This window comes from Calliphora vicina, chromosome 3, assembly GCF_958450345.1.
Source record: "Calliphora vicina chromosome 3, idCalVici1.1, whole genome shotgun sequence".
Taxonomy (NCBI): Eukaryota; Metazoa; Arthropoda; class Insecta; order Diptera; family Calliphoridae; genus Calliphora; species Calliphora vicina.
This window is the reverse complement of record NC_088782.1, coordinates 36,892,760-36,964,848: the sequence shown is the minus strand read 5'-3', so window position 1 is coordinate 36,964,848 and position 72,089 is coordinate 36,892,760. Positions and strand designations below refer to the sequence as shown.

At 32.2% G+C, this 72,089-nt stretch overlaps 1 protein-coding gene across 1 annotated transcript; it reads left to right on the top strand.

The window, feature by feature from the left end:
• The first annotated feature begins 21,572 nt into the window (after positions 1–21,572).
• Cad74A (cadherin-74A) lies at positions 21,573–61,313 on the top strand. The gene is made up of 7 exons (XM_065504383.1): positions 21,573–21,820; positions 49,807–50,171; positions 54,532–56,291; positions 56,349–57,963; positions 59,571–59,873; positions 59,940–61,072; positions 61,126–61,313. Exons 1-7 carry the CDS (start codon positions 21,601–21,603, stop codon positions 61,238–61,240), a joined length of 5,511 nt encoding a protein of 1,836 aa, XP_065360455.1. The 5' UTR covers positions 21,573–21,600; the 3' UTR covers positions 61,241–61,313.
• Positions 61,314–72,089: the final 10,776 nt, after the last annotated feature.

Below are 72,089 nucleotides of genomic sequence, written 5' to 3'. Positions count from 1 at the left end.
GTTAGTTGGCGCCTAACAGTATGCTTTTTATATTATTTAATACATGATCATCTAAAAGAGAGTGAAATGCCAATCGTTGATTTTACTTTGTGCTCTCTTTCTAAACAAACAATAAAGCCGGTTAAAATAAAAACAAAGCAGATTGAGTGGTGAATAAAGTGATTAACAAATGAATAAATAAATTTGAATTCTGTGTTTATTAAATTGTTATAAACGTTCGGCTCAAACGAACCTTATTCAAATTCATATATAATATTATTTAAACAAATTACATGTATGTAAAAAAGAAAAATTTATAAAATTACTTTTATTTATAATTAAACTATTATAATTATCAAACCCCATACTCTTATTAGTTTCTGAGGATGACTGAGTTCTGAAACAAAACTCTGATACTGAAGATTTGACTGTTTATTGATCATAATTTTTGACTACTTGATATTACTTTAAAAATCACATCTGATCGATTTGTGTTCCCTGACTTTAAATATTAAGCCTGTTTTTTTAAATTTTATTACATATTAAGAATCTGAAACAGGTATGAAAAATTAAATATCTTCTATAGAAAATACTGTTATACACTAGATTTTCTATAAAAAATATTGTTATACAAACGATTTTTCTATAGAAAATACTGTTATACACAAGATTTTCTATACAAAATACAGTTATAAACTAGATTTTCTATAGCAAAAAAAGTTATACACAAAATTTTCTGTAAAAAATACTGTTATACACAAGAAATTACTGTTATGCACAAGATTTTCCATAGAAAATACTGTTATACAAACGATTTTTCTATAGAAAATATTGTTATACACAAGATTTACTATAAAAAATACTGTTATACAGAAGATTTTCGAGATTTTCTACAGAACACAAGAAATTTCTATAGAAAAAACTGTTATACACAAGAAATTTCTATAGAAAAAACTGTTATACACAAGAAATTTCTATAGAAAAAACTGTTATACACAAGAAATTTCTATAGAAAAAACTGTTATACACTAGAAATTTCTATAGAAAAAACTGTTATACAGAAGATTTTCTATAGAAAAAACTGTTATACAGAAGATTTTCTATAGAAAAAACTGTTATACAGAAGATTTTCTATAGAAAAAACTGTTATACAGAAGATTTTCTATAGAAAAAACTGTTATACAGAAGATTTTCTGTAGAAAAAACTGTTATACAGAAGATTTTCTGTAGAAAAAACTGTTATACAGAAGATTTTCTATAGAAAAAACTGTTATACAGAAGATTTTCTATAGAAAATACTGTTATACAGAAGATTTTCTATAGAAAATACTGTTATACAGAAGATTTTCTATAGAAAATACTGTTATACAGAAGATTTTCTATAGAAAAAACTGTTATACAGAAGATTTTCTATAGAAAAAACTGTTATACAGAAGATTTTCTATAGAAAAAACTGTTATACAGAAGATTTTCTATAGAAAATACTGTTATACACAAGATTTTCTATAGAAAATACTGTTATACACAAGATTTTCTATAGAAAAAACTGTTATACACAAGATTTTCTATAGAAAAAACTGTTATACAGAAGATTTTCTATAGAAAATACTGTTATACACAAGATTTTCTATAGAAAATACTGTTATACACAAGATTTTCTATAGAAAAAACTGTTATACACAAGATTTTCTATAGAAAAAACTGTTATACAGAAGATTTTCTATAGAAAAAACTGTTATACAGAAGATTTTCTATAGAAAATACTGTTATACACAAGATTTTCTATAGAAAATACTGTTATACACAAGATTTTCTATAGAAAATACTGTTATACACAAGATTTTCTATAGAAAATACTGTTATACACAAGATTTTCTATAGAAAATACTGTTATACACAAGATTTTCTATAGAAAATACTTTTATACACAAGATTTTCTATAGAAAATACTTTTATACACAAGATTTTCTATAGAAAATACTGTTATACACAAGATTTTCTATAGAAAATACTGTTATGCACAAGATTTTCTATAGAAAATACTGTTATGCACAAGATTTTCTATAGAAAATACTGTTATGCACAAGATTTTCTATAGAAAATACTGTTATGCACAAGATTTTCTATAGAAAATACTGTTATACACAAGATTTTCTATTGAAAAACTATTATATACACGATTTTCTTTAAAAATTATTGTTATACACATTTTCATCGAAATATGATAATAAATAAAAGGAGGCGTTTGAAGGATTTTTTACTTTAGCAATATTTCATTATATCGAAGAAAATATACCTAAAAGATCATACTATGAAGTAGTGTGAATCGCTACCTATAAATGGTTAACATTTCGTGTGAGTAAAATAATTCCTGTCAGTTCTATTAGAATTATTCACCTGATATACAAATCTTACTAAAATACTTAACAAGCTGAAAATTTATGTTTAAATAAAATAAAACAGAAACACAACATTGTTGTATTTCCTGATGATGATGATGAGCGTAGGGCACGCATTCTATTAATACCTCGCCAATAGGTGGTAGGTAACTTGTATCATCGTAGGTAGGATAGTGTAAAATGTAAAAAAGCACATACAAATTCCTAAATTATACAAATAAATTGCAACAAATATTTTATCAATCCCGAAATGCACAAAACAAAACAAACAAATAAAAAACAACAATTCCCCAGAGTATATCGCAAAAGAGTGTAACAAAACAAAACCAGTATTTTAAAGATACAAAAATCTCTCACTAACAAATTCACCACTAAGCTGAGTTTGAAAGAATCGACAAGATTCAACTCAACAGGTAACTGGCAGATACTATTTATACAGGTAAACACTAGTTGAGAATATTTCGAAACGTTAAGACCAAAGCGCACCAAACGCGAAACGGTAGAGTGATGTTGTGATTCAAAAGCAAATTAAATAAAAAGAATTGAGAATAAATAAAAAAATAAGAAAAGATCTATATGTAAAAAAGAAGGTAAAACAAACCTATGATGGTCAAGCATGAATCCAGTTTTTTGAGTATCAATTGTTTTTGTTGTTATGTGTGCAAATATTAAAAATACATATAAAAAAGGAGATAAAGATAAAAGTGATTTCAAACAAATTTAGAAAAAATATTAATTAATGAATGATTTCAACACAAAGAAATTTGGCCAAAAGCAAATAAATTTAATAAAAATATCTTATGTAGATATTTGGCCAGAAGTTATTTAAAACCACAAATGTTTGTACAAAGTGAAATTGTGAATAATTATATAAAAATGTTTACTACAGCCTATAAAAAATTAAAAAAAATATATACATATTTCAAAGTTGTAAAAAAAATCTGCTAATTTAGCACATTCCTTTCTTTTCTTCTTTTTTCTGCTTAAGTAAAAAAAAACACATAATTTACTCTACATTTAGTGGTTTGTGATTAAAGATCTTTTTTCTGTTTAACACTTTTCAACTTCATTCCCAATATGACCGCAATTTACGGTTGTTTTGAATAAACAAAAGCAACAGAATTCAACAAACATGAACAAAAAAACTCATTAAAAACGGTGATTTTTATGTTCGGGTTTCTCCATTTAGAAAATAATCTCAAGTAACTACAAAAACCAACTGCATCTCATATGCACATTTAGACCAGAAGAAGATCGATTGATCATACAATACAAATCGATGAAAACATTGCCACCATCATCTATCTATCTGTAGATAGAGAGTAGAGATGTGCAGAGATCTAGAGATGCAGTTTTACTGATTACTGTTGTTTTGTTTTACAATAGAACTGCAGTCCGTGTTGTACCACATTTAAAAAGCATCAAATGTGTTCGTTGTTAATTTCCCGATGCTTGTATATGAGTGGTTTTAGCAATGTGGTCGAATTTAAGGTACACTTCACTACACATTCGCAAGTCAAGAAGTTTTTAGAGTTAGAATTTATAAATTTAAACAGTATTTTTATGCCTGAACCCACCTTAAATTATATAGAACCACTTCCATCTAGCCTCGTATTAAACCGAGGAAATAACAGAAATAATCTTAGAAACACTCCTAAAGTTAGGATGGCGAGTTATATTACCGAATAGTCTTTTACTTATGAAGCTAGTATGTAGATTCAAGATCATTGTATTACCATAAACGTCTGAAACGCGTGAAAGATATTGAGTTTTTGATGGCTGTTTTGGCATAGAAGTCATCTATAGATAGATAGGTAGATTTGAAGGGGTGTGTACTATAGAAGTACACTAAAACTCGGAGAACCATAGGATACATTGTGATATTCTTAAGAAATATAACCCGGTGGCGGCATGGTGTAGTGGTTAAAGTGCTTGCCTACAAAACCAAGCACCCCAGGTTCGATCCCTGGCAGAGGACGAAAAATGTTCATCATGGTTTTCGAGTTTTTAAAATTAACCCTCCTCTAAACAATCCATCCAAGAAGACCCCTGATCCGACCCTCTCCCTGGAAAAGAGGATAACATCATGATAAAGATCAGGCAGCTGCCCAACACCCCCTGGGAAAAAAAGATAGGAATCAATGAATTAAATTAGCAAGGTTCCCCACCACTACACCAAATACACAGAGGGCGTTGTTTCTAGGCAATGACAGATGGCAGCACCATTATCCTAGACCAGCTACAGCAGACCAATCATCTACTTAGTTGGAACAACAACCGATTAACGAAACTGATACAAGGCAAAAATAACAATAGGCTGGATCTTATGGCAAACATCCTATATGTATCCTTGGACCCGCTACAGCAGACCATTCACCTACTTAGCAGGAAGAACAACCGTTTAACGAAACTGATACAAAAATAACAACAGTCTGGTTCTAATGGCAATAACAATAACAAGGAGTGCAATCTTACATGGGATATATGCGAAAAACAACTCGTATAAGATGGAAGATGCTTTGTGGAAGCCAAATGCTCCCAAGAGGCGTAATGGAGAAAAAAAAATAACCCGGAGTGAACTTAAAGTGAAGAGAATAAATTAAATTGGAGAGAAAAAATAAAGAAGTCAGGTGCCATAAAGACAATTAAAGTGAAAAACCCATTTCAAAGAAAAATAAGAAAAAGGACACATAGTCCCACATAGTCCCGTTGCCTAAAAATATCTAGACTATTCCCCCGATAAATAATAATAGATTTCGTAGATCATATCTAGCTGTATCCCCCCTTTGATCATGTTATCTTCCCCTATCCTTTGTTGATTGAGACCCTGTAGTTTAGGACAGTTACACAGAATATTTTTCACTGTTTCTAGTTCCTCAACCTACAGAAGTCCTGTGCCCCCATATCCCATTTACCAATTTAGCAGTGCCCGTTTATCTCTACACTAAGGACCTGAGACTTTTCCTAGCCAACCCAATTAGTATTCTGGTTGCCTTTGCATCCAACTTTGGCCAAATAGCACTGGACTACACCAGCAATTGTTTATAGAGCCTCGGAATATTTCGAAGATCAACCTATAATAGAGGCATATTGGAGGTTTAACCTCCCCTTTCCTACTAATATTGTCCAGATCCGAATCTGCCCAGTTCATTTGCTATCTCATTTCCCTGTATGTTACAGGATCAAGTATCACGCTAGGATCTCAGCCTGGAAGACGCTGCATTCGTCTGGGAGTCTGTATGACATTTTAATGTCTTTATCTACTACATAAACTACGGCTCCCATGCCAGATTCCATTTTGGATCCATCAGTGAAAACTGCACCCTTTTCAAACAGCTGTTCAGATCCTACTCAGTCGTCGCTACTTGTAAACACAATTGGAGGTGAAATACCGAAGTCTAAAGAAGTTACCCTATGGTCCTAAATCCCAGTAGGGGTGTGACCTACCAGCTTTGGTCTTACCAGAGAAGATTCAAAGAGTCTAAACAAACTAAAGTTTGTAAAAGTTCAAGCATCATTTTCCAAAAAAGGAACAATGATACAGATCCTCCAAAAACTACATCAAATTGCTGTGCTGTTGTTTAGAATAAATTAATTTTTCTCTGATACATTTTCTCACTGATATACGATTACCGATACGATTAAAACAGTATTTCTGGATACTGTTAGGGCCAAAAGAATAGTTAGAGCGCTCTGAATTGCTCAATGTTGGCTATGTTGTTATTCTTCACATACGTAATTCGAATGAAATAAACTTTTCTTATTGAAAATTCATATGAAATTCTTTCAAATCTTAAATCTTATGCAAATAGGTCGAACTATTTTACCAACCAATGTGACAGCTCCCTTTTATATAGAACAAGAATCTACCCCCAATAAACCGGTATCATAAAAAGTAGTAACAATTTCCTTTCCCGTAGGGATATATCAAGATTTAGATATTGTCTTATTATCCTTGATGCGCAACATTCATGGAGAGATCTTAGAATCTTTATACAAAGGAATACCTTTTGCTACTTCATAAAATAATACAATCAGATGGAACAGATGCCTTGTAATGTATTAAATCTCAAGATTGCCAACTATATACAGAATTTTTAAGCAGAACTTAAAATTTGTAAAGGAAGACAAACTTTTTGCTACTACACAGGGTCCAAGCTCACACGGCACAATAGTTTCACTAGCAATGTGTCACAAATTAAATCCTAAGATTCCCAATAAATAAAAATATTGCGTTCAGCAGTTAATTCCAGTCACATAGCTTGAATCGGTTCAAGCGATCTTCTCAGCCTACAACCACTCTTCCTTAATGAAGAATGCGACTGTTTAACTGGTATCCAATTAAAGATGACTTTATTTCCAATACCCTATCTAAAACCTTGATAAGAGATTAGGTCCAATCCGAGCAGTAGCTACCACCACAAATAAAGATAACTGCTATTACACCTATACATATTTGTGATCTGGGTGTCTAATTAGACCTCTGGAATTCACCACTGGATCTCTAATCATCCAGAGACCCTATTACGAAATTGAATTTCCTACCGTATCTCAGTTTAGAGTAAATTCTGTTCGTCGGCTTTCATAATTGGTTTCTGTATCCCGGATGTACTCTGCATACCTTTCATGTGATTTTATCCACTAACCCCCAGTAACACGAAGTCTGGTTATGTGTTAACTAATAGTTATACTGACAGTTTTCATACAAAAATAATTTTAACCGACAGTATAACTATTGGTTAACGCATAACCAGGCTTCGTGTTAATGGGGGTAAGTATCTTAAGGTCATACTTCAATGATAGACTTCCGGACATGTTTCTCATTGAAGGACACGCTTAAAGAATCGAAGTTGACTTCATTGCATTCTGTAGGAGTTGTAGAAATGATAAAAATGTTGAACGCTTAATTTTCTTTCCATTGTCCCAAATACATAAGAGCATGCTATCTGGCATTTATTGTAATTGAAAACTGTTATCAAATATTGATTTGAAAAGCAATATGAGCTACTCTATCAAAATCTGATAATGATCCGAGCGGACGTTGTTTTAATCATGTTCCATGGAATCGAAATAAAGCATTGGCAAAGATATCAGCTCATGAAGCTGTATTCAAACTCCTTTCCGGAGACATAAGCCGCTATAACAGCAGACGTGGTTCCATCCTTGTAGATCTCGTGTATGTCACCCCAATGAGATGGATTCCTGGTTAGAAGTGACCTGTCTGTGATCTAGGATCGCAGTTGACTTCATTGCTTTCTCTAGGATTTGTGGCAATGAGATAAATGTCGGGGAAGCTATCTGGAATATCTTGTAATTGAGTACTGTTATCAGATATTGATTTGAAGAGCATTATGGGCGGCTCCATTAAAAGCTGATACTGCTTACGATGTTAAATTACGTTTCAAGGAATTAAAATAAAGCATTGTTAACCAAACTCTCACAATAATAGATTTGCTTCGTATTCTAGTGTTACGATTTGTGTACACTGAACCAAATTTCTTATGAAAATATCCTGCACTGGCAACACTTGTAAATAACTCATGTTCGTTTTTTAATTTCGGTTTCACATATATAAGAAACTCACACATAGACGGTGACCGCGGGCGTACTGCTGGAGACCAATGAAATAAAGCAAAGACGAAGATCTCTGCTCATGAAGCTGCATTAAAACTCCTTACGGAAACGGGGAGTATAATAGACACAAGTCGCTAAAGCAGCAGACTTGGTTCCATCCTTGTAGATCTCGGGTATGTCACACTAGGTGGCCCTTAATAAACGAAAGTTGGATTTTGGCCATTCTCACCGTCCAGTTTGGTGAACATTAGCAAAAAAATCATTCTGAAAAAATTTTAGGTAAATCGGTTGGGGTTAAGACGTGCCGCAAGCCCTCTGAAGTTTTGAGATGCATTTACAAGGGGAAAAAATGCATTTTTTTCAGTTTTTGTAAAAATTTTGCCATTAAAAAATTACTTTTGTAATTTAATTTAAAAGAATCGAAATGTGTACGTCATTGTCGTTCTAATGAGACATAAAAAACAGAAATCGGTCAAAAAATGTTAAAGTTATTAAAAATTCGCCAGGCCATTAACGTGTCTCAGGCCACTAGAACATGAAATGTAGGAACAAAATTAACATATTTTGAGAAATATTAAAATAAAAGCTCATTTTTACTTAAAATATGTCCATATTTACTTGTATATGAGTTTTTGTCTTCGTAGGATACCGTTAACCTATTCTTAGGTATGAACAAAAAAATTTAATTTTTTTAACGGCAGTTTCAAAACTCCATTTTCAAATTTTTAAAAATTTTGTTAAACAAATTTCAGAATTTTTTGATCATCTCATTGGGATTTATTAAGAGTATAATAGGGAATAAAAATGTGAAAAAATTATGAAAATATCTCTTATAGTTTTTCCGTACCTGCGATTTAAATTTTGAAATTTTCGAGAAAAACCAATTATTTGGCAATTTTTAGGCCAATGAGCTCTATTTCCTTACTCTTATGAATTTTAAGTAAAACCTATTCAGAATATTATAGTCCTGATAATTCAAAATATACTCTGAAACTTCTACTAAAATCGGAAGACGTTAACCCTTAAATCGTGAAGGTCAAAGGTAAAATTTTTCAATATTTGGAATTTCTCTTGGAAAGATTTCGAAATGATCGAAATGTTGTATATTTTTGGGCCGATTTTGATGAAATTTAACAAAAATATAACATAAACTCTAGGGTTTATAATAACAGCACAAGAATGGAAATTAACGCTTAATGGCACTTGGGGTTAAAATGACACCAAACTTTTAAAATCATAATTTTTTATGGTTTTAGAAGTTTGGGGTCATTTTAACACCAAGTGCTATATAGGGTTAATTTTAATTTTTCTGCTGCTTTTGTAAATACTAGGCTTTGTGTTATATTTTTGTTAAATTTCATCAAAATCGGCCCAAAAATATACAACATTTCGAACATTTCAAAATCTTTCCAAGAGAAATTCCAAATATTGAAAAATTTGACCTTTGACCTTCACGATTTAAGGGTTAACGTTTTTTGATTTTAGTAAAAGTTTCAGAGTATATTTAGAATTATCTGGACTATAATATTCTAATTAAGTTTTGCTTAAAATTCATAAGAGTAAGAAAATAGAGCTCATTGGCCTAAAAATTGCCAAATAATTGGTTTTTCTCGAAAATTTCAAAATTTAAATCGCAGGTACGGAAAAACTATAAGAGATATTTTCATAATTTTTTCACGATTTAATTCCCTATTATACTCTTAATAAATCCCAATGAGATGATCAAAAAATTCTGAAATTTGTTTAACAAAATTTTTAAAAATTTGAAAATGGAGTTTTGAAACTGCCGTTAAAAAAATTAATTTTTTTTGTTCATACCTAAGAATAGGTTAACGGTATCCTACGAAGACAAAAACTCATATACAAGTAAATATGGACATATTTTAAGTAAAAATGAGCTTTTATTTTAATATTTCTCAAAATATGTTAATTTTGTTCCAACATTTCTTGTTCTAGTGGCCTGAGACACGTTAATGGCCTGGCGAATTTTTAATAACTTTAAAATTTTTTAACCGATTTCTGTTTTTTATGTCTCATTAGAACGACAATTACGTACACATTTCGATTCTTTTAAATTGAATTACAAAAGTAATTTTTTAATGGCAAAATTTTTACAAAAACTGAAAAAAATGAATTTTTTCCCCTTGTAAATGCATCTCAAAACTTCAGAGGGCTTGCGGCACGTCTTAACCCCAACCGATTTACCTAAAATTTTTTCAGGATGATTTTTTTACTAATGTTCACCAAACTGGGGGGTGAGAATGGCCAAAATCCAACTTTCGTTTATTAAGGGCCACCCTAATGTCACACCAATGAAATGGATTCCAGGTCACAAATGAGCTGTCCGTGATCGATTCAGATAATCGTCAGTTAAGGAAGGACATGGGTCAAATATCCAAAAATAGCCCATTCCGCTACAACACAGAGCCAGACCGCCGCGTTTAAAGCCAAGTGTTTGGCAGATAGTGTTTAAACGTATTGGACTTTATCTTAACTGAGAGAGTGAAGAAAAATATTACTTAATTAATGACAAACCCCAAATTGCCACCCACTCAGAAGTAGCGTGCAAAATCCATATAAAACTTAAACCATTTCTGCTTCGTGTTTATGTATTTTTCTATTCTACAAATGATGACGATGCTTCTGTGGATGATGATGATGCTGTTGATGGTCATGATCATGAACATCATTATTGGTGAAATTTGAAATTTGTATTTTTTTTCTTCTACAGCCACTAAAATTACCCACAAACTGCTAACTCTTCTTTTATGTTACTGGTTTTGTATTGGTTTTGCAGACGACTATGCCAACTGCATAGATAAAGTATTTTAAGTCTAGAGTCTATTGGATTTTTAAGAATACTTCGTCTTGTGTTAACAAACAACAATACTTTTAGCCAGGCCATGTATGTAGTTTTTGAGCCAAATTGTCTAAAAAAATACTTGTTTTTTCCTCTTACCAATAAAACGAGTTATTTTTTTTATAGGTTTTGCAAAAAAAGTAAACAATAAAAGTGTATTTTCTTGGTAAAAAAAATTGTTGTTTAAATTGAACCCAGTTGTTTTTTTCTTTCTTTCTTTTAGCTGGTTTTCTGCAGCATCCGTAGAAAATTGTGGGTTTTTTTTGGAAATGTATTGTCGTTTCTAAAGGTGGCTTAATGAAGTACATACTTTAAATATATGACGATTTCTTTTTTTTTGATGTGATTTGGTGAGAGGGTGTGTAAATTATGAATATTTATATGAAATTTTTATATATTCGAGGTATATGAAAACGAAATTAGAAAATATTGAAATTAGATGATTTAAATATTTCTCATAGTAAAAAATTAGCATTAGGATTTAACGGAAATCTTATGGAAACAAAGCATGATATCCATACAAAATTATATACAATTTTGAAAGAATATTATTCAATATCAAAGTAAAAATTCATTTACAAATGACCTAGAAAATTTGTTGACTCATTACAGCTTGAATAAATCTCTAAATAGCAAACCTATAAAATACACATATTACCTTCTTCATTACTGAGTAAGGTTGAAGGTAATGTGTAGATTAGATTGCTGATTTTCAAAGCATATCAAACTTATTTTGTGCTAATTTAAGAGTAATGAAATTGAGCTCCAAAAATGCAATTTCACTTTGTAAATTCGAAACATATACTTATCATACAATCTACGTAAAAACCAACAAATAAACTTATATAAATAGCAAACGGATATTCATTTCAATACTAAAGACTGCAGCAGATACCAAGAATAGTAAAATAGAACGTGTGAATGTAGAGCAAGTGATTTTCTTCTACTTACAACATTTTCCTATTCACTTTTAACTATTCTTCACAAAAAAAAACATAATATCTTGCAACACACGCACACGAAATATCCAAAGAAAGAAAGTTGCAAGAAAAAACGCATTTTAAAATGATTTATATGGTTGGCACTTCTTTGTTGAAGAAGATATGACCATAATTAAAAAATACCTGACAGACAGTCAATTGTTTGATTTAAATAAAAGTGAAACAAATTTAAATAATTTTATTTAAATGAGGAAATAGGCCTCAAAATAAAATATTTAGTTTGAAACGTTGGTTTCAAACAAATATTTCAATTTAGTTGCACAATTTCCGGTTTATAACACCGGAAATTGTGCAATTCTAAAAAGATTTAATATGAACTCAAAAATAACGATCAAATTGTTTTTTTTTTGTGTTTGTTTTTTTCTTAATGCAGAAATCGTGACTATGTTTGAATTAAATTGTAAAAAAAAGAATTCTTTTGCTGACAATGGCAAAACTTAATTAATTGTGTATTAGTTTTCAATAAATTATAAATTCAAATTCAAACAAGTTTCAGAGTTTATTGGTTAGAAACGAATTGTAGATACTCTTTTCTTAATCACCCCTATCGCGAATCATTATTTCACATGAAATATGTTCCCATTTTTCGTTCATAAACTTTGTTCATGTGAAAAAATTTCCCATGTTGTGAAATTTTTAGATGAAATTTTGTAAACAATAAACAGCTGCTACGAACAAAATCAACTATTGTGAATGAAAAGTTTAGGGGAATATCACGATAGCAATGGATATTTCATGGGAACATAAATTTCACATGTTTTTCACGATAGGGGTGATTATTTAAAAGTTTTGTTGGCAGTAACTTGGTCCATTTGTGAAATCCGAATGAGAAGCATGTTTCAGTTTAATATTCACTATTTATCATTGCACGGTCCAATGCCAAACCAAATTAATGCACGACTAAACATATCTATCCTCTGAATATCAACTTCTGATAGATTAGATAGGTCGTACCGAATTGGACTAAACAGTATTGCAGTGATAACTCAAAACGGTCTCTAACTCGAGCTCATCATCACAAATTTTTCTGTAAGTTAAGATGATGATTCAATTTTCCAACATGACATTTAGTTATGAGAGTCACATATGAACCAGCATAGATATCGTATAGACACGGCGTGACATATCCGGATTTTCTTACATGTACTAGATGTACATCATGCATTGATACAGCAGCTTGAGTTTCACCGAAACACAGAAACGAGGAATGTATTGCATCCATCTGTTTTAATCTCACGTATGTCATCCCAATGAGATGGATCTCCTGACACTGATGACCTGTCCGTGGTCGATTCAAAAAATAGGGAAGGCTATGTGCGTGTGATAGTCAGCATTCAAACTATGAGCCTGATCGAGAGGTTCTCAGCCAGTGCATCATAATAAACATAGTTCTTTATGACATGGTTCACAGAGCATTTGCGATCACCACAGTGGTTCCACAATATGTAGATTTGCCGAGTGTCATCCATTAATCTGGAGCCCTACAAATTAGTATGGGCTTCATCTCCAAGTCGAATAGGCATTTTGCCATTCCTTTGATATACAACTCAGTTACTTTATGGCCTTGATTCCGGTACCTTTGATGCTCTTGAATAGGTGTTTAGGTTTACGAACCTTGGATTTGCAATACAGCAACTTCCTATAGCTACGTGTCTTTGACGCCCTTGCATAGGCGGTTTGGAGACCAGAATGATTCCCTGATACTCCGTACCACCACTACAAAGTTTTCTTGCGGAAGTTGCTTCCAGAAGTGATTTTCAAAAGTTATTGCCGTGTAAACACTAGGTAGGCCCTTAATAAACGAAAGTTGGATTTTGGCCATTCTCACCCAGCAGTTTGGTGAACATTAGTAAAAAAAAACATCCTGAAAAAATTATAGGTAAATCGGTTGGGGTTAAGACGTGCCGCATTTTTTCAGTTTTTGTAAAAATTTTGCCATTAAAAAATTACTTTTGCAATTTAGTTTAAAAGAATAGAAATGTGTACGTAATTGTCGTTCTAATGAGACATAAAAAGCCGAAATTGGTCAAAAAATGTTAAAGTTATTAAAAATTCGCCAGGCCATTAACGTGTCTCAGGCAACTAGAACCAGAAATGTAGGAACAAAATTAACATATTTTGATAAATATTAAAATAAAAGCTCATTTTTACTTAAAATATGCACATTTTTCCTTGTATATGAGTTTTTATCTTCGTAGGATACCGTTAACCTATTCGCAGATCTGGCCAAAAAAATAAAAATTTTTTAACGGCAGTTTCAAAATTCCATTTTCAAATTTTTAAAAATTTTGTTAAACAAATTTCAGAAGTTTTGGATCATCTCATTGGGATTTATTGAGAACATAATAGGGAATAAAAATGTGTACCGTACCTGCGATTTAAATTTTGAAATTTTCGAGAAAAACCAATTATATGGCCATTTTTTGGCGAATGTTCTCTATTTGATTACTGTTATGATTTTTAAGTAAAACCTATTCAGAATATTATAGCCCAAATAATTCTAAATAGACTCTGAAAGTTTTATTAAAATTGGAAAACTTTAAACCTTAAGTCGTGAAGGTCAAAGGTAAAATTTTTCAATATTTGGAATTTCTAATTTTAAAAGAGCGGAATGTTATTTATTTTTGAAACTTAAGAGAAATATAACATGAAGTCTAGTATTTATAATAATAGAACAAAAATGGAAATTAACCCTTAAATGGCACTTGGGGTTAAAATGACCCCAAACTTTTAAAATCATAAAAAACCTTGGCAATTTCAATAGTGGGGTCATTTTAACCACAAGTGCCATTAAGGGTTAATTTCCATTTTTGTTCTATTATTTGTCAGGATGATTTTTTTACCAATGTTCACCAAACTAGGGGGTGAGAATGGTCAAAATCCAACTTTCGTTTATTAAGGGCCACCCTAGGAAACACGTATTAAAAGTCGACTTCCAGAAGTCACGGCTTTCAGAAGTTGCTTGCAGCAATTATGTGGAAGTAACTTGAACAGCTTGCTGCGAACTGAAAGTGTTTTGAAGACTTTCAGAAGAAGTCGGGTAAACGGATCATGGTATTCTCTTCTGTTTTCAGTTTTGTTTTGTGTTTTTTTGGAAGAGTAACTAAAAGCCGGTCTGTTGGAGGTATAGTCAATCACTTTTTAGTACCTACCCCGCAAAATCATCGTTAGATATTCTCAGTAAATGTTTCAGCTGCATGAAAGCTTCGGTCCGCAATTCTTCAAGCACCCAATGTCTCACCCAAACCTTCTTTTTGTTTTTTTTTATTTGTTGTTTCTTTTTAATTAAATATGATGCGGTGGCAGCTGCCAATCTTATTTTGTTACAAGATATTTTTATACTGTCATTCGTGAAAAAGGCAAGCTGTAATGCAAGTTGTACTCACATTGTGTGGAAATACGTCTGCAATTCTTGCAGCAAGTACGTCGAAATAACTTCTACAAACTACTTATGAATGCAGACTTCCGCAAGTTTCAGCTTGAGTGGAAACACTTCAGCAAATACTTGCAGAAGTTCTTCCGCAAGTGAATTGCTAGTGGACACACGGCTTCAGTACTGTACTAACTCGAAAAGTGTTCACAATAACATCACGGTCAGTGCTCTAGTGACTGAAAATTCTTAGTGAAGATTGTAATCATTGCGAAGAAGTATCCAGATGTTTCCCTGAAGTAACCTATGCTTGGATTTTCATGACCAAAGAGTTAATGGCAAGGTTCCAAAGAAGAGATGACAGATCCTCCTTGCGGAGTGTTTCGGTTTCGGATTCATATATTAAAATCCCCTTCTTGGTCTAAAAATGCTACTAATGCATACTCATTGTGATCTAGTTATGTTTTCACCTATACCACGAGAGAATTTAGAAAGTCAGTCCGGATCTAACGATGAACGATTATACTCCCACGGTTTTCTGAAGCAAATACAACAGGCTAATTAATGGGCCTGCAATCTATTGTACCATTGCATGCCTTCCAAATGTTGAACTATATCCAAGTCAACCGGCCAAATATATCGCAGTCAACCGGAGTACTATAACGCATATATTACGCTAAAGATCAGCTGGTATAATGCCAACAAGATTTGGTGATTTATACGAGATAAAGACCTCTGGTTCATTTTAGTCTATTAACATTTATGGGAATTTGGAGCTCCATGCGAACGTTGGAGAGTTCCACAGTATTTTCTTCAGATATAGGATACTACTGAAAAAATTGGGGAAAATCAGAAAATCAGGTTACGTCTCAAAGGATCCTTCCACAACGCCACATAACATCCTCTAGGAAGGCCTTCTCTCTCATGAAGAATGAAGAAAACTATGCACCTAATTCTGATTTCCGAAAAGTAGAATCATACAAAACAGGCTGAATATTTATGAGTCAACTAGAGTCATAGCCGTTCACGATCCAGATCTGGTGATTTATACGAGACAAAGACCTCTAGGGCCATTTTAGTTTATTAACATTTATGAGAATCTGGAGCTACATGCGTTCGTCAGGGAGTTTCACAATATTTCCTTCATAGAGAGGATACTTTTACGAACATTGGAGAAAATCGGAACCTATACGTTACGTAGAAAACTCTTGCACAACTTCACAGAAAATCATCTACTAAGACCTTCTTTCTCATGAAGAATGAAGATATCTATGTACCTAATTCTGGACTTCGAAAAGTAGAATCATACAAAACAGGCTGAATATATTAGAGTTAGCTAGATTCAAAGCTATTCACGGCCAACTTCAGTCCATCTTCATTTGTGGGAATTCGGAGCTCCATATGATAGTCAGTCAGTTCAACAGTATTTTTCTCAGAGAGAGAAGGCTTCTATGATAATGCGCGTGAATCAGAACCTCTATGTTATGCAGGAGACAAGTCTTAAAGTATCCTTCCATTACATTATTTCGCGTTTATAAGTAGCCTCTTGAATTTTGCCCTGCGTTTGTGTATTAATATACAACATTGACTTTGGTTCAGCTCGGTTAAATAATTGTCAAAAGATCCTTAAATAGAATTATGCAAACAGTAATCAGTATGTTTAACTAACTTTACACTATTTCAGTTATTGGCTAAGCTGAGAACTGTATAATTGTATTGTAATGTTGTATAAAATAAATGTTCTTATTGTGTTTTCGATGCACAATCTCTAGTTTTGTTCCATTTTGATTATTTTAACGAGTTTTGCTCACTTTCGAGTTGTATGCGTTCGGCTCATGGTGGCTATGACTGCCGTCCACTGGCCTAAACGCTTCCAAGCAGTGTATCTGTTTATTAACTGATTCAAAAAAATTCATCAGATGTAGAAAAATGCTGTATGATAAAACAAATGGTTTTTGAATGATTTTTTACCATTCTTTCCATTATCTTGAGATCATGCTTTAACTTAATATTTAATTAAACTGTTAAACACTATTTACATGAAAAGTTTCGTAAAGTCAATTTAAACCAACTGTTTTGGTTAACAAATATCTACCCAGTATTTTATCAAAACAAAAAGACCATTTACCATAACAGTAGCTTGTTTTTTATTTCTTACAAACGAATTCCTAATACAATGAACATTCTTTCAAAAAAAAAAAATATATGTAAAATGCAAAAAACTTAAAAAAGATTGTGTAGAATGTGTTGTAAGCGAAACATGAAAAAAAATTGTTTAATTCGAATACAATCGGTATTGGTAACAAGTTTTAAGCTCAAGGTTGTAGGAGAGCATAGTTTTAAGACTTTAAAACTTTAATAACTGAAAAAAATATTACTTAATTTAACTACCCGTATGATACTTATAAACAAACGTAAATAAATAATTTTAAAAAAATTTTAAAATGTTTATTAATAAGCATTCTTGTCAGCAACCAGAGAATTGAACTGATATTAAATTTCTCACACCAAAACAGCAGAAACAATCTCGAATTGCTTTAAACATTTGATTTTAAGATTGTCTGTTGTTTAGAAACAGTTTTAAATTTTAAAGCAGATAATTAATAAGTTAGAAAAATGTTTTAATATAATGTTAGCAATTTAAAATAATCATTAATATTTAAATAAATTCCTATTTAGAAAACAATTTAAGAAAATGGTTAGATATTCAAACATGTTTTAAAGGAATGTTCGATTTTAGAATAAAGTTTTGGGAATTCAAGGGATTACCAATTTGTGTGTATTAATATGAGGTATTTTCGGTAGAAAAGAAAAGTTTCTCGTAAATAATACAGCTGTTGGGAATTTTCAAGATTATTCGAACTATATACATATATAAAAAATGTATAGTGATTCATAAAATGAGAACAGCTGGGCCGATTTCTGTAAATGTCAGTTGTTGGTATTTTCGAGGAGAAGGTTTTTACGGAAGAACATTTTGGAAAATCCCTCCGGAAAATTGCGGAAAATGCGAAATGCTGTATTATTACTTTAAAGTTTGTCTGAAGGCTTAAAATTGGGGCGAGGCGAAGTTCGCCGGGTCCGCTAGTTTTTTATAAATAATAAACAAAATAAAATTTTTTTGAAGTTTTAAAAAATGATCCTTTGTGGCATTTAACAACAACATTTTTATAATTCAGGGGATTAAAATTTTTTTATTTATAGAAAGTACTTTCGGCAAATTTTTTTTTTTTTTTTGAAATTTTCATTTCTGGGATTTGGGAATTTTAAGGAATATTCTGAATTATTTATTGTAGTTATTCTAAAATTCTATTAAATTCCCCCAAAACATTATCTGAAATCCCTAAATTTTATGAAACTCCCTTTCTGGGATTTTGAAAAAACATTTTGAAAATTAAATATGTATTCTCAATATAAAAAGTTTCCGAAAATTTTAACTTCTTGAAAAATATTTAGGGAATTAATAGGATGTAATATTTTTGGAATAATATAAAAAAAGTTGTCCTAAATACTGAACAAAATTTTAATACATCGAGATTCCAAAAATTTCCCTTTCTGGGATTTTTGAACAAAATATTTGGGAATTTACGGGACTGTACAATAAAAATTTAGCTATGACCTTTTCTCATCTTTCTGGCAACATATGGATTCCGATGCAAATGAACTGCTCATCTTTTGAGGCCAGGAACAAATCAACCAATATCTGTATCAAATAAAAGCGTATCCCAGAGAGAGCGTGCTGCATAGATCGAAAAAAAAATAGTCGGACAGGGTACGGTGTGGACTATGAAGCCGGTGAGGCAAAACTTCCCAACCACTTCATTCTAAATACTTTGTAACAGGTATTGCAACATATGGCCTAGCGTTGTCATGATTGTAATATTCCATCATTACAACTCTTCAACGGTTTCATGTCTGGGCTCACATTTTGGAAATTTTTCGGCAAATGCTCGCTTCAAACGAATCAGTTTCGTTAGGTCCTGGTTCCCTTTGATGGTCTGGTCACTTTTCAACAGCTCATAATAGATAGGACCCTTTGCTCACACCAAATACAGAGAATTACCTTAGTGCCATGGATATTTGGCTTTGGTGTCGATTCGGCTGGTTGGCCGGACTTCACATATAATCTCTTACGCTTCGGGTTATCGTAATGAATCCATTTTCATAGCAAGTAATGATTCGGTGCAAAAATGGTTTTCTTTTATAGCGATAAAGCAGCATTTCAGACATACAAAATCGTATTTCAGATGCATCCTGCTGCTTGCAAATGTTTTGAAATTGCTGACTGAATAGCTCCCAATGATTTTTTGGAATCTTTTGTTGAGTTTGACAACAATCTTCATATAGTAGTGCCTCCATTTCTTGGTCTACAAATTTGTTTGGCTGGCCTAGGCGATATTTTTCTTTCGTGATCAAAATAACCATTTCTGAACCGCACAAACCATCTCTCGCACGTTGAAACCGATAAAACAAATTCACCATAAGCTTTGGTGAGCAATCGGTGTGCTTCAGCGGCATTTTTTTAAGTTAAACAAGTAAGAAAGTATGGTCGGTCAAGCCCGACCATATAATACCCTACACTAAGTAAAAGAGCAAAAAAAATTTTTCTTTTAAAATTTCAATAATTTATATTTTTGAGTGATTTTCGGAAGTGGGCCTTATATGGGGGCTATGACCAATTATGGACCGATCACCATGAAATTAGGTCGTGTGATTTATGTCTATATTAAAGTTAACTATGTTGAATTTTGTGTGTTTACCAACATTTTTAAGCGATTTATGCACGTTAAAGTGATTTTCGGAAGCGGGTCTATATGGGAGCTATGACTAATTATGGACCGATCGTAACAAAATTTGGTGACATGAATTTTGTACATATAGAACTTATTTGGAGCGTAATTTGTGGAGATACATTTATAAATTAAACATTTATGACCGATAAAGTCCAATTTCGAGAGGACATTTGTATGGGAGCTAGGTGAAATAATGGACCGATTTCAGCCAGTTTCAATAGGCTTCGTCCTTGGGCCGAAAAAATTATATGTACTAAATTTTATCGGAATAACTTCAAAATTGCGACATGTACTCTGCGCACAAGGTTTACATGGACAGCCAGCCAGACGGACGGACAGACATCGTTTAATCGACTCAGAAAGTATACTTTAAGGTGGATGTTAGACCAATATTTTTGGGCGTTACACACATCTGCACAAACGCATAATACCCTCCCCACTATGGTGGTGTAGGGTATAAAAATGATCGGGTATAGTCGCCATTATTGGTATTATTGCTTCGTTATGTGTTTTTGCACAGACAACTTTGTCTGGACAACAAACGTTACTAATTGTTATGATAAATAATTATCAAGTATAGACAGGCTATAATCGGGAAAAATTTATCGGGATTATTTATTTAGAAATTTCTATATTTAGAGTATTATTTCAGCACAGATGGATATAATCGTACTATTCGATTGGCAATAAATCTCAATGAATCTGTGCTGAAACAATACTTTAAATACATAAATTTCTAAATAAATTTACTCGGAAATTACCGGGACATATTTCACGATTAGGAATCCTAATGAGATAAAATGTATTGTTTGAATCAAAATTGGGATGATTTTCACAAATTTTATACTGACAGATTTTGGAAACCGAATGTGTCTTGAGTCGGAAAGTTTATGTTTCAGTTTAATCTAAACATCTAAACATTTACAATAGCATTTCAATTATATGTACAGTGAATCAAATAATCGAATAAACAATATTCGAATAATATAAATTGTTCCTCTTTTAATGAATTATAACTGCATACCTAAGTGAAGTGAAATAAAACCTTAATGACAATACCTTTCAAATACAAATAAAATAAAATGTACTCGCAACATCATAAAATTAACCTCAATTTAATTAAATAAATGACACAAATTCGAAAATAATCTCTAACGGAGTCTTAAACCAATTTTTACTATATTTCACTTAAAATAACTATCTTTTTGTTTGCTAAAGAAAAAGTTCAAGATCTCTAATCATTTAAACTATTAAACATATGTACGAGTACAAAAATGTGCTAAATACCAGTTTATTTACTTATTTCATTTCAAATCAGCAGCTAAAACCAGCAACAAAAAAAAATTCAACAAAAACATCATCAATAAATTGTTTTGTAAATTTACCAAAATTGGAGAAAAATAAAAATCAATAACAAAATGTTTAGCTTGAGGCCAGCAAAATATTGTTAAGTTAAGATCGAATGTGTGCGTCAGAAAGAAACCCGTATGATACAAATAAATAATTGTCAGTAGAACGAAGAGCAAAAAAAAAAGTAAAAAAAAATCAAACGGTAAATAAACCATAAAAATAACAAAAACAACGAAAATCAATAATAACAAATACAAAAGGCCACGTTAATAAAATGTCTAAAACAAACTGGTGGTGGTCGTCTGACCACTTTTTGGTTAAATCATTTATGAACTCAGTGATTTGTCTACTAATCGCCACACTGTGCGTGCCATGTCTAGTTAAATGTCAACATTTAAATCAACCGCCACATTTTGTGCCCGGCTCTGGCGATATGGCCCGGTTTAGTCTGTCGGAAAATACCCCAGTTGGCAGTCCAGTTTATCAATTGAAAGGTGAGTTTTTTTTGAAAATTATAAAGAAATTTAAATATTTGAAATGATCTATAACATGAAAACAATAATTAACTTACCAGTTCTTTGCATGGAATGCAGAAAAGTTGTTTGATTTTGCTGGGATCTGTAAAAATAATGAAATATATTTTATTAAAAATAATTCTAATCAACATTTAAAGAATAATATAATAACAAGTAAAAGAGCTAGATTCTTATAAACCCTTCAATAAATTATACTTTAAAATAAATTTTTTAAACATTTTTAGGTAAACAAAATTAATTTTTTTTTTCGAAATTGTTTTTTAATTTATTTTAAAATTTTTTTCCATTTTTGTTTTAAATTAAAAATAAAATTTTTAAATATTTTTAGGTAAACAAAATTTAAATTTTTTTTCAAAATTGTTTTTCAATATTTTTAATTTATTTTAATTTTTTTTTTTTAAATTTATTGAATAAAAAATTATGACAAAAAATTTTTTTTTTTTTGGTGAATAAAAAATTCGGGTTAAAAAACATTTTATTTCCTTATCCTTATATACATCGTTGAAATGGACTTTGAAATATCTATCATTGAATATCCATATTGTCTATATTAATGACTTGGTAATCCAGATATAGATCAAAAATAGGCAAAAAATTTAGGTTATTCCGGTTTTTTCCCTTATACCTCAGCCATTTATGGACCGATTTTGTCGATTGTGAATAGCTACCGAGCCAGAAGATTCCCGGGATACGGAAAGTTGATTTCAACATACAGACGGACAGACGGATATGGCTATATCGACCTCGTTATCTATAACGATCCGGAATACATACTTTGTGGGGTCGCAAATGAAAAATGTAGAAATAACAAACGGAATGACAAACTTGCCATTGCCACTCATGGTGAAGGGCATACAAATGCAGGATAGATGGCGTATCTTTTAAACGCGGTTTTTGTTTTTAATAACTTAAATGTCATTTTGATGCATACATATCTGTCATTTATTCTCACTTAGTTATTCAACATTAAAGTGTAAACAACAAAGTTTGTTTTTGCTTCGAAAATGTCGAATTTGGTATCAACAAAGCGTCATATGCGGGAAGTTTTGCTTAACTTCTTTAATGTAAAGAAAAGTGCAGCTGAAGCACAACGATTGCTCACCAAAGCTTATGGTGGATGTTGGTTTCAATGTGCGAGAGATGGTCTGTTCGTTTTAGAAGTTGTAATTTTGACACGGAAGACAAAGATCGCCCAGGTCAGCCAAAAATGTTTGAAGGCCAAGAATTGGAGGCATTACTCCATGAAGATTGTTGTAAATCTCAACAAGAGCTTGCAAGATCATTGAGAGCTACTCAATCAGCAATTTTAAAACGTTTGCAAGCAGCAGGATTCATATAAAAACAGGGAAATTGGGAACCATACAAATCGAATTTTCATGTCTGAAATTATGTTTGATTGCTATAAAAGAAAATCATTTTTGTAACGAATCATTACTTGAGAAATGGATCCATTACGATAACCCGAAGCGTAAGAGATCGTAAAGCCCGGCCAACCAGCCGAATCGACCAAATATCCATGGCGCTAAGGTAATTATCTGTATTTGGTGGGAGCAAAAGGGTACTGTCTATTATAAGCTGATAAGATCTGGTTAGACTATCACAGGGAACCTGTACCGATTGCAACTGATTTGTTTGAAGCGAGAATTGGTCGAAAAACGATCAGCATATGCGGCCAGACATGAAACCGTAATATTCCATAATGACAATACTCGGCCATATGTTGCAATTCCTGTAGAAAGTATGTAGAATGAAGTGGTTGGGAAGTTTTGCCTCATCCGCTTTATAGTTTAGACCATGACCCTTTCGAATACTATTTGCTTCGATCGATGCAGAACGCATACGCTTCACTTTAGAACAGAGAAATTGGTTTGATTTGTTCATGGCCTCAAAAGATCAGCAGGTCTTTTGGCTCGGAATCCATATGTTGTCAGAAATATTGGAAAAGGTCATAGCAAACAATGGCCCATATTTAGAAAAAAAAAATTTTGTACAAATATTAAAAATTTTATGATTTTGTTATTGAAATGCTGAATTTAGGCCAAGTGTTCTAAAATCCCAAAGCTGTAATTCCAAAACATAACAAAACAAGAAAGTATGATCGGTCAAAACCGACCAATTAATACCCTACACTAAGTAAAAGAGCAAAAACATTTTTCTTTTAAAATTTAAAAAATTTATATTTTTGAGTGAGTTTCGGAAGTGGGGGGCTATGACCAATTATGGACCGATCACCATGAAATTAGGTCTTGTGATTTATGTCTCTATGAAAGTTTACTATGTTGAATTTTGTATGTATACCAACATTTTTAAGCGATTTATGCACGTTAAAGTGATTTTCGGATGCGGGTCTATATGAGAGCTATGACTAATTATGGACCGATCGTAACAAAATTTGGTGACATGAATTTTGTATATATAAAACTTATTTGGAGCGCAATTTGTGGAGATACATTTATAAATTAAACATTTATGACCGATAAAGTCCGATTTCGGAAGGACATTTGTATGGGGGCTAGGTGAAATAATGGACCGATTTCAGCCAGTTTCAATAGGCTTGGTCCTTGGGCCGAAATATCTTCAAAATTTCGACCTGTACTCTGCGCACAAGGTTTACATGGACAGCCAGCCAGCTAAACAGCCAGACGGACGAACGGACGGACATCGTTTAATCGACTCAGAAAGTGATGGTTTCCATCTTTAAGTTTGCTATCAAAAACAAATTTCATTGCGATATGTTAACGAACAAACCTTTTATTTATGAACTCTCCACTATCCCAATTTTGGTCTAAATATGCAGTATTTTTTTTAAATATTGGAAATAATTTTACTCTGACTTCCACTAGAATTTACTATTTTGTTTAGAAAATGCTCCTTTCTATCATAATTATTTGCGATTCCAAAAATAAAAATTAATTTTTTTAACGGCAGTTTCAAAACTCCAATTTAAATTTTTTTAAAATTTAAACTAATTTTAGAATTTTTTGATCATCACATGGGGATTTATTTACAACATAATAGGGAATAAAAATGTGAAAAAATTATGTAAAAACCTACTATAGTTTTTCCATACCTGCGATATAAATTTTGCGATTTTCGAGAAAAACAAATTTTTTGCCATATTTTGGCGAATGAGCCCAATTTCCTTATGTTGTCTTAATACCATTAGTTCGATATGTTACGGAATGACAAAAATAATATCCTCCCACCTTTTTAGATGCTGGGTATAAAAATTAATTAAATTTTCCTTAATTTGTTCTAAAATCCCAAAGCAGGACATCCCCAATGGATTGCAATTACAAATCCCCTAGTGTGTTTTGAATATGCCTTTTAACAGTGTCATACTAAATGTGGACTCCATGGGCGAAAATTCAAAAATTTTAATTTCTTAAATATTTTTATTATTTCTTGGTAATCATGGGATTCTTTTTCTTAAAAATGGGAGTTAATCACTTTGACGATTGATGATGCATCCCCATGTTTTTTTTTGTATCCATTACAAAATTATAAGTTTTCTACAACCATGTAAATATTTAATTTGTTTATTTAAAAGTCTTATTTGGAAGCAAAGAATTTGAAAAATGCCAAGATATAAGCAATATAAAAAAATATGTTTGCCATGACTCATCCACCTGCTGCAAACTTGTTGCAAATATTTATGTATTTATTATAACCAAATGTTGTTGAAAAACAATAATATGTTTTCTTGTTGAAAGTCGTTTGTTTTTTTGCCAAAATAAAAACTGGTTAAACTTCATACTAAATTTGGTATAAAAGCCAAGAAGCTAATAATTGAGCAGTAAAGTTTGACCACATGAAACGAGGTACTCTTTATGTGCTAAAGTGGCAGGCAGGCAGCATGTGGCAGCCTTAAACTTTATTGTAAACAAATATAATGATGAATGGTTCAAATAAAATTTTTCAAAAAAAACTTAAACAGTTTAATAATGGCACTTAATAAAAACAAATGTATTTTCTGAGTGCACAAATATGACAGTTGATGAAATCTTTTATGTTTTGAAATCATTGGTTCCCGATGAGTAAATTATTATTAAATTTGTATAGAATATAAGTGAAACGTTTGATTGAATCTCATAATTTATTCTTGGGTCTTGTTTTCACATCGTTTGTACTTCATTAAATTCCAGACTTGTTTGCTAAAATATTCAATATTTGTTGTCCATTACTTGCTGCATGACATCACACACATTTTGGGCTTGGTTTCTGAGATTATTTGTTAGTTATTAAATTAATTATAAATTTAACTGACAGCTAATAAAAAAAACAAATTTAAAATATTGTACATGCAATTAACATTTTAACCATAGATAAATACACATAGATCGGAAACTCTTCTGACAAAAACCTAACTCAGTTGTCAAAAATCTAAGTGGTGAGAATGTTTTATAAAAAAAAAACTATGTGAAAACAGAAACAACACTTGTATGTTTGATTTGTTTTAATAATTTTTTCTAGTTTCCGCTCTATGTGTATTTCTCTATGATTTTAACTTTACTTGATTGTAAATTTTATTCAAGAAACATTTATCAATTTAAATTTTAAAAGTTGTATTATTTTTCAAACCTTTATGCTGATTTTTCTTATTTAAATGCATTTCAGTCAAGTCAACTTAAACACTTTCATTATTTTAGTTAAAAATATACAAACGTGCTTTTGTAAAATGAAAATGTTTACAATTTTTTTTCTAAATATTTTAACAGCATTCAATTATAATTGCTTTTCTTAATAAAGTCACGTTTTACTGCAAATATTTTGTGATTATATTAAATTACATCGCCAGAAATTACGGTTGGGCTAAGAGTTAAAACCAACACGCATTCATAAATTAAATTTCAATTGAACTGATTAAGTTTGGTTGTTGTTTTTTCAACAAAAAAATTCATTAATGAAAAGCATAAGTTGACTCTTTTGACATATTATTCAATTTTAATCCTGTATGTCTGCGAGACAAATGTGTCCCGAATATAATAATAACCAATCTAGCGATTATGTTATGGCACTATTCCCTACAGTTTCCCAGTTCCCTGAGTTCATGTTGTTATGAATCGTAATAGGAGAGATATTCCGATTCAGATGACTGTGTAAGATGTCATTGGACCAGTCTTCAAAATTAAGAATTATAAATTCTAGTTACTTGATTATTAGCATACGTGGAAGAAAACTGACACAGAACTAGTTATGTGAATAGTTCTTCGCGGTTAGAGACCGGCTGAAGTTCTAACATTTTATATGAAAGATACCCGTCACTTTAACATGAGGTTGGCTTAACATGGTTCAAAAATGCCAAATGAACTTGTGAAATTATTTGTTTACCAAATTTATTTAAAACTAGTCGATCGGTAGCATTTACTAATGTTAGTTCTTCAAGTTTCTCCAACCCATACACACCAGCCTGTTCTTATTTATTTGCAAATAAAATATCTAAATTTGTACTGCATACTTTAGGGAGCTTTTTTATTACAGTTGACTGGACTCACAAAAAAAATAATTTCCGAGTTTTACCCGGAATTTTTGAATTTTTTTTCTTCACAAACCTTCTCTTGAAAATTTTGAATCGAATAAAAAAAAATCAGCCCAATTGCTCCAGCCGTTCTCACGTGATGACATTACATACAAGGACCATTCCATGTTATATATATAGATAGAGGAAGATAGATTCATTGTTAACAATTGTTACAATTGGACAAGTTAAGTGATATGTGCTCTTTTTGCATGACACTGCGCAGCGGGGCAGAATTGAAATATTTTGTCAATAAATCTGCTATTTCTGACTGGCTGATTGGCACGAAATTGTACATAGGAGTAGCAGAGGAGTATTCGAGTTTATTTTTTGAAGAGGAACCCCAAAGACCTGTCAAGAGTGGACTTTTGGGGTCTCAAAGTAGGGCACCTCAGACATGCAACATTTTTAAATGTTAGAGATTTTTTTGAGGTTTGTCTAAAAACAAAGGCCCATAATCATAGTCAAACACTAAAGTCGGTTATTTTTAAAAACAACTTTAAATTAAAAACCCGCTTTATATTATTTCCCAACTATAGTCAAAATTAAAGTATGTTTTAAATTGAACCGACTTTAACTGGGTGCCACGTCAAATGTAGAAAATGTTTTCATACAATATACAACAAAATACAGACAAGTGGCACCGCTGAACAGCTGACATAGAAAATTAAAACAAAAACCAAAAAAGGTAAACAATAAATGTAACCGGGACAACTAAAGAAAAAAGTTTTTTGTGGTGGAAAAATGGAAAAGATAAGATTAATATCATATTTAGAATATTTTGGTACTAATTTTACTATTCAATAATTGTAAAATCTCTGCCAAATTCTTGTAACAAAATTTTTTTTACTTTTTGCAGAACTTTTTTACATGGCGAAGAACAGATGATGCTGTTGTTAAATGAGTTAATAACAGCTTTAGCTTGTTTTATATTTACAGTCGACTTTAACGTCCAAAATATACTTTAACTTGTCTATGGTAAACCTAAAGTCCACTCTTAAGTAAAGACGACATTATTTCTATTAAAATATACTTTATTTCTGACTATGATTATGGGCCAAAGATTTTAATATATCCTCAAAACCCTTGAGTAAGCCTATAAAAACCTAGTGGCTTGTGCTATTTATCTCGTATGGTTATTTAAATTTGATAATTTCTAAATTTCACCATACCCTGGCCCAGGGTTTTCCATAATATTGGGAATGTACAAAAGATTTAATTAAAATTTTTGCTATTAGTTCGGCTGTGTCGACATGGCTACATCGACTCCGCAATCTATAACGATCCAGAATATATATACATTGTGGGGTCGCAAATAAAAAATGTAGAAATTACAGGCGTATAGCAAAAACGTAATCTACGAAAATTTCGAAGAAAATTTCATATAAGAAAAAAAGTCCAAAACTAATCGATTTTAAATTTTAAAATTTGGAAAATATTGAATTTTCGTCTTTTTTGTTGCCGAAAGACCAAGAACAATAATAGCTTTAAAATAGAAAACGCCTTGAAATGTAAGAATATGTTCCCTAGGTCCTACCGAATTTATGATTGTGGAAGGCAACCGAACTTCTGGTTTTCAAGTTGGCAACAGAAAATTATAGTTGCCAGTTTCCACTTTTACATTTGTTATCAAAAAATAGGCATATGATAGATAACACAGGTCAACAGCAAGGCTTCACTAACCACTATATAGATTTGATGCATCAAATTAAGTAAAAAAAATGGTAAAATTTTATGGATAGATTTTTCCACATAATTTATGATAACTCAAAAAGGTTAGACCAATATTATTGAAGTAAACTTAGAAAAGTTCAAATTTACATTTGAACTACAAGCGTACAAGCGTGTACTTTGAGTATACGTTTTATACCATGTTCACACGACGGCATTATTCGTCATTCACGCTCTCATTCGTCATTCAACCCCCAATTACGAACTGAATTACATGATTCGCCATACAAAATTTCAAGTGCGAATTACCTTGTTCGTACGTAATTCAGTTTGAATTACCTTATGAATTACGAACGAATGACTGCCATCTCTAATTTTTATCGATTATTTATGTATCAAAATCAGCTGTCCAAACAAAAATGTCAAAACAAAATAAAGAAAAAGATTTTTGTATTAAATAAATAAATTAAACGAAATAAAAAGTCTGATTAAAGTTAAATTCATTTATAGAAATAGCAGCTCTGCCATTCTTTCAGCCCACACCTCTAATAAAGCCCGCTCGCTGCCCTGGTCCTACTTGCTTGCACTTTTTCTTTTTTCTAATAACGAAAATAATAATTAAATTATATTTGTTTAATTAATAATGCTACAATTTTATGGTTTTACTTACCTTTTTTATCCAAATTAAAAATTTAAAATTCGCACCAAACAAGAAGAAGAAATAAATAAATGTCAAACTGAATTACGAATGTTGTCGTGTAAACAGGTTGATTCGCAATCGTAATTCAAAACGCGAATTAAGTAATTCAGACTGCCGTGGAAACATGGCATTACATGGGTTTTGTTTTTGTTAAAATTTTTGTTAGAATAACAAAACACATGTAAAATTACAATTTTCTGAAAATAAGCGAATTCACTTAATTGTGAATAAATTCGAAAGCAATCCATCGATTTTTATGATCGATATCTCATTTTGTTCCAATTACATGCGGCTTTGCAATAAAGCAATAAATCTAAACCATTTCTGCCGTTTTCGATTTTTCATGATTTTTTTAAAACAAAAAAATTAGCTATTTTCACGTAAAAAATATATTCATTTGCTTGAATTTGTTATTATAACTCCGAAACTACTGAGCCGATTGAAACGCAATATATATGTGAAAATTTATACATAGCATGGGGAAAATGTTTTCAATATTCAATCAATCGAAAGAAGAACATTAACTACTCAATTTTATGTATGTATATCAAACAAAAAAGTAAAATTTTGTGAAAATGAGCGAATACACTTAATTGTGAATAAATTCGAAAAGAATCAATCGATTTGTATGATCGATATCTCATTTTATTCCTATTAAACGTGGCTTTATGATAAAGCAATAAACCTAAAAAATTTCTGCCGTTTTTGATTTTTTTAAAACACAAAAATTTGATATTTTCACGTAAAAAATATATTTTTTGCTTCAATTTGCTTCAATATAATTCCGAAACTACTGAGCCACTTAAAACGCAATATATAAACGGAGTAAAGGCTATATAAATTTGAAATTTTCTAAGTTTACTTCAATAATATCGGTTGAACCCTTCTTGAGTTATCATAAATTATGTGGATAAATCTAAATAAATAAATTTTAGAAAACAAAATTTAATAAAAAAAACTATCCATAGCATTAAAAAATTTTACCATTTTTGTACTACTGGAACCACAATACATCAAAATTGTGTAGTGGTTTAAAAAGCCTCCAAAATTTTTTCGATTTTGTTGCCCTGTGTAGTTGATCAGCCTATGAAATGAGTGTTTGGTCTAGCAAAGTTGAAATTTGTGGAAAAATCAATTTTATGGGAAGTAAAATGAAATATTTTTTAAATTTATTGATTTTTATATTTCGTTTTAAAGACTTTTATGATTTAAAATTATTCCAGAAAAGATTGAAAAAAGTTATTTTCCAATTTTTTGAAAAATATTCCAGAAACTATTTGAAAAAAAAAATAATTTTTTGTCAAATATTGCTCATAATCCATAAAATAATGTTATTATTATATGTCTTAAATTGCCATAAAATGCATGGAACACATTTTTGGAACCATTTTTTTCAAAATTTTACCTCTGGAAATATAGGAATAATCAAAGAACTTATTTTGAAAATATGGCAAATATAGAAATTTATAGTTTTTTTCCATCAACGTTGGGACCAAATGAAGTTACAATAGGTAAAAATTCGAAAATCTCCTATTTTTGGAATCATTCCATTTTACCAAGGAAGTTTAATAAATTTCCTCTACCTCATTGACCGGATAATATAATGACATTTTTACGTCATCTCATGTACGAATAAAAAAATGACAATATTGTATCAAGTTTGTTTTTATATATTTGTTGATTTCATTATCCCATATGACAAGTTAAAACTGTTGAATCATTGAAAACTAAAAATTAAAAAATAAAAGTAGATTTTACAACAAACTGAAAAATAACGTAAAAATAAATAACAAGAAGAAAAAAACTGTTAAATAATGTGTGAAATCAAACTTGTTACAGAGGAAATCTTGATGAATTACTTTAATGCAGCAGCAGCAACTAGACAAACATGAATTTGTTTTTTTTTATTGTTGTTTAGTTTTTTTGGCGTTTTAACTACCTGTCTCGAAAATAAAAATTGTTTAAAAGTAACTACTTATTACAAAATGTTTTACTACTACCATTATTTAGTAATGTATGTCGACTAAGAGGTAAATAAATTAGGGGAAGGAATCCCAGTAAAATAATAATTCTTAATTTTATAAATAAATTAAAAGGAAACAACCAAGATTTATAAAAACAAACAACATAAATAGCAAACCAAGCTAAGGTATCAAAGTATTGGAAAAATACTTAAAATTTGTGTGAGGTTGTTCATTGGTTTGGTTCATAATTTTTTCAAAACTAAATCGATTTCATTGATTTTCAATATCAAACTGCTTAGCACAATAATAAATATTTTTTGGTCTATCTCAACAATTTCAGTTGCGAATTTAGGACATGAGAGTGTTTTACACTAACACTCAAAGGGACTTAACCAAATCGATTTAGAATTTCACAAGGATCATTAATATTGTTACGAAATTGTACTTGAATTCAAATAGAACGATTTTAACGGCTGATTTAAAGTTGCATAATGCTATTTTAAAGCAGTGCCTATCAAACTGTAACATATCTGTGGGCATTATTAACATTAAATAAAAGCTTTGAGTTGATCATTGATTGTAAGTATGGCAATGCTGAATGTTTTCTAGCTTTGACAGTTAAATAACATAGTTTAACAACTCTAGAACAATCTAGAGTGCAGATGGCAGTGTTATAAATAGTGACAGAGATTGCAGTCGTTAGTGAGTTTATCAGAGACGCTCTTCGAATAAACATCAACTGAGTGCCTTAAAGTGAGCTGTAATTTTCAAGTGAATTCGTGTACATTATAAAGTGTGTCTGTATGTCTGCGAATTTATAAACGTGTATTAAAAACACTGAGTGACTATTTAACTCTGTTGTTGTACATTTTAAATAAATAAAGAGTTGTTACATTTTTCAAACTACTAAACGGCTTTTATTTGCAATCAAAAGTATTCGATTTATTTAAAGGAAATATACCAACGTTTTGAAAAGGTTAAAACGTAACAATATCTATAAATTTTGGGGTATTATATGAATATTTCTCAGTGTTATGATGACTTGGGTATTGAATGATAACTTCAGTTTTTTTCCAAGCTTTTGCAGCTAAATTTCTATTGTTTTCATGGCAAAATTTACGGGTTATGCTAACTTTAATTTTGAAAATTTTTGTTTGAAATGTATGTCGTTGAATTAGAATACCTTCCCTTTAGTTTCAGTTCCATTATTAAGAAATAAAAAAAAGGTATGTTCTTAAATTACACATGCTGTTTGTTGTTGCTTAATTGCTGGCTTACTGCATACTCATGCAACAACATACTTAGCTGCTTGATTTCATGTAAATACAAATAGCATTCAGCATAAGTGTCAAACTTTTGTGGTTTTTCAGTCAGGTTAATTCATCGTCTCGTCTCTTTTACAAGCAATTTTCCTATTAACTTCAATTTTTTTTCTTGCATTATTTACTCACATTCACAATGGATTGCTCTACATACAACGTACATGGATTTTGACCTGGTTTTGATTACTTCATTCCTACCGTCATACCAACATAATCAGGGGTACTCACACTGTAATTGCATGTAAAAACATTAGGGTGGTAAACGAGAATGCAGATATATATGTGAATGGGATCTAATCGCACGATCTCGAAGGTCACTTCACATCACCTCCACGTAAGACAGGCGCGGATCAAGAGGGGGTGAAATAGGAATTCTCTCCAGAAAACCGACAAGTTTTCATATAAAAAAGTAAAAAAAAAGAAATATGTAGAACAATTTTTAATTCACCCCCCTCCCCCCAAATAGTTGACTTGAAACCACGCCCAAAGTAAGATGACCAAGCCGTCAAATCACTAGTGCAGAATGCCCAATGTTGCATGAGCTGTGTGGCACGTAGAGCCGTCCTCTTGAAACCACATGCTCATGGATCTCATGTAAATTGTTATCGTCTCAAATTTAACAAGACATACCCATTCATCCAGAATTGGGATTCATAGAATGTTGCTATAGTCAGATTTTGGCCTGAAAATTTCAAATTTTTCTTCTCTCTATGATCGCTTCGATCAGTTTTAAAGAATTTAAATAGCATCTACCCTACTATGTATCTTTTTATTTATATATTAACATATTTACCATAATCTACAATATATTTGTACTCCAGTTTAGACTTGTATGTAAATTTTATGAAAATACATTCACAAAAGAAGTACTTGCACGAGTAATTAATATGTGAGACACGCATGCGCCGCTGCTACTGGGTTGGATGGATGGATGTAAATAGAAAAACTCAGTCATTGAGTCAGTAAATTACATCATATGAAGTTTTATTTGTAATTTACATGACATAAACATAATAGTTGTAAGACGTTAAACTTTATTTAAAAATAAAAACTATAAAAATTTGCAAATAATATTTAAATTTAAATTCTCACAATGATTTGTTGTTCAAATGATTTTACATTACAGCATGAGATCATAAGAGAGTTATTTGATAACAATAACATAAAATTTTGATAGTTTCAACAAATGTTTGATAAATTCTAATATTTTTTTTTATTCTATCTTAATTTACCGAGCAGATTTACGAAGACTACATATAAGCATGTAAAAGAGAACAGAACAGTTGTCCGTACTCAACATTGCCAGGGGCCTTGCTCATGCATGTTTCAGAAAACGCTCTAAATCGTTTCATGGCTATAAACTCGAAACTACAAACTACAAACAGTTTAGAGAAATAACACCATGGGGAGAATCCATATCAAAACAGACAAAAAACAGGTATTTTCGGATTTGACATCTTCGATTTTAATTAAATTTACTATCGGTAAATTAAATTTAATTAAAATCGGTTCCAAAGGGTTCTTCAAATCAATGACTTTTTCGTAGTAAAAACATTCCAGTCCAAAAGGTTAAAATTAAATTTTCGGAGTGTATATTTCAATGTAAAAAATATCAAAGATCGCGGTGTTAAAAATTAAAAAAGAACATGGCATGAGGACACCTAAACCTTCTACTACATTCGTGCAAAAAATTTGGATTGAGACTCGATTAGCCAGGAGTTATAAAAAAAACGTTATTAAAAGTACGTTTTTATACCCTTCACCTTCTGTCTGTTGAAATCAATTTTCTGAAGACCCCAGATATCTTCGGGATCCAAATCTTCAATAATTCTGTCAGACATGCTTTCGAGAAGTTTCCTATTTAAAATCAGAAAAATCGGTCCACAAATGGCTGAGATATGAGGAAAAAACCAGGACAACCTCGATTTTTGACCTATATCTGGATTACTAAGTCATTAATATAGTAATAATTTGCAACGACGTATATAAATAAGACCATAGTAAGTAGGACCTACAATGGGTCAAAATCGGAAAAAGAAATTTGAACCAAAATTTTTTTTTAACAAAAAAAAATGAAAGAAAAAAAAATTTTAAATTTAAAATAAAAATTCGAAATTTTTTTTTTTACAAAAAATTAAAAAAACAATTTTTTGGTTTTTTGTTTACCTAAAAAAAATTAAAATTTGTATTTTGAAGTATAATATGGTGAAGGGAATATAAGATTCGGCTCAGCCGAATATAGCTTTCTTACTTGTTTTGTATAAATTCATATACAAATTTAAGCACCTGTGTTTTACCATATAAATTTGAATTGATTCGACTGTGTTCTGTTTTCTATTTGCTTAAATTAGTCATAGTATCTTAAAGTTGAAAAATAAAAAAAAAAATTATTGAAACAATCGAGCGTTTTTTTCGTTTGTCATATTTTTTTTTAGCACAAATTTGAAATTTTGGATTAAGAGTTAGCACCTTATAAAAAGCTATAAGGTGATTTTTTTAATATTTTGACAAAATTAGAAGCAAAGCCAACTGTTATAAACTGATATAATTATACTTCGATTAATACTTATGTAACTGATGTGCAATTTCCGGCAGTGCGGGTAACAGTACCCTATTCCAATCTCAAATTCCGACTAGAAAACCCTTCAAACGGTCGCCATACCACAGGTTGGCGATAAATTGAAGAAGAAACTGATAGAAGGAATAATCAGAAATATATTCAGAAATCCAGATACACCAAGGTGTTATTTATTCTGAACAAGATAACCAAGAATGCTGCCAATGGAAATTTCTCATGAACGCGGTGAGAAAGATCGCATAAAATATGAAGCTGTATTAGATGGGTTCAAAAAGTTTATGGAGTCCTTACTCAGCGCTTCCAAGACAGCAGCCGAAGAAAATCCGAAGTCCAACGTCAGACGATCTCAGCAGAGGATCGATCAAAACGATAATATTTACAGATAAGAACAACAACAACCACGATAACATATGTCAGACTACTGTTTAATGAGGTGTTGAAGGAACATCTAATATTGGCTCTGGCAATGAATACAAGAAGTTTCCATTAATTTTGTAACAGAATGGGCTACCATCGAATTTAAATTAACTGAGCTTGTTTTAGAACATCTGCTCCCCAATAAGAATAGTTCAACATTTCGTTTTGACTAGGAATAAATGCCTGGGCAAGATTTCAATGGAGTTTCTTAGCAAATGTATCGCAAAGATCAGCGATGCATGAGAAGGATTAAGCCTTAAAGTGATCCCTGCTGAGGAAATTCCGATTGGACCACGTGCAGGAACTGCAGGATGTGTTTACCTAAAATGGTTAGCAAGGCGTAGAAAATGTAAAAAAACGACAACTACATATGCCTAGTACTCGCCATCACTAAATCTGGTTTAGTTGGGCTCGATAAGGCTGGTTTTTGGCTGAAGGTTCCATCTTTCTGCTTACGGACATGAAGCTCTCCGATCCTCTAATTACCTTCTACAGTGGTGCTTAATTTGGTTCTCTGCCAGTGTAATTATATAGCAGATAATATAATAATAAGGCGATAATTTATCTTACAAACTGCAAAATGGTTTTCCAACAGAAACAGTTTGGGCTAGCAGAGATTGCGAGTTCGTTTCGGACCATATATGAGCTGGTAGGACAAATTTACTTATTGGAATTCATCGTAAGCAACTAATGGTACCAACAATTACAGGAGATTACCTCATAGTAACGCATACTATGAGACTGGGTCTACAGTTCAATGGTGATTGTAGTTTTCATAATGAGGAATAGGTGTCCTTCATATTATCTGGCGCCTGGAATAGCTATCGAGGATAAGTCTTAAATACATATACTCACGCAACATAGAATCTGGTTGGTTCGTTTTGGAAACAATGCCTGTCGATCAGCAGGTCCCTTGATTACTCTTTCGGTATCACTATGAGTTCAGTTTTGGATGAACCAAAGTGAGCTCGATTGATACAGCTTACTGACAATATTTTACTGAATATGACTTGGATCGTTCCGAAGTGAAGATCCAATTGTCGTTGGGACTGTCATCTGTAATGTACTATTTCACAGATTGTGATAAAATTTCACATATTTACAGACTATGTTATTAAAGCCTACAGCTTCTTATAATGATATTTCAGATTCAAATAGGTTAAATCAATACTTAAGTTCTCTCCACTTCTGTAGAATCTTGTCGTAAATAAAATCCTTTTCACTCTCAGTAGAATGGGCACCAAAGTAGTCGCACATGCTGACGACGTTGTGCTTCTTATTAAAGGGAAGTTTCTTCCCACAATAAGTGAACTCATGGAATCAGCTCTCAGCGTTCTGCTATCATTGGCCAGTGACCTGGAAAAATTCCAGAATTCAGACCTCCACGACTGGAAGGTACTTTTCTGAAGACTTCAAGCGAAGCCAAATATATTGGCGTAATTTTAGACTTTAAGCTCTCGTGGAAACGTAATGCTGAGTGTCGAATGAAGAAGGCATTATGTGCCTTCTACATATGTAAGAAAACCCTTTGGGAAGAGATGGGGTCTTAAACCATATATTGTGCACTGGATGTACACCGGGGTTCTTGTTTGGTGGAGAGCTGTGGTCATACATGATCGTATTGGTCACGGCACCATCCTACAAAAGATAGGCAGGCCAATCATGGGGCAAGAAACGGAATACATAGTACCTACACCGAATTTTGATAGCACTTTTAGGATTATCATACCGCCAAGGGATGATTGGGCCGCGAATTCTGTCTTAAGGGACGATGTGATCTCAGTCGATACGGAAGGGTCATAGACAGAAAGGGGCACAGGCTCGGGAATTTTCTCCGATGAACTGGACCTTTTGTTGTCTCTTCGATTAACAGATACCTGCACGGTTTTCCAGGCAGAGACCTATGCCATCGATACAGCTGTGAGAAGTATCCGGGAATTGAATCTTGAAAATTCGACTATACATATCTACTTGGACAGCCTTGCATCAATCAAGGCTCTTAACTCCAATGTTATTAGGTCGAAATGTCTTCTCAATTGTATCCAATCACTGGCACAACTATCACGACACCAAGTCCAGTTGATATGGGTTCCACGACATGAGGGCATCAGGGCATATGTTTGGATGAAGAGGAGGAGGAATCGGTACAACACCTTCTATGTGACTGCCCAGCCTTACAACAGCGAAGACTACTACATCATGGTAGCGCTCTTTTTAGTAAATATGATCACAGGAAACACACAGTCGAGGAAATTAGTGAGGGAAACTATTCTCCCTTCATATATGAAATCTCAGCATAAGGGGTTTAGTACTTCTAAGGGTACCACAATGGACCACAGGGCCTCCGAGTGAACTCGCTAATTAGCGGGAAACCCACGCAACCTAACCTAAGAAGTTCTTCATATATAAAAATTCATTTCACAATCGGTCCCAATGTGCAATTATTAGTTTTTTATGCTTATCACGCTTTATCCATGCTTTTTCGGACCATACGTTATTATTTCAACCAATTTAATTGTGCATAATAAAGACTTTATGTAATTTCTACGTATAATTAAAAACATAAAATGTAACAATCGCCTTAAATAAAGTATACAAAACAGTAATTGAAAATCACTTATGTAAAGTACATTATTAAAAGTAAAAGGAATGATACCATAAAGGTATTTCACTATAACACAGTACAAAACCTATGAGTCATAATGCCAAAATTATTGACTCAAAGTGGGAATTTCTTTAATAGAAACGAGTCCAAAGCATTAGTATTTGGTATACATACGCTAAAAATAGTTGATGCATTACACATTCAATCTTGTCATATAAATATATCTAACATTTGAATTAAGAGCCATAAAAAAATTAACGCTGAAATCATAATTACGACTTTACTAATGGCTGCAATTTACCATGTTGTTGAACAACGTGAGAGATCACAAAAATACAAAATACACAATCAGTTTTCCACTGCAGATTTCCACAAAAAAAGATACACACACTTTTTCTTTGTTACACTGCGCATGCGCTTTTTGTTATATGTCAGTGCGTGGAAAATTTAAGTTTTTTTCTTTCTTATTACGAGTTTTGGAACACATGCAACACACGCATGCTTCTTAATATCTAGTATCTGTCTGTTGAAGCTAAAGTTGTTTGTTTGAAATTGTTGTTTTTTGGACAAATAGGAAATGAGGTTTTTATTTGTTTTGATTTAGTTGTTTGGTTTTTGTTGCTGTTGCTGTATCTTGTGGATGCCGCATTATTTATCTTATTGAATTTGTGTTACAATAGAAATGCACGCAGATGTGATACGTTTTATTTATCCATTTTTTTCTTAAATAAACCTCGCACTCGTAAATTTATAATTACACAAGAAACTTTCTATTTTTTTATTGTTTGATTTTGTGGGGAGTTGGAGTACTTAGATTTGGTTTTAAAGACTTATGAATGTATCTCTATGTTTTGTAAGTATTTAGGGTCATTATAATTTATTTTCCTTGTAGAGGTATGTATGTTATTGTTTTATTCATTACTTTTAAAGTACAATGGATGCTGTTTGAAATGTCGGTTAATTTTCCTCCAATTTCTGGTTTCATTATTTGAACTAAGCTATGATAGTTACTACTTATATTTTGAGATACGGAGATAAAATATGAAAAAAAAACTTGCATTTGATGATTGTACTTGCATTGTACGCTCCAAAGAATATATTGAAAGTCTTGCTAAACATTTAATATCCACAGTTGATAGCCCTTGTAAGCTACAGGTCAATCGTTGTTGAGTTCTCCATGGTCAATTTCCTGTTACATGCATCATCGTGAATAAAATATTGTTTAACTATATTACAGTAAAGAATTACCTTTTTATTAGTTTGAAGAATTAATTAAGTCTCTGAAATAAAATTCTTAACAGGAATGAGGTCCGGAATGAGGTCCCCGCTTTTGCTCCATACTTCCCCTTGAAGCATTCCATCAAGGTGTGGAGCGTCACCAAGATGCATATCTATACCCCAAGGGCGGAGTTCCTACGACATTTGGATCTTCATTTCGGAACGATCAGACTCTCAATTAGTCAAAGATTGTCAGTCAATCAAGCTCAATTTGTTATAGCCAAAACTGAATCCATTGTGATACCGAAAGAGTAAGCAGCAGTTACCTTCATTGACATGCATTATTTCCAAATCGGACCAACCAGATTATCTGTTGTATGAATAGATCTATTTAAGATTTATCCTCGATAGCTTTACTAAGCGCGAGAGAATAGAAAGAAAACCACTATCTCATTACGAAAACTTCTACAATAGCCATTGAACTGTAGACTTTATTTGCTTGCTATGATGTCAATCGTCTTATTGGCAAGCATCCCAATTCATCAGCTATATAGTTAAACTGGCCATTGTCGAGGTAATTTGGGGATCGGAGAGCTTCATGTCTGTAAGCAGAGAGTTGGAACCTTCAGCATCCTCTGTTTTACCGCTGGCCGAGCCTGTGGGTCGAAAAAGCTTTATCTTTGCACCTCTTACCCAGAATAATCAAAAACCAGCTTTGTCGAGCTCAACTGAACCAGATTTAGTGATGACAAGAATTAGGCATCTGTATTTGTCGGATGATCGACAAGTCATATACAGTGAGCCTCAAAAATGAGTATACACCAAAAATTATTAGATTTTTTTTAAGGCCACGAAAATCATTATAGTCCGACTTAAATCTTTTTTTTTCACAACCGAATCTATTTTTCAGCCCATTCTCCAACAAACCGAAATTTTAAATTTTAATCTATAGATAAATTTTAAGATTTTTATTATCTAAAAAAAATCAAATAATTTTTGGTGTATACTCACTTTTGAGGCTCACTGTATATGAATGATGGGGTTCTGAAGCTTCAATCACTTTAACATTTTCCGCGCCTTGCTAATCATTTTATCAGAGTTTCCTCAGCAGGGATCAGTTTAAGGCTTAATCCTTCCCATGTATGGCTGATCTTTGCGAAATATTTGCTAAGAAAGTCCTTTGAAATCTTGTCCAAGCATTTGATCATCGTGCAGCTACTGTACATCTAATTTAAATTTGATGGCAGCCCATTCTGTTACAGGATTTATGGAAACTTCTTTATTCTTTGGCAGATATATTATGAGATGTTCCTTTATCACTGCATTAAAAAGTAGACTGGCATATGTTATCGTGGTTGTTGTTATTCTTATCTGTAAATATTCTCCTTTTGAGCGATCCACTGTCTGAGATCGTTTAACGTTGGACCTCGCATTTTCTTTATGCTGCTGTATTTGAATCGCTGGGTAAGGACTCCATAAACTTTTTGTACTCATCTACTGCAACTTCATATTTGACGCGATTTTCCTCATATCGTTCATGGGGGATTTCCATTGGCAGCATTCTTGGCTATAGAATAAATAACACCTGGATTTGAGAATGTATTTCTGATTTTTCCTTCTATCCGTTTATTCTTCAATTGATCGCCAGCGTTTTCTTCCGGTTGAAGGGGTTTCGTAGTCGGGATTTGAGAGAGAAGTATGTTACTGTATATGTTACCCGCACTGCCTTGAATATCGACCAACATCTCCTGACTGAAGGAGATTCCCAGTTAGTCTGCTTCTTATCCTGGATGATCTGTAGTTAAAATTATCAATCTTATACCTCCTTGTGGAAAGTACCAGTTCCCTCCTCAAGGTGTTCAATATATTCACTCATTCAACTGATTGCATATAACACGATATTGTATAGAGAAATATACCAGATATCAATACCGCTTAATGCTCATATTTTCCATCTCAACCAAATTAGGAAAGATAACAAAAACAAATGATTTTTTTCTCCCTTTAAAAGTGGTTAAAGAACACAAAAAGTTTCTAATTGGCACATCATCGATATGATACCAAAAGGTCTTCCAATAGACTTCCGAATTTTGACAGTTGATAGCGGCCATATTGTTGAAGCTAAATCTGTCGAATTGGTCGTCATTTATACAGTATGTTTTTCCAAATCACCATGAAGGGAAACAGCGTGAAAATGATAAAATAGTATTATAAAAATGGATGTTCTGTTCGTTTTTCAACAAAAAAAATTGTCAAATTTGGAACAATACCAGTCCTTATGGGATCTAAACTCGTCCTATGCTTCCTGAAAAACAGACAGTTTGGTGTGAATTTTGGACTGACTGCGTCTTTGATCCATGTTTCATTGAAAATGATGCTGGACAGGCCATAAACGCCAACGACGAGAGCTATAGGTCCACGTGGAGTTGATGTAAACTGAACACCGAGATCATGCGATTTGACCCCATTCGACTTTTTCGTGTGGAGTTTTCTTAAGTCGCAGGTTTATATGAATATGCCACAAATCCAAATCCAACATAACCTTTGACATCGGCCAAATTCTACCTGATTTATGCATCAGAGTCATGAAAAATTGGACATTTCGGATGCGTGCAACACGACGGAGCCGCGGTGGACACTTTCTTAATATTATATTCTATACAAAATGATGCCATTTCAAACAAATAAAATATTTCGATAATATATGACACACACTTTGTTTTTTTTTTAAATTTAAAGATAGGAACGCTTTATGAAATATCCTTTATTACTAATTTGTTGGCCTATTGATTCTACTCCTCTAATTTCCTACTTGATTCCAATTTTTCCTAATTTGAAAAGAAAATGCAACATTTTGAATTACTTATCAAATTGTTTTAGGAGTTTTACATCACGATTATTGAAAACAAACTTATAATTGCTTTTAATCTCTCTAGTTTTCTTTTGCCTGCTTAAATATTACATTTTATTTCCAGATTTAATCTCTTTACCGGCTTAAGTATCTTGTTAATTAATTTAAATGCCAAACAGCACACAATTAAATATCTTTAAAACCCATCATGTATTTTAACGTTGATCTAATTATATTCATATTAGTACCAAAATTTAATTATAATGATGTGTGTGAATGTGGTAGAATACATGTTGAAATTAGACTAAATATTTATATTTCTTCTCAACAGACCATAAAAGTATTAAAAATAAACAAATGTGGAAAATAAATAAAAAAAAATGTTTAAGATTTCATGCTCCATGAAGCATATTTTTGTAAAATTTACATTTTATTATTAAAAGAAAAGTTCCACCACATAAATACTCTAAATGTGATTAGAAATTATTTGTATGAAAACTAGTTGTTATCTCTTTAACAAATATGACACATAAGATATAAACAATTTTCACCCACTTTTGTTTAGGGATTTTCTTTAAATGAAACAAAATATTTAAAAATATACGTAAATACATATTTAAGACTTGTTAACTTAAGATTAACTTAGGCTCGAATTTATTTATTTAAAATAATTCAAAAAATACATTGAGAAAAAGTAATTTAGACACTGAGTGCACTTTTTACCCCACTACGGGCATCATCAATCTTCAGTTGCTCAAGTTGTCTGCTAAAAACTTTATCAATGTTAGTATATTAAGATATATTTGTACAATCAATCCAATATTCTTCCAGCATCCGTACAGTCCATTTAAATTAAATTCTGTCTATTAACCGTTATTTAACCTCAATTCAAAACCGTTATAATCACCCTAAAGACAATGACAAAACTGCTTTTACACCTTAAGGTTTTACGCTGTTTAGTTTTTATTTTCTTTTCAAAACCATTTAATTATTTTTAAACACTTTACTTCAAATTATTTCTTTCTCACTCTCATATTTATTTCAACTTTGTAATACAATACAATTAAGTAACTTTTTTTTATTATTTGTTTGTTTAAGTTTTTTTTTTTGAACTTTCATAATTCTTACTGTTCTGACAATTAAATTTCACCATTAAGAACAACATTATTCCAAAATTTCCACTGAAAGAATAACAATAAAAAATATGTTACAAAAATGTAAGAAAAAATAAAAACATTTTTCAAAATGACAACTAGTTGAATGTCATTGTCTTTTTGAACATGAATAAATTATCCAACATAGCCGGCGCAATGTACAGTGAAGGGGAAAACTTTTCAACAGAATGAAAATATTTTGAAAATAAATAAAACAGAACGACGCCCCACAAGCATCGCACAGAGGAATTTTGGTGTCAAAAACACAATTTTTCGACCAATTCAAAATCAAATGATGCAGATTTGTAGAGAAATGTTTAAAGATGAAATGTGCACTTATAGTTTTAAATACACTTATAGTATTTTTCAAAAATTTAAGTAGAGTCCATGTTAAGCAAAAATTTACTTATATTTTCACGCAATTCAGTGGTTTATATATCGAGCCCTTAGCGCCAAATTATCGTAAGCGACATTTTCTAAATTTTTTTTATTGCAAAAATTAAAATTTTATGGACCGACTGACGTTTTAGCGTTCTCAGAATATCAAAATTGTTAATAACTTAAAAATTATAGGGGGTAAGATTTTATTGTAAGTCAATGTTTACATTTTACAGTAAACGAATTTTATCGTAAGCGACACATAGTGGTATAGAAAAACAAGTAAGAAAGTATGGTCGGTCAAGCCCAAGACCATATAATACCCTAGACTAAGTAAAAGAGCAAAAACATTTTTCTGTTAAAATTTCAATAATTTATATTTTTGAGTAATTTTCGGAAGTGGGCCTTATTTGGTTGCTATGACCAATTATGGACCGATCACCATAAAATTAGGTCGTGTTATTTATGTCTATATTAAAGTTAACTATGTTGAATTTTGTGTGTATACCAACATTTTTAAGCGATTTATGCACGTTAAAGTGATTTTCGGAAGCGGGTCTATGTGGGAGCTATGACTAATTATGGACCGATCGTAACAAAATTTGGTGACATGAATTTTGTATATATAAAACTTATTTGGAGCGAAATTTGTGTAGATACATAGATAAATTAAACTTTTATGACCGATAAAGTCCAATTTCGAGGGGACATTTGTATGGGGGCTAGGTGAAATAATTAACCGATTTCAGCCAGTTTCAATAGGCTTCGTCCTTGGGCCGAAAAAGTAATATGTACCAAATTTGATCGAAATATCTTCAAAATTGCGACCTGTACTCTGCGCACAAGGTTTACATGGACAGCCAGCCAGCCAACCAGTGGGTGTTAGACTAATATTTTTGGGCGTTACAAACATCTGCACAAACGCATAATACCCTCCCCACTATGGTGGTGTAGGGTATAAATATGTTACAAAAATGTAAGAAAAAAAAAATAAAAACATTTTTCAAAATGACAACAAGTTGAATGTCATTGTCTTTTTGAACATGAATAAATTATCCAACATAGCCGGCGCAATGTACAGTGAAGGGGAAAACTTTTCAACAGAATGAAAATATTTTGAAAATAATAAACCCGAACGACGCCTCACGAGTATCGCTCAAGTTCAAAAATCAAATGATGCAGATTTGTAGAGAAATGTTCAAAGATGAAATGTGCATTTATAGTTTTAATAAAATTTGTATTTTATTTTTCAAAAATTTAAGTGGAGTCCATGTTAAACAAAAATTTACTTATATTTTCACCCAATTCAGTGGTTTATATATGTACAATTTTCATAAAAATACCATTAACTTTAACATATGGGCAATTCCACGAGAATCGCTACCACGACTGGAAACACAAAAAATAATAAAATGTCACTATGTGAAAATATTTAGATATTACAATATTTTAAAGAGAAAAATAATAGTTTAAACTGATTATATTTAATTTTTTAATGTTTTAGGTATGTTTTAGACTAAGATTGTGGCGAAAACTAGGCTCCCAATTAGCTTGTAGTATGAAATGAATTTGGTTTTGATGGTTTTTTTGCTATTGTCAAATTGTTTATTAAAACCGAATGTATATTTTCTATTCACTTTTTTAGTTTTTATATAAATATATTTACAGAATATATATTGTTTTATTTTAAGAGAAAAATCTGTCACGTACGGTATGTCACGTACGATATTAAATTTAATTTATTATAAAATCATCCAAAGATTGTTTTTATTTAAATATGATGGATTGTAAAGGAAAAATATTTCGTTTAGTGTAAGAAATTAAAAGAAAACATAACGCCTCTCACGATTCGAATATTTTCGCATATTTCTACATGTACCTCAAAATGAATTCCGTTTAATGTCACGTACGATATACCCTTATTTCGCTCAATATTTTGGACAACAATATTTCGAAAGAACTTTTTATTATTTTAAAATATAGTACCCCCTGAATGGAACATAAAGACCAAATTATTTTTCAGATACTCTTATTTTTGCAAAATCTATTCCACTCTATAGGCGTACAAATATCACGTAAGATGATATAGAATTTCTCCATCAATAAAAAACAAGTAAGAGAGCTATATTCGGCTGTGCCGAATCTTAGATACCCTTCACCAAATTATACTTAAACATAATTTTTTTTAAATATTTTTAATTAAATTTTTTTTTTTCGAAATTTCGGGTTAAAAAAATATTTTTCCCGATTCGACCCATTGACCCGGGAAAAATATTTTTTAACCCGAATTTTTTTTTGGTCATAAATTATTTTTCCAAAAAAAAGTTTCAAAATCGGGAAAAATATTTTTTAACCCTAATTTTTTTTTCATCAAAATTTTTTTTTTGTCATAAATTATTTTTCCAAAAATTTTTTTTTAAAAATTAAAAAATTTACTATAGCTTTATATACATCGTTGCAATGGACTTTAAAATATCTATCATTAGATATCCATATTGTCTATATTAATGACTTAGTAATCCAGATATAGATTAAAAATAAGCCAAGGTTTTCCCTGTTTTTCCTTATATCTCAGCCATTTGTGGGCCGATTTTGTTAATAGCAACCTAGCCGGAAGAATTCCCGACATATTGATGTATGAATCACGTATGTAAGTTATTTGGGTGCCACGGAAAGTTAATTTCAACATAGTGGCGGAAAGACGGACATGGCAATTTCGACTTCGCTATCTATAACGATCCAGAATATATATACTTTGTGTGGTAGCAAATGAAAAATGTAGAAATAACAAACGGAATGACAAACTTATATATGCCCTTGCCACTCATGGCCAAGGGTATAAAAATATGGGGATATCATAAACCGTTAACCGTTATGCCCAAATCTATAAATAAGCCTCTAAAAATTATTATATTTTTGATTTTCCATGGAAAAAAAATAATGTAGCCCATATTCCTCCAAACTGTTGTTTTAATAAAATTAAAGGTGGGAGTATCATGTTTCGATTAAAAAAAATTAGTTCTCGGAATTTTTCGGAAAAAAAAGTTGATATCACTTACCTTAAAATTTTCTGGACCATTTTGACTGTTAGGAGGGAAATTCTGATTACTTTTATACTGAATCAACGGACAAAAATAATATTTTTCATTAGCGATGGGTATCATCATAAAATACTTTGAATCAAATGAATCGTTTATTACAAAAACCAGTCAAGTAACAAATTATTGATTTTGAGTAAATTAAAGAAAACTTCTTATAGGATCCTGATGACAATTTTGTCAATTGATGTTAATGCTGGCATCACAATGATATAAAGAGTCGTGGGGTCAAAAACGAAGACACTCGTCATAGCACTGATGTCAAAATACATCAGCGTTATGATGGTTTTTCTATCACTGTAGCAATGTAAAAATTACTTTATTATTACTGATATATTTTCCTATGACAGTTATCAATTTGTTTAACTGTTTAATAAACATACAACTTTTTTTATTTAGTTTGCACTTGACTGGTTTCTGAAATAAGCAAATATCACTATTGTAAATTTCTTACGAAATATTCTAATTTTATTATGCCATTAAAAAATATTGCCATAAAACTCATCAGATCCAACCAAGTAGGGTTTTAGAGCTTGTAAATCTTTTATTTTTTCACATTTATTGGGACCTACAATATTTATGAAAAAAAAAATAGAAGGAAAAAACCAGTCAAGCGCTGTCACTTGACCTCTTTATGCACTAAACACGGATTACTCGGTTTTGCTTCATCATAATAATAGGCAGTATTTATTTTGTTTTTGCATTAAACGCTGCATTTACATTTACAAAACAGTATTCGCCCAATAATTCAATTTTGGATATTTTGTTGCTTGACTGGTTTTTGAAATAAACGATTCTTATGATGTCTATGCAATTTAATTATCACATTATACCAAAATTAAATACCAATAAAAGAGTTCCCGATCAATAACAACGAACATAGATTGACTCCACAATTTTTATTTCTTAATTTATTAAATCTGCTGTGAGTTAGTTTGGTCGTTCCATAAAGCTCTTTTATTATACCCTTCACCTTCGTGAGAAGGGTAAATTTGTATAAGTTTGGCATTCCGTTTGTAATTTCTACATTTTTCATTTCCGACTCTATAAAGTATAAATATTCTGGATCATTATAAATATCGGAGTCGATTAAGTCATGTCCGTCTGTCTGTCTGTTGAAATCAATTTTCTGAAGACCCCAGATATCTTCGGGATCCAAATCTTCAATAATTCTGTCAGACATGCTTTCGATAAGTTTCCTATTTAAAATCAGCAAAAATCGGTCCACAAATGGCTGAGATATGAGGAAGACCCCAGGACAACCTCGATATTTTTTACCTATTTTTGACCTATATCTGGATTAGTATGTCATTAATATAGACAATATGGATATCTAATGATATATATTTCAAAGACCTTTGCAACGACGTATATAAGACCATAGTAAGTTGGACCTACAATGGGTCAAAATCGGAAAAAATATTTTTTATTAAAAACAAAATTTAAAAAAAAAAAAATTTAAAAAAAAACAATTAAAAAAAAAATTTTTTCCAAAAAATTAAAAAACTGCAAAAAAAAAAACTTTGTTTAACTAAAAATATTTAAAATTTTTATTTTGAAGTATAATTTGGTGAAGGGTATATAAGATTCGGCACAGCCGAATATAGCTCTCTTACTTGTTTTTAAATTCAAAATCTATTCTACATGTTTTAATCTTTACTGTACGCTGCTATACCATTATGATAAACTATCAAAAAAACCAAGACAAGAAGCTCTTAACAAACCTACAAACAATGTAAAATATTTTGAAGAAAAACACATGAACAAATCATGACAACAAGCAGGTTGTCTGTCTAACCGACAATAAGTCTGTCAGTCTATTAGTTACGATTACTAACATGTTTTGAAAAATATCTTGATGTTGTTGGTTTAGAAGAAGTACCAACAAAAACAACGGAACTAAAACCTAAAGAAACCCAATTTTTAACACAATTTCCACAACAACAACCTGATTATAATGATTGGACTTGGATGGATGATACAGAAGACAACACAAAGAAAAGAGTTCAAAAGAAAAATAAAAACACTTATAAAGAAAAAAAAACTATAACAAAAAGAAATTATAACAAAAAAACAAGCAAGAATTAAATAAATTAAAAAATATATGTACGAGTGCATAGAAATAATGAAATGTACGTACAAGGTTGTGGGAAATTAATTAACATTTTTCACACGATTAGGAAATACAAACAAACAAACAAACACCAACCAACAAATAATCAAAACAAACTGAACAAAATTTAGAAATCTTTATAAGTCATGTTTGTAACACAAGAACGTCTAGAATAGTTGATACAAAGTATAACACAGAATTTATAATAAATAAAGAAACAAATACTCGTTTCACACATTAAGTTTTATTTATTATTCATACACACCGCGATATACTTGACTTTACTAACACACATTCTCACGTTTGCACAAAAAATTCTAATTCAACATCTACTTCCATTCTCTTTCTTGTTAACAGGTATTGACCCAGAAGGTAGCCGTCTCAAATACAGCATATCAGGACCAGTTTTTTCTGTTGATCGTGATACGGGTGTGGTACGCTTACGTCAGGAGCTGGATCGTGAGACACAAGATACAATCGAAGTTATTATTAGCATAACGGATGAGGGGATTTATGGCACTGAACCCAACACAGTCTCATTGAGACGTGTCGTTCCTGTACGCGATTACAATGATAATCAGCCGACATTTTTGGGTCGTCCCTATTTGACCAGTGTTAGTGAGTCCCTGCCAGTGGGCTCGGTGTTGGAGGTAAAACCTGCAATTGTGGTGGTGGATCGTGATGTGGGCATTAATGCTGAGCTGGAGATCAAATGTGTTGAGGTTAGTTTTTGTCAATATTTTTTAGAGATAACAAGTAAGAGTGTATACATTTTAACTAAAAATAAATAATAAAAACAAATATTTGGTTTAAAATAAAAATTGGGTGTAAAAAAGTTGTTGAACTTTTTTTGGAAAATGTCTCATTGTGAATCTGAATTTCTAAGCTGTGATTTATATTCTTTCATTTAAAATGCATAGATAACTATGTACATGATTTAGTAAATAAATTCGGATTAAAAAATTAGTTTCCGAAATTGACCCATTGTCGGCCCGTCATATATTGTCGGCCGTTATATACGTCGTTTGGAAAGCCATGCATTTGATATTCACACTGCATATTTACATGTTGATTACTTAAATCGAGATATAGATAAAAATAGATCCAAACATCGAGGTCGCCCGGATTTTTTGTTTATGGATCAATTTTAAATAGCAACCAAACCGGAACCATACCTGATGTATTTATGTAGCAATATTGTTTGTAAGTCATTTGGAGGCTTCGGAATGTTGATTTCAACAGACAGGCGGCTATCGTTATATCGACTCAGCTATATAAAAGGATCGATAAAAATATTATTTTCAATAATTGAGAAATAAAGAATTTTCATCAATTTCTTATTCTTAGAAAATTTTGTTTAAAAAACAATTTAAAAACACTGTGAAATCGTATAAAAAGAGCTTTCAGAATAATCGATAGATTGCTTACAATTCCAACCAAACCATATCTTGTCTAGGGTTTCATATCGTTGGAAATTTTTTAATGGGTAATTTTAAAATGGGTAAAACTTTACCCGAAGACCTTATGAAGGATAAGAAAAACACTAGTTCAAGTATAATGTTCAGCAAGTATGATGAAAAGAGACAGATATATATTAGAGCTACCAAAGATATATTGTAGTGCTACCAAAGCTCTGAAAAAATTTAACTTAATTGTGCGTAACAAAAGACCTTAAGTCCAAACAAGTTTATAAATATGTTTTTGCCAATTTGTTTTTCTAAAAACCAAACGTAGTTGTTGACATTTGAAATTAAATAAAATTCATAAAATATCAAAGATACCACTCACTTTTAGAAAAAATTAAATATTAATTTCAAAATTGGTCAAATCTGAACCGCAGACCTTGTGAAGGATAAAAGAAGTAATCAAAATTGTTTTAATCACTATTATTTTAATAAATAAAACATTTTTTCTTCTTATTTCCAGGCGTTTTAATATTTTTCCAAAAAACCGGTTATTATAAAAAAAACCGAAACCGGTTTATTTTAAATTGCAATTTTTCGAAGAAACCAAAAACCGGTCTCTAAAAAATGTCGAAGAATCGATCACCCTAATATGTAGGTTCTTGACTAAAAATCGATATAATTCTATCATATTCAAGTTTAAAATCACCTACTTTTAGACTCCTAAAAAATATTTTTTTTTTTAATTTGTTCGTGTGATCCAAAAGAGCATTTTCTAAGCAAAGGAGTTAAATTGTTATCGATATTTTAAAAATACTACATATTTGGGCAAAAATGGCGGAAATCAAGAATTCATAAATATACAATTGGGGGATTCAAACGGTCTCCTATTATGTCGTATTGTCATAATGTCGTAAAATATTTTTTTAGTTTAAACAAATTATTGTTGTGATGTGATTTTATGACAAACCAATAAACATAGTCCAAAAAGTCTTATTAGTTTATAACTTTTTTGTTTGAAACCCAACAAAAATTTGTTTAAACTAAAAAAATATTTTAGGATATTATGACAATACGACCTAATAGGAGATTTTTCTAATTTTTAGCTTTTATTTTGAAACAATTGTACAATATAAATTTATTCAAAATATTGGACATTGTTAGCTATGACATTTCCCATTTTTCTAGCAACATATGGATTCCGCGCCAAAAGAACCGCTCATCTTTTGAGCCCAAGAACGAATTAAGCCAATTTCGGATACTTTGTTCTGAAGTGAAGCGAATCCCAGAATGAGCGTTATGCATCGATCGAAACAAATAGTACTCGAATGGGGCAGGATCTGGACTATAAGAGTTGTGAGGCAAAACTTCCCAACCACTCAATTTTAAATACTTTTTAACAGGTATTGCAACATGTGGCCGAGCGTTGTCATGATGGACTTTTTCAGCCAATGCTCACTTCAAACGAATCAGTTGTGTTCAGTACAGGTTCCCTGTGATGTTCTGGTCAGATTTCAGCAGATCATTATAGATAAGACCCTTGTGGTCCCACCAAATATAGAGCATTACCTTTGGCCGGACATCATATACAATCTCATACGCTTCGGGTTATCGTATTGGATCAATTTTTCATTGCAAGTAACAATTCGGTGCAAAAATGTTTTTTTTATAGCGTTCAAGAATAATTTCGGACATGTAAAATCGTGTTCAAGTTATCTCGGCATCAATTCGTATGGTACCAACTTTCCCTGCTTTTGGATGAATATAGCTGTTCGCAAATGTCTTGGAATTACTGCTAGAGTAGCTCTCAATGATCTCACAAGGTCTTGTTGAGTTTTACAACAATCTTCATGGAGTAGGCATTACTAATTATTGGTCTTCAGACATTTGGCTGTCCTGGGCGATCTTTGTCTTCCGTGTCAAAATCACCACTTCTGAAACTCACAAATCACCTCTCGCACGTTTAAACAGATAAAAAAACATTCACCATAAGCTTCGGTGAGCAAACGGTGTACTAAGTGAGAATAAATGACAGATATGTGCCCTTCAAAATGACATATAATTTACTAAAAACAAAAACCGCATTCAAAAATCTATCGTAAATCTAAATAATGAAATTAATTACCTCAAAAAATTCCCAATTTTGGTAATTTTTGGAAATTGGCCCATAAAGCCCACAAGCTAACCAAAAAATAATATGACTGATTTGGAATATATTGTATTATCTAAAATTGTTGCCAGTTTTTAAATTCAAGCTTTGGGATTTTAGAACATTTACCCTAAATACAAAATTTTGATAAAAAAAAAATTAAATTGGAAAGCGCTCAGGGAAACATCCATTTGTATATTTTAGGTATTTTCTATTTTAGGGCTATCCTTGTTGAGATTCCTTTTAAAGAAATTGAAAAAGGTTATAAGTTCCTTAAGAATTTTTTTCTATGAAGCCTTTTTTCGGACAAAAAAATAAGAAAATTCAAAATTTTTTAAATATAAAATTGAATATTTTTTTTATGTACTTGTAGACTATATTGCTTTAAAACATGTTCATATAATTTTTGAGAAAAAACCGGGACAAGATAATTTTAAAATATTTACTCGCAACTGGGGGTTTTGTGGTCCGTCGTCAAAACATTAACTCGAATCAGTTAGTTATAAAAAGCCAGGTTTATTTACAAAATATTTTGATTCTGCCCCATTGTAGGTCGTTTCAAACAAGATCGTTAAATCATCAATTCATGTGTTTAACAAACAATACGATTCGATTCCTCTATACATAACTTAAAACTTTTAATGATATTGATTCAACGATCTTTCTATCTAACGTTCTTGTAAAAGAGATGTAATAAATTAGGCCAATGTGCATTTCCACACATAACCCTAAGTAGTATGTGTACTTTATTATTCAATTTTGCATTTAATAAACGAAGTTAGCTCTAATCACAAGGAATAATAACAAGTCTATTTCTCTGTTAGTGTCCCTCTCAAGATCTTAAAATTTTCAATGGCTACTTTTAGAAAATCATTAAAGACGTTTTGAACACGTTGAGCTATTTCTTCATTTTTATGTTTAACTAATTTTATGATTTTAAAATTTAGAGTAGTTTTTGCTCCAAAAAATGTGAAACTTATACATCTAATATATAAAAATCTCGTGTCACATTGTTAGTGTTTGAATTGTTTATTTTTACAATTTGTTTATTTTTACCATTTTTTGGGCAAAATCTTTTTTTCGCATTTTATTTATTTGACATTAAAAAATACCTATAACCCCAAATTTTCATCAACCGACCCTCATCCACCCGTTTTTTAGCCGAGATTTTAGTATTTTGTATGAGCAATATCCAAATATCAATATTTAACTATTTTTATGAAATTTTGTATATATTTTAGGTAGGTACGAGAATATTATATATCATACCTCTAGGACATTAGGATGTCCCATCCACCCATTTTTTTAAATATTTTTCGCCAAAAAATTTTGTTTGTATTTCTCTTCATTTGGCATCAAAAATACCTATAATGCCAACTTCACTTAGAATACATTCGCTATTTTTTATTTAACAACCAAAATATTCACTAGAAATAATTTGTATGGCAGAACAACATTTGCCGGATCAGCTAGTATTTAAATAATATCCAAACAACATAACTTTAAAATAGATTAATTTTCCCTTTCTAGGAAAACGACATTTGCGATACCTTTGATGTTGCAGCTGAGAAAATATCGGATGGCAATTACACAGCACGCATAAAACTCAAGAGACCCTTGGACTTTGAAAGTAGACCCACCTATATAATGACTATTTCAGCTACAGATGGAGCTTTTGACAATCCTCTAACATCGCAGGCCACCGTCTCGATCAGTGTCATTGATGTACAAGATCAATTGCCAGTTTTCACAAATGCTCCGTATTCGGCCAATGTAGATGAAAATACTCCAGCTGGTGTTAGTATATTGACCATAAAGGCAATAGATGGAGATGTAGGTATACCGCGTGATATCTTATTGACTCTGGAAAATGAAGATTTTGGTCATTTTGATTTGGTGCCATTTGGGGAACCCAAAGAGGGCACTGCTGTTTTGGTAACAACTGATGTGCCGTTGGATCGTGAAAATCCTGAAATTCTACAGAATGGTGGTGTTTATGTATTTTCGGTAAGAGCCACAGAATTGATAGATGGAGTAATTCCATCCGATACCTCGACCACACAAATAACCATAGTGGTAAATGATGTGGATGATCATATACCGGAATTTAATGGTGAAGTATTTAATATCTCAATACCGGAGAATTTGGATACCGGTATGCCGTTGCCGGGTTTAACGGTCTTTGTAATTGATCGTGATATGGGCAATAACAGCCGCTATTCTTTGGTTTTACGAGATATTAAAAATTCCATGAATACTTTTGCCGTAAGTCCTACTGAAGCCCAAGGTCGCACACCCATAGTGGTTAAGGTGTTAAATTCTTCACATTTGGATTATGATGTGGAAGATATTGAGCAACGCGAATATGCCTTTGATGTTTTAGCTTTGGTTAATGGCGAAGAGAAATCGAAAGTCCGTATCAATGTCCAGTTGACGGATGTCAATGACAATCCGCCCATATTTGAGCATACAAGCTATCGTTTCTTGGCCCTGGAAAATCTTACGGTTAACTCACAAATAGGCATGGTGAAGGCATTTGATAAGGATGCTGGAAAATTTGGTTTCATCACATATCGCCTTAAGGGATTTGGTGCAGACTATTTCTATACAGATCCTTTATCAGGTGGTTTATTCATCAAGAAGCCGTTGGATTACGAGAAACAAAGTAGTTATAGTTTATCCATAGTAGCCGAAGATGGTGGAGGTCTTGAGGCTAATGCCCAGGTTTATGTGGAAGTTGTAGATGTCAATGATAACTATCCCATGTTTGAAAGTATTGAATATGCTAGAACCATTAGAGAAGGTACTAATCGCTTTGAGCCTGAATTCAAAGTGAGAGCTACAGATGTAGATGGTCCTACGCAGGGTGGTGGCAAGGTACGTTATGCCATTGTTTCGGAGAATAGTATAGCGGGAAATGTGTTTAGCATAAATGAGTTGACGGGAGAAATAACTTTGCAAAAAGTGGCTCGTTCTATGGATACCGAGAGGGGAGAGTATGAACTGGTGGTGTCGGCTACCGATTTCGGTGTGCCACCTTTAGTCAATACCACTAAGATTTATGTACGTGTGGGCATATCGGGTAACCAAAGACCAATATTTAAAGGTCATTTCCAAAATATAGAAAATGTTCCCGTATTGGGTCCACCCAGTTATAGAGTGTCTATACCGGAAAATGCTCCAGCCGGATATAATGTTACCACGGTCAAAGCCCATGATCCAGATGGTTTGGACAGTGCATTGCGTTATCGCATAGTGGGAGCCAATGACAATTTCGAAATTGATGAAGAGTAAGTTGCCGTAAAATATGTTTATTTCAAATCTAATCATTTTTATTTTTCTCACAGATCTGGTCTTATAACAGTATCACCTCAGGCTCGCATTGATCGTGATTCGAATATGGATAGTTTTGAGATCACAGTAAATGCCGTAGATTCTGGTCTACCCATACCAGAAACAGCCACTACTACGGTGTATGTTAATGTCAAGGACATCAACGATGAGAAACCCAAATTCGAGCAACATAGTTATGCCGCTTATGTATCGGAACGCACGGAAATCGGAGATAGTGTTCTGAAAGTAAAAGCCATTGATAAAGATTTACATTCCAAGTTGAATTACACAATCAAGGGAATACCCACAGCCACCTCGAAAGCTGGAGTCAGCATAACAAATCGCAGTAAATATCGAGTGCAAGATGCCTTCCGTATTGATCCGGAAACCGGCACGATCTATGTCAATGGCAAATTAAACCATGATGAAGCGGCTGTTGTAGTTTTGTTGGTAGAAGTTAAAGATCTTAATGCCGAAGTGGATCCTGAAGGTCAAATTGACAATACCGAGGTCACTATTTATGTACAGTCCTTCAAAGACACCAATCCAGTGTTTACCAACAAAGGCTGGAGTAGCTCTAAACCTGTTATTAACATTCACATAATGGAAGAAATGCCTATAGAAAGCACCTTGTTTATATTACAAGCTGAAGATCCGGTGTCAAAGTTACCCATACAAAGTTTTGAATTGGTGGATCCTATGGAACTGGAATATTTCCATATTCATGAGAGAACTGGTGAGGTTATTTTGCGCAAAAGATTGGATTACGAAGCTTTGGAAGAGGACAAGACACAATATGAATTCCTAGTAAAAGCCAATGCTCCCGATATGCAACGCAGTACCGTGACAAAAGTCAATGTTACTGTGGAGAATGTTAACGATAACAGTCCCATATTTGAGGAATTATTGTATCATGCTACTATAGTAGAAAATAAAAAACATCCAGAGAAACTAATACGTGTAAAGGCCTCAGACAAAGATGCTGTTCTCACAGCCAGAGATGAAAGATTAGGTTATCACAAGATATCCTATTCTTTATATGGAGAAAATGCTCACTTGTTTGAAATAAACAATGTAACGGGAGAAATAATTGTAGCGCCACACGCTCTCATTGATCGTGAACGTACTCCCCATATAAATCTCCAAGTCAAGGCTGAAGATTCTCCTGGCCGTCCCACAGATTCCAAACAAAGTGTGGTGGTATTGCTTATAGACGTTTTGGATGTCAACGATAATGCTCCTATGTTTGGTCAAAAGGAATATACTGCTGTTATACCAGAGAATGTGGGTCCCGATGTTTTTGTTATAAAAATCTTTGCTCACGACTTGGACGATGGTCCTGGCGGTGAAGTGTTGTATGAAATAATCGACGAGGGAGAAGTTAATGGTCTGTTTAAGATGAATAAGCTAACGGGTGAGATAAAAACGAAACGAGAGCTGACGGGCAAAGGCCGTTCGGATCCGTATGAGATACGGGTGAAAGCTCATGATAATGGTGATCAAATTCCTAAACAAACTTCGTTAAGTTCAGACGTTAAGGTTAACATATTCATAGGAGATGTTAGTGCCAATGATGGTATACCGTATTTCATAGAACCGGAGGTGGGACAAATGGCCAATGTTACAGAGGTAAGTAGTTTACAGTTAAATGGAAAATATTCTAGATTTTAAAGTATCTTCCACAATCCGGACACATATAGTTTTAGGATTTCTATATGAAAACTGTCTCCCAAAGGTAGACACTTTTCTATATGAAAACTGTCTCCCAAAGGTAGACACTTTTCTATATGAAAACTGTCTCCCAAAGGTAGACACTTTTCTATATGAAAACTGTCTCCCAAAGGTAGACACTTTTCTATATGAAAACTGTCTCCCAAAGGTAGACACTTTTCTATATGAAAACTGTCTCCCAAAGGCAGACACTTTTCTATATGAAAACTGTCTCCCAAAGGTAGACACTTTTCTATATGAAAACTGTCTCCCAAAGGTAGACACTTTTCTATATGAAAACTGTCTCCCAAAGGTAGACACTTTTCTATATGAAAACTGTCTCCCAAAGGTAGACACTTTTCTATATGAAAACTGTCTCCCAAAGGTAGACACTTTTCTATATGAAAACTGTCTCCCAAAGGTAGACACTTTTCTATATGAAAACTGTCTCCCAAAGGTAGACACTTTTCTATATGAAAACTGTCTCCCAAAGGTAGACACTTTTCTATATGAAAACTGTCTCCCAAAGGTAGACACTTTTCTATATGAAAACTGTCTCCCAAAGGTAGACACTTTTCTATATGAAAACTGTCTCCCAAAGGTAGACACTTTTCTATATGAAAACTGTCTCCCAAAGGTAGACACTTTTCTATACGAAAACTGTCTCCCAAAGGTAGACACTTTTCTATATGAAAACTGTCTCCCAAAGGTAGACACTTTTCTATATGAAAACTGTCTCCCAAAGGTAGACACTTTTCTATATGAAAACTGTCTCCCAAAGGTAGACACTTTTCTATATGAAAACTGTCTCCCAAAGGTAGACACTTTTCTATATGAAAACTGTCTCCCAAAGGTAGACACTTTTCTATACGAAAACTGTCTCCCAAAAGTAGACACTTTTCTATATGAAAACTGTCTCCCAAAGGTAGACACTTTTCTATATGAAAACTGTCTCCCAAAGGTAGACACTTTTCTATATGAAAACTGTCTCCCAAAGGTAGACACTTTTCTATATGAAAACTGTCTCCCAAAGGTAGACACTTTTCTATATGAAAACTGTCTCCCAAAGGTAGACACTTTTCTATACGAAAACTATCTCCCAAAGGTAGACACTTTTCTATACGAAAACTATCTCCCAAAGGTAGACACTTTTCTATACGAAAACTATCTCCCAAAGGTAGACACTTTTCTATACGAAAACTGTCTCCCAAAGGTAGACACTTTTCTATACGAAAACTGTCTCCCAAAGGTAGACACTTTTCTATACGAAAACTGTCTCCCAACAGCAGACACTTTTCTATACGAAAACTGTCTTTCAACAGTAGACACTTTGCTATATGAAAATTGTCTCCCAACAGTAGACAATTTTCTATACGAAAACTTTCTCCTAACAAAAGAATCTAAAAATGCCCAAATTTTGTAGAACTGCTGAAAGAATCATCAAAATCGGTCCTTAAATGACGGCACAATTTCTGCATTCCCACTTTTCCGAAACTGTGAACTATTAAAAAATATTTTTCTTACAGAATTCTCCTATCGGTACACCAGTATTCCAAGTTAAAGCCAACGATCCCGACAATCCAAAAACACCTTCCGGAACACTGCTCTATAAAATCTTAGATGCTACTACAGATGCCGAGGCTTTTGAAATAGATGAAGAGACGGGTCTAATTAAAACAGCGGTGGTATTAGATCGAGAATCCAAAGATATGTACAATATTATATTGGAAGTTTCCGACAATGGTCAGCCCAGACAATCGGTAACCAGAATTTTGCAAATTAAAGTATTAGATGTAGATGATCATAAGCCCAGATTTGGTAGGGAAGTGGTAAGTATTAATATAAATATTATTAAACCAATTTTGTAATACATTTGTATTCAAAATTATTTTTAGGATGAAACTCCTTTGACATTAAAACTGTTGGAAGAACAAGCTGAGGGCACTATTGTGGGCAATTTCTCGGCCATTGATGAAGATATAGAAGAAAATGCTGCCATTGAATATGTCATTACCGAGGGCAATGAAGAGAATGTTTTTAAAATACAGAGAACGGCAGATAATATGGCCATTATTAAGACTACTAAAGCCATAGATCGCGAGTTAGTGGATAGTTATGATCTTACCATAAAATGTTTGAAATTTGGAGAACCTACTTATCCTTATCTGGGCGATCCTTATGATCGCCACGATCTCTCACAGCTAAGAGTGACCATACAAATAATCGATATTGATGATAATTTGCCAAAATTCGAATATCAAGACATGTCGGTGGGTATACGCATAAATGTTCCCATTGATAGTAAAATTACCACAATACGGGCCAACGATTTGGATGCTGAGGCAGAACCTATCATTCTTACCATAGAGAATGTCACGTTTGTGCCACAATTCTATAAACGTACCAACATTGTGAAAACGACTTCATTACAAAATCTCTTCACTTTAAACAATCGCACGGGAGAATTACGTACGGGCGGCTCTTTCGCCAACTATGTGGATGGTTATTTCAATATGAGAATAAGAGCTAATAATTCCATGAAAGCCAAAAGACATGCATTCAATAATTTGAAGATATTCGTAATACGTGATAAATCCCTATTGAAATTTGTGTTTTCAAGGCCGGCAAGTGAGATACAAAATAATGTGCGGCCTTTCCAGGAAAAGGTTAAGGGAAAACTTAAACCTTTAGGTTTGGATTTGCATATTTTGGATACCCAGGTTTTGACCAGACCAGACTATAGTTTAGATTTCACTTCGACTAGTTCTTGTTTCCAAATGTTTAAGAATGGTTCGGCGATTTCCATGAATGAAATGCAAAAACTTATGAATTCTGAGTTGTTGAAAAAACAACTCTTTGATACTTATGTGGAATATGGAGTAAGTGAAGTGGAGCCTTGTTCTATGCGCAGAGCAGTGGCGGCAGCCAGTTTTATGAGCTCCCCAGGTACCTGGTTGGTTATTATAGCGGGATTTATAGGCTTGGCGGCCATAATAACGGCTTGCACCGCCTGCTGTTTAAAGAGAAAGTAAGTTTTGTAATATCCATCATAATTCCTTAATAATGTTGCTTTTAATTTAGGTACAAAAAACATTCCAAACGCAGTTTACAGGCCTCTCGCTCCACCACCGAGACTTATGGAGTGGTACCCACTGTTTATATGCCCTATTCGGAGCCCATTTATGGACCTTTGTAGCAACCAGTCATATGGCTTAGAAATAGTTAAGACCCCTAAACAGTTTTAAATAAAATGCATAGTTTTAGTTGTAATTGTAATTAATTAATGTTTAAGCACTTGAGTTCTTGTTTCCTGTAAAGTTAAGAACTTTCTCTAAACTCTAGTACTCCCACTCTTTAGCTCTTTGTTTTCTCTTTATATTGAAATATTTAATTAAATTTAATTAAATTATCAAGTAAATACTAGCCATAAAGACTGCGCATATTATTTAAAATAATCAATTTCATATTAGTTTAATAATATGCCTGTGATTTTTTTTTTTTTTTTTTTTTGTTTTACATTATAAATATTTAATAATAAATTATTTAAGTAAATGCGAGTAGTTTTAAATTAACTGTCTTTTTAGTTCTCTTTTGTTCATTTTATTCAAATGTGATTTATGTTTTTTTTTAAGATTTTTTTAATCTTTTTGTATTTTTTGTTTCTATTTTAATAAATCTGTCTATACTCTTTAAACAACGAAATGTTTACCCATGTTCAAACATGTTAAATAGTCTTTAAATGTAAAAAATCTTTGTAATTTTAATTTTATAATTTTTAAGTTAAATAAATGAATTTAAAAATAAACTAATTTAGTTTTTGTAAAAACCAAATCTGATTCATGTTAAGTTAGATTATCTGAAACAGCTCACTTCGCGATGCTTTGATCGGCATATACCAATCACATCGTGTTACTCTGAAGAAAGGAGCACATGGTTAGGTTAAAGTAGGATCATACAGTTAATTCAAAGTGAATTCATAACGGTATTCGTATATACAATTTTATCATTCTTCTATTATTTAAGACAAGTTTTATGAACTTCGTGTATTTTACTATTACAAATGGGTCCATAATCTTCAAGTGTTCTAGATTGGATTGCGTGATAGTGCACGACATTGACAGTGGTAGTGAAGGGTATTCTCCTATTTATCAGAACAACATATACAATAACACTAGGCGACAAATGGTAGGAGTCAGTGATCGCCGGGGGTCACGGAAAAAGTTAAAAACATGTATTACGTACAAATCAGCGGATATCAGGAACAAGTTCCCTAATTTCATCACAACACATTCCATTGTAGTAACATTGCGTCGGTGCTCCAGAGAATCAATAGAGTTCGATACCCTACTGTCACCAATAATCACCTTCGCCCTCTCCTGTACGCGGTCGAGAAGCTTCAAAATAGACTTTGAAACACCGGCCCATACATGGGAGTTGTATTCCATTTTCGGTTGGATATAGGTGGAGTAAATAGTGAGAAGATCAGATGGAGTGAAGTAATTCCTACACCGTTTCAGAAATTCGAGACACTTGAATGCTTCTTTCGACACTTGAAAAATGTATTTAGACCAATGGACATCACATTGTATTTTCATGCCGAGAACATCAAGAGCGTCTGATTCCACAATATTTGCGCCACCCATAAATACAGATGAAGCAACATAGTCTGTAGTTCGTTTTTGTGTCAACATGCAACACTGAGTCTTGTGAGCGTTGAAAGCGGCCCTATTCGCACGACCTCATTCATGTTTTGCCTCATTGCCCCAATCTCAGACAGGCTTGGACAATAACTGAATGAATAAGAATGGCAAATGTTGCTGTCAGCTGCAAAAGAATAGATAGGGCTGGAAGTTTGACGTAGAAGGTCGTTTAGAAAAATAATAAAAAGAGTAGGAGAAAGAACGGAGCCTTGCGGTACCCCTGAATTGATCTTGAACACGTTTGATGAGATTCCACCTATAACAACACGTATAGTGCGATCTCTGAGAAAGCTCCATATAAATCAAGAAAAATTATTACCGACAACAAAAGCAATAAGTTTAGCTAAAAGTGAACCATGCCGTACTCTATCAAACGCTTTAGAAATATCTAGAGCCACCACTTTACTTTCACCAAAACGGTGTATGGAACGACACTATGGAGGAAGGCTAGCAAGTCTCCCGTAGAGCCATACTGCCGGTCGCTGAGTAAATTGTTGGACTCTAAATAATTCACAAGATTGTAGTTAACCATACCCTCCATAACTTTGGAAAGTGCAGAACAAATTGCTATAGGGCGATAATTATCAGGGTTGTTAGCTTCTTAGGTTAGTTAGTTTTAGGAATTGGCGTTATATTAGCAACCTTCCAACATACAGTGAATTTGCCGGCATGGTATAAAGTGCTGAAAAGTTTAGCTGATGGACGAGATAGCGTCGAATTACAATGCTTCAAGACCAGTGATGGTATACCATCTGGCACAGGAGACTTATTTCGCAGCTGATTGGCGAATGTTCATCGATTCTTCGAAATCAAGCTTGCTGCATAAACATAATAAAAAACAAAGCATTGTTAATGACTACATCACAGATATGAGTGAAACATGCGAATCCATGGAAATAATTTTGGGATAAAGTTTGCTACACTGATCAGTTGTGATCTGAAAGTCGTGGCAATGCTAAGAGGTCTCCAAGGAGTCTATACGAAACACATGTACTATATCTTGTGTCTCTGGAAAACCCGATTTAAAAGAAACCTGTACGAGACGCCTAATTGGCTTGTTCGAGATCCACCGAAGAAAGGAAACAACTGCGTAAATGATCCACTCGTGCCTATAGAGAACGTGCTCATGCCCCCTCTCCATGTAAAACTGGGAATCGTCAAACATTTCATCAAGGCCATTGTGAATCAACCAAAAATTCTCGATTGTTTTAAAAATATTTTCCGAAGAATCAGTGAATCAAAATTGAAGGAAGGTGTTCTGAATGGGCCCAATATGGGGAATCTTATGAAATCAAAGGAATTCAAAGACGCTTTTGTCGGTTATGCTTCACTTGCATGGAGGGCAGTGAAGAAAGTCATAAGATATTTTTTGGGAAGTAAGAGAGCATAATATTATCCCGGTCTTGTGACCAAGATGTTACAATAATTCCAGAAAATTAAAAAGTGAACAGGACTCACAAAATTCACTTCTTGCATCACCAGCTCGAATACTTCAGCAAGCAGCTAGCCTCAGAGTCGGATGAACACGGCGAGCACTTCCATAAAGTGGCCATGTCCTTGCCCATTTTTTTTTTAATTTTATTTTTATTTACTGGATCTTTCTTATTAAAGAAAATAACAATAAGTATTAAAATCTTAAATTAACTAGTAACTTCTGGGTATATTGCCATTGCAACAGAAATTCCATTTTTCGTTGCGTAAAGTGTTCATCTTTCATGCTGTTCTGCGAGGGCCAATGTGTCTGCCCGCTTGAGGCGAGTATGTTCATTATAATATAGTAGATCCTGTGCAAGAGAATTTGGATGAGTTGCCAGTTTTCGTACATATCTGGAGCATAAGGTTTTTATTTCGTCGCGAACAAATGGAATGTTAAGGTCCTTATGAATATTCGCGTTACTAATATACCAAGGGTCACCAGTAATTAGTCGCAATGTTTTATTTTGTCGTCTTTGTAATTTTTCTATATTAGAAGCAGAAGCTGTTCCCCATAGTTGGATACCATAGGTCCATATTGGCTTAATAATAGCTTTGTAGAGTAGAACCTTGTAGTTTAGGTTGAGAGCAGAATGGGAACAAAGCAGCCACTGGAGCTGTAATGTTTTAAGTTTAAGTTGTGTGGATTTGGATTCAATATGTTGAGACCAGGTAAGGCGACGATCAAGGTGTATACCAAGATATTTAATATGATTTTCCTCGGGAATATTGATGTTATTTATCTTAAGTTTGGGACAGTTTCCCTTTCTCAAGGTAAAAGTTACATGTGCACATTTTGTTGGACTAACTTTTATCCTCCATTTGTTTAGCCATTTTTCGAGTTCTTTAATATGAGCCTGCAGACAACTAGAAGCAATTTCTGGACGAACGCTGTGTCGTCTGCAAAAGTTGACGAATGTATCTGGTTATTTGTGGGCATATCTGAAGTATAAACTATATACATGAGAGGACCAAGTATACTGCCTATGAAATCGCGATATAAAGGCAAAACGCTGAATTAGCTGGAGTCTGAAATCGAACATTTTGATGATGATTTTAATTGAGTTTTGTTAGCTAACTTACGAAAAAATATGATTTTCCAGGGTCCCACTCAAGGAAATCCAAAAATTCCGATTTCCTTTATTAATTATGTTGTAGCCTTCGTTGAGCTTATTAACTTTGCGTTATTCGGACAACTAGATGGTTGAAAAGCATGAAAAAGGCACAAAAAATTTCCCCTATTGACGGAATACTTGTGATAATCTTCTTCTCTCAATGGACTTAAGTTCAGTAATCAGTGTTTAAGCTCTATTTGTGAAATTTTTATATCAAAGATAATTGTCCGGATCTAATAATATTGAGTTGTTTATTCTATCTATGTCTAAATGTGTGGAATACTGAATCGATTTCTACTATTCTAATCATTGTCCTTGAACCACTATCATTTTCACTCTTTGCGCAACTTAAACATGTGAACGTACATCCATCATCAAGTGATTAATTTGACAAAATTTACCCAATTATCGGCGTATATATCGTATATAGATTATTTTTGGTTTAAGCAGCCACGTTTACCTATTAATGTCCTCATACGCCTTTCCTTCGGATTAAGTTTACAGTAGAAAATCACAGCTAGAAACTGTGATGGAAATACAAATATGATTCCAGATTGGGAGTAGGCTCCTTTCTCCCTTTTCTGTTTTTTTATATTTTTACACCAATTTTCTATTAGTTTATGCCTGGTGCTGATCATCCAATATCGTTTATTATCTATGTAATCTAGGCTCACAGTTTCCAATGAAATTTTCATTCTCTATAACCCAGCATCACCAATGAAAATCTCTCTAACTCATTCGGAGACATCCGGTATTTGTTAATCATTATAGTTGTAGAAGAAATTTGTTAATTTGGGAAATTTGTCAATTTTCCAAAGTAATTATTAAACCAGACAAATTCCCTATAAAACTAATATAACGCCAGAAACCCTATAACCCCAACCATCACTCCATAATATTAATACAAAACTTTTGCAAATTTCTATTTCCATTGAGCTTTACTGCCAAGTTATTAATAATTTTATTTTATTTATCTTATCTCTTCACATAAAAGTAGTTTATAAATAGTGATTTGTAGTTAATAAATAATTTATTATGTCACACGGCATGGTTGTCATTAGAATGTAAATGATTTTATGGACTCCCTGAGTGGTTATAAAATAAATAAATAGAAAAGTGTTTTAATGTTTATCGCAATAAAACATTTGTAATTCAAATATTTGCAAAGGTTTTAAATAGCATGTTTTAGTAACGAAAATGTACATAGAAAGCATATGGTGAAAAAAATAGTAAATTGTAGTAAAATTTGTGTACATAAATAATATAACATCTAAGTAAATTTAAGGGAAATTTTAGTTAATTTTTAATAAAAATTTCAAATTACAGAAAAATCTTTTCAAATAATTAAAAAATTGTGTACTTTGTTTTTTCTAATTTTTTTTTGACAAGTTTTAGAACTGTTTTTCATAAATCTCACCCTAATTGTTAAATAATAATTGTAATGATTTCCAATGAATAATAATAATTAGGAAATTTATTGTCTTCCACTTGAAATTGATTTATGATACTCCCCCTGTCATAATGATCATCAATCAAAGTAAAAATAATAAAAAAAATGCAAACATATACCTTCGTTAAAAGTCAACTATTTAGGCTAAGTAAAAAAGAAGTTGAAAATAAACTGATTGAAATCTATTATATGATACCCTACAGTTTAAATTCCACTACAATGACTATAATATTCAACTCATAACATAAATGTAGGAAATATCAAGTTCAACTAATTGATAAGAATGGAATCAGCCACCTTAATTGGTTTAAAAATTAGGAACATTGTAAGAAGCGATCATAATTTCTGTTATTGATCTTCTTTTATATCCTGTATTTTTACAGTTGCATATAATAAACACATGATTTGTTTAAATAAGTATATTTTTGAATAAGTTTTCGTGTCAACTGTTCCAAATAGTCTGGTAGCGAGACTTTTGAAATGCTGATATACTGGTCTAAATATTTTAAAACGTAGAGTAGTGTATCTTAAATAGGACTACACCAAATACTATTATTTAAAACAAGAACTACTGAACTAATCTGACTAGTTGTAAAGAGTCTTTTATTAAGCACTTCCTACCTTTAAATTTAAATAAAACAAAGTGTGTGTGAGATATGTAGAAAACTACCTTTCCTTATCTGCTTATCGTAAAAACTCTCTCTCTCTTTCTCTCTCTAAATAAAACACTTCTTCCAATTCAAATTCATTCAAAAAACTCTATTTACATTTACTTAAATTAATAACAATTTGGACCGCGATTGAAATTTGGACCGCTCAAAATTCACACCAAACAGTTACTTTTTCGGGATGCATTGAACGCTATTGGATCTCATGTGGATTGGCATCGACCAAAATTCAACAATTGTCGAATTTTGGACGATGGGCATCAGAATGGGCCTCATTCCTGAAGATGTTTTAAAATGGGCGAAGCACGCATAACTTTGCCCTATCAGAACACTCATTTTGATAAATAAATTTTATAATTATAAAATTTAGCTGATTAATATAATTTATTAATCAGCTAAATTGCGACATTTGGAGCTCAGAGACCCCACATGCGATTGTCGAAAAACAAATACATCCACACTGTTTAGTGCGGATTTTGGGCAGAAGGCATAAGTGGACCATACTTCTTCGAAAATGAGGCAGGTCAAGCAGTAACTGTTAAGGTAGTTCGATATCTCGACTTTATATCAGAGTTAGGTTAGGTTCCGGGGTCATTTAATTCATCCTCGATAACTCTTTTAAGAACGATAGGAAAGAGGTATATCAGAGTTATTTCTGCCTAAATTGGATTATATGCATTTGGACGACGCACAGTGGTATGAGAAAAAAAAAGATGGAAATAAATCTGTAACTTCTAAACTCTTAGTCGGATTTGAATGAAATTTGACATGCGCACAGACGAAGTGTTGTCGAGTTTAAGTTTTGAATTTTGACCGCACGGGCCCAATTTTTAAAACGATCCTATTTCTTCGGCTGTATTCGGATTTCAAAACGATCACATATATAGAATCTCCTCGTCGTAGCTACCAATTATCTCTTATAACTTAGGAGATATTCGCATTTGAAAACTAAATTTTCATCATTTTTACCCACCCTACTCCAGTTTTTTGATAACAGCGGATCCAAATATTTCCCTATTTTCTCCATTTTTCTTTTGTTTTACTAACAATAAATTTATGTATGAAATATAGAAAGAATTTATCATGACTGAGTCCAAAGTTACATGCATTTGAATTTTAAAAATTTTAAAAAGGCGATTTTTCGCTATTTTTTTGGGAAAAAAGTACTATTATTCTTTTTAAGTTATCTAAAAAATTTCTAAAAGGATGTATAAAGAATTTGTACTTTTTAAAAAGCTAACTTCACGTCGAATGTTTTAAATTAAAAAATTTAAAATTTTTAATACCGAGGGGACCAGGTCCATTCAAAGAACACCTATTTTTTATGTAAAATTCAACTTTAGTGCAAAAATTCTCAAATCGCATACTCGATATCAAAATATAGTAACCCATTTTACATGGCCCAATATGTTCTTAATTATTTTGTAAAAACTAAAAAATCCCATTTTTGGGATTTTTCAACACTTTTTTGGGAATTGCGGGATTCCTGATTACAAATTTAAAATTTGGTGTTCAGTTTTTCATTTTAAATTGAAAAATCTATATTACTGTAAAATTGTGTTAAAAAATATTCATAAATAAAAATTTTATTTCAAATTAAAATATTTGTATCTTTGTAAAAACTCAAAAAAAGCATTTTTTTCATATTTTTCAAAAAAGTATTCCATGATTTTTTTAGTTGTAAAAAGTTATATATATTTTTGAAAAGTAGACAAAATTCCCTATCCGTTGACATATAATATGTCTACCTTATGTTTTTTAATTGGCAAAAAATATTTGGATCCGCTGTTATCAAAAACCCCTAGGTGTCCTACTTTGGGGAACCTGGCCGCACCCCCGGTGCGCCCGTGCAGTCAAAATTCAAAACTTAAACTCGACAACACTTCGTCTGTACGCATGTCAAATTTCATTCAAATCGGACTAAGGGTTTAGAAGTTATAGATTTATTTCCATCTTTTTTTTTCTCATACCACTGTGCGACGTGTCGCACATTGGCGCCATTTGAATATTTTCATTGCAAAAATCATAACTTTTGAACCAAATGAGACAATCAAAAAATTTAAAAGGCATATGATAGATAATTGATCAGCCTATGAAATGAGTGTTTGAAAATGGTTCTACGCTTTTCAGGTGCCTACTTATGGGTTAGCAAAGTTGAAATTTGTGGAAAAATCAATTTTATGGGAAGTAAAATAAAATATTTTTTAAAATTTTTGAATTTTTTATGTTTCTTTTTAAAGGCTTTTATCACAGATTATAGGTTTTATTATTTGAAATTATTCCAGAAAAAATTAAAAAAAAAAAAATTTCATTGGTTGGCTTTTCACGGTCATATGTCCTTTTTCAAAATTTTACCTCTAGCAAAAACTGGGACAACAACGGCCATGTGGAAATTTTTTCATTAGGTAAAGGAATAATCAAAGAACTTATTTTGAAAATATGGCAAATATAGCAATTGATAGTTTTTTTTTCCTTCAAAGTTGAGAAATATTGAAAAAATTTATAGTTGGTAAATATTGATTTACCTGGACAACTACAAAGCAAACAGTACAATTTTTGTTTATTATTTTCTTAAAGAATAGATCTATCAATAGAATCAATAATGACGATCCGTTACATAGTTTTCGATATATTGTATCTGAAAGCGGACCAAATTACATAAAAATGGTCTGTTTTTTTTGAAAACTGAAAATCAGTCAACTTTGAAGGGCTATATCTTCTGAACCAAAAATCTGATTGTAAGACCCCTTTCACATTAGGCAATTTAGTTGCGCAAGTCTCTTGTGTTTGTACATAGATGCCAGAGGTAATGTCGGTTTAAGGAGAAGAAAATTTTGCACGCTGTTTTGTTGTTGGGCAAGGGGTCTAATAAGAGTAGCATATTTGAATTCGTTGGACAATTTACTGTAAAAGAGTTTAGTATTTAGTATTTTTTAGGGGCACATGACTGTGCGACGTCATGTGGTGTTAAAAAGACGATGCTATACAGCCCGTAAAACAATTCAGTACTTCATGAGATACTTGCTGGTCTCGTACTTTATAATTGTCACCCTAGACTTAAGACAATTGAACATTTATCAAGTTATTTAAAAATTCTTCATGACTATTTTGCATTAATGTGGCTGAATTTCGTTGTTGTCTCCTTCAATGCGCGGGTGGTTATGGGCTTGTTTGACATAGAAGCCCATAACCACCCGTGCATTGAAGGAGACATCAACGAAATTCAGCCACATTAATGCAAAATAGTCATGAAGAATTTCGACAAAAGAGTACTTATGTGTCAACAAAGCTTTGGAAGCTGTTTGCACGATTTGATATTCCATAGAAGAATATGACTCCAATAGGAAACTGTCAGTCTTTTGATATCAATAGTTTGATTAATATGTTGTTGATTCCTGTGGCAATCATTATTTTGAAACTCATTAAAAGTAAGCTTTCCCTTTTTTCACTCTCTTTCATCATTTAACTAAAAAATACCGTTACTTTTGTAACCCAAATTTAACGTAAACTTCAATGGGATACACAAATTAATCAACATATTTCTCTTTCACTTCCAAAAACAATTTTAATTAAATGCAATTTCAAATTTGCAATACACCTCTAACGAGGCTCGTTAAACGTTACAACATAAAAACTGTCAACTTTGATTGTCAAAAATGAAAGATAGAAAAATAAAAGTAATTATGAAACACCCAAATCTCCGTTTAAAACATATAGAAATTATAAAAAGGACCAAACACAAAAAAAAACTAAAGAAAACATAAAAGCTCATAAATAATAAATGTTGAAATTAGATTTATAATGTGTAGTGGTGCTCATTAACCCTGCCTGCACTTTTATATTTGTAGTCGTACTCACTATTTCGAGCTCGTTATAAAATGTGTCAAATTTTGTTAAGGGATGTTTAACATTCAAAAAAAAATATTTACTCTAACGAAATTGCTGGTGGCTGCAACAGTAACAACAATGGTTACTTATGAAATAGAAATCAGGGTTAGCCATGCAAATAAGTATAGAAAAGTGGGTACATTGAGGCCTTTTAAAACGGCACAAATAAAATATTTAAAATTTGCAGCCTTTTACAGCCTTTTACAGCAAACGATTATAGAACTTATAAAGGTTTTTACTAAAACTACCTTTACACTGTCGAATGAATTAAAATGTTGTTTATCGAGGGAGTAGTGTTCTTCAGTATATTTCAAAGGGTGCAATGAAGTGTTGTAGCTCTATAGAATATAAACAGTTAAAAATGAAACAATAACAATAAATAAAATAATAATAATGAACATGAAACGGGAACAGGAATTAAACACACAAAGTACAAGGAAAAGTGTGGTAAGTACAAGGATATTATTGTAACTTTTTAAAACATTAAAATAACAACAATTGGTTATTATTTTTACTTCTACTACAAATGTACTAGTTGTATGTGTAGGCAGATAGACATACAGACATTTTTCCTTGTAAATTTAAACTCAAACCCGCTTAATAATTACAAGTGTATTTTTAAAAAAAGCAGTGAACTGTACTTGATTTTTTATAAATTACACACGCTTCATAGAAATAAACTTAACGGATTATGCAGTTGGAATATTATAGAAAGAATTTCCATGAGAAATTGAAACCTTCCATTAAGCTG

What these genes read in the sequence shown, in the direction of transcription:
- Cad74A (XM_065504383.1), top strand. Translation starts at nt 21,601, where the DNA reads ATGTCTAAAACAAACTGGTGGTGGTCGTCTGACCACTTTTTGGTTAAA. An exon ending in TCCAGTTTATCAATTGAAAG is followed by an intron (nt 21,821 to 49,806) that starts GTGAGTTTTTTT and finishes TCTTGTTAACAG; the next exon opens with GTATTGACCCAGAAGGTAGC. An exon ending in CCAGATTTGGTAGGGAAGTG is followed by an intron (nt 59,874 to 59,939) that starts GTAAGTATTAAT and finishes AATTATTTTTAG; the next exon opens with GATGAAACTCCTTTGACATT.